The sequence below is a fragment of the Spinacia oleracea genome, chromosome 3, assembly GCF_020520425.1.
Source record: "Spinacia oleracea cultivar Varoflay chromosome 3, BTI_SOV_V1, whole genome shotgun sequence".
Lineage (NCBI taxonomy): Eukaryota > Viridiplantae > Streptophyta > Magnoliopsida > Caryophyllales > Amaranthaceae > Spinacia > Spinacia oleracea.
This window is the reverse complement of record NC_079489.1, coordinates 58,657,685-58,729,773: the sequence shown is the minus strand read 5'-3', so window position 1 is coordinate 58,729,773 and position 72,089 is coordinate 58,657,685. Positions and strand designations below refer to the sequence as shown.

Genomic DNA, 72,089 nt, shown 5'->3' with positions numbered 1-72,089 from the left:
AGATGCTTTGGGGAAATTAGGGTTGAAAGAGCCTGAATCGATTGAAGTACCTATAGTCATACCTACTGGTAGTATAGTTAAGTGTACCAAAATCCATAGAGATGTGCCTATGACCATAGCCAAGACCGTATTCTTATCTAACCTAATCGAACTCGAGTTAGGAGAGCTAGATGTAATTCTAGGAATGGACTGGTTGGCCAAGTTCAAAGCCAAAATAGACTGTGAGAAGCAGAGGTTCACTTGAGGTCTAGCCTAGGCAAAGTAGTGTCATATCGTCGTTTTGGTAAGCCTAAGAACATAGGAATCATCACGGCAATGGAACTCGTGAAGCTAGTCAGTAAAGGGAACCCAGCCTTCTTATGTAATGTGAGGAACCTAGAGCATGTGATCAAGGATCAGCCTGAGGATATTGCAGTAGTCAATGAATTCCTTGATGTATTTCCAGAAGAGATCCCGGGGATGCCTCCCAATCGACCTATTGACTTTACCATAGATTTAGTGCCTGGAACCGCCCCTATTTCAAAAGCACCTTATAGAATGGCTCCAGCAGAAATGAATGAGTTAAAAGGCCAACTAGAGGATCTATTGGAGAAAGGTTATATTAGGCCAAGTGCATCGCCTTGGGGAACACCAGTGCTGTTTGTGAAGAAAAAGGATGGAAGTATGAGGCTCTGTATAGACTACAGGGAGCTCAATAAGGTCACAATCAAGAACAAATATCCATTACCTAGGATAGAAGACCTATTTGACCAACTAAAAGGAGCAGGAATCTTTTCAAAGATCGATTTGCGTTCGGGTTATCATCAATTGAGAATCGCTGACCATGACATACCAAAGACTGCATTCAGAACTAGATACAGACATTATGAGTTCACTGTTATGCCTTTTGGCTTAACCAATGCCCCTGCAATATTTATGGACTTAATGAACCATGTATTCCATGCCTATTTGGACAAGTTTGTAGTGGTTTTCATAGATGACATCCTAGTGTATTCGGAGAGTGAAGAAGATCACGCGGAACACTTGAGATCGGTGTTGAGTACCTTGAGAGATAACCAGTTATATGCCAAATTCTCAAAGTGTGAGTTTTGGTTAGAAAGAGTTGCATTTTTGGGACATTTTGTGTCAAAAGAAGGAGTGGCAGTCGACCCTGCTAAGATCAAAGCTGTCAGTGAATGGCCTACACCCAAGAGTGTGACTGACATTCGTAGTTTTCTGGGATTAGCTGGCTACTAGAGACGATTTGTTCAAGACTTCTCTAGGATAGCCAAGCCCATGACTACCTTGATGAAGAAGGAAACCAAGTATGAATGGAGTGACCACTGTGAGGAAGCATTCCAAGCCTTAAAGACGCGATTGACAACCGCGCCAGTGTTAACCTTACCAGATGAGAGTGGTGCATACGATGTGTATAGTGACGCCTCTAAGAATGGTTTAGGGTGTGTATTGATGCAAAACGGGAAGGTTATTGCGTATGCATCAAGGCAATTGAAGCCATATGAATCCAATTACCCTACCCATGATTTAGAGCTAGCAGCTATAGTATTTGCATTGAAGATACGGAGACATTATCTGTATGGTGTGAAGTGTAGGATATTTACGGACCACAAGAGTTTGAAGTACATCTTCACACAAAAGGATTTGAATATGCGCCAACGAAGGTGGTTGGAGTTAATTAAGGACTATGATTTGGATATCCAGTACCATGAGGGAAAAGCCAATGTAGTTGCGGATGCCTTGAGTAGGAAATCAATTCATAGTGTTAATGCGTTAGTAGTTGCTAACGAGCTGTGTAAGGACATGCAGCGTTTGAACCTTGAAATAGTAAGTGGTGAAAGCCGTGTGGGAATAATGAATGCCTTAACCATCCAACCGTCTATATTTGATGAGATTAGAGAGAATCAAGCTGGTGATGTAAAGTTGGAGCGAATCAAGGAAAAGATTTCGCAAGGTAAGGAGGTAGATTTCCGAATCCATGATGATGGAAGCTTGAGGTACAAAGGCAGGTGGTGCGTGCCTCAAAAGTGTGGAGAACTGAAAGAGAGATTGATGAAAGAAGGGCATAATACTGTTAGGTTATGATACATATGACAATTCATAAATCATGCGGAAAAACCATAAAGCCAGGAAAACATATTATTTACACATAATCATTTAGCATAGTTTAGATGCATACTCTTTGTTGCGTGCCTTCCCTAGCTGCGCCCGAACCGAACAAGAACAAGTCTTTAGGACTCCAAGTGTCGTCCCTCCGTAGATAGTCCACAGCACGTCCGGATCCGCCTTAAGATTGACCAACTAGAATCGCCCTTAAGGTACTACTTATTTTCGGCTAAATGGGCAAGAGATATGGCTGATTTTTTCTGCTTAAAAATCCTAGCTTTGAATACTTGAAAAGTTGTGTATAAATAATGACCCTAGGCCCTTATTTATAGAGGTATGGAAAAGGAATTGGAATCCTATTAGGATACTAATTTATTTTAATTAGAATCCTTCTAGGACTCTATTTAAATAAACTTTATCTAATAGGTTTAGGATTTAATCTTTTATCGAATCCCGATAGCTTTAGGATTCGCACACGAGCATCGCACGAGCACCGTACACCCGCGCAGGACTTGCGGTCCACGCTGAGCGCACAGCGCTCGGCCCATGCTACTGTCCGCGCGCGCCCATGGCTTCGGCTGGGCCTGGTCGAGGCTTTGGCGTGTGTTGGTGATGCGTGTGGCTTGCTGGGCGATGGCCTGGCTTCGTGTTGGGCCTTCGTCTAGCGAGCCTCGTCCCCCAAATTTTTGGCTGCATAGCTATGCATGCAATTTTGCATGCATATGAGCTCCAACTGCTTTGTTTTAGCAGTTCCAGCCTTTATTTTTTAGTGCATTTCCTTTTTTTTTAAAAAAAAAAATTTAATTAAAAAATTTAATTAATTTTTTTTTCTTCTAAATTTTGTATAACGCTTGTTTTCCCCAAAAAAATCTCATTATTTAAGTAAGCTGCAAGCACACATAAGGAACAAACAAATGGACATTTAAAGTAACTTAATGAACATTCATGTTCAAAAAATGAACTTTATCATCTATTTTTCTATATGCTTTTTCTATTTTAGTTCTATTTCTATATTCTATATGCTTCTAAATTTTCTGCTTCTTTCCTTTCGGGTTCCACTTTTTTCGCTACACCGGTCTTTTTTCTCTTTCTATCTGATTCCTTATTTGCATATTCTTTTCTTGTTTTTTCCTTCAATTCTTGCAGCCTCTCTTAATACCACATCTTCAATTTCGGGTTTTTTCTTTTGTTGGCGCATTCATATTAACCCTTTCCTTCCTGCATGAAAATCATAATGTTATTGAACATAAGACTTGAGAAACTGAACATCACACAAAGTGTTCTTATTCATGAAAATATGATAGTTTTATAAGTTGAATTTAGTTGAACATGATTCGTTATAAGTTGAACACGAGACTTGAGAAACTGAACATCACACAAAATTTTTCTTATTTGTGAACATCATCTTTTATAAATTGAACATCGCCTTTTATAAGTTGAACATGATGAGTTATAAACTGAACATGACAATATTTAGAAAGTGCCAATTTTGATATTTTAGTAAAGAATAATGAACATCTGCTTATTACTGTTGCTACTTGCCTTTTAGTTGAACATGATTCTGTTCATAATTCTTTATAAGTTGAACATGAGATTGAGAAATTGAACATCACACAAAAGTAATTGAACATATTTTAGTTTTATATAAGTTGAATTTAGTTGAACATGAATTTGTATAAGTTGAACATAAGATTTGAAAAATTGAACATCACTCAAAAGTGTTCTTATTTGTGAACATCATCTTTTATAAATTTAACACCATCTTTTATAAGTTGAACATGATGAGTTATAAACTGAACATGACAATATTTAGAAGGTGCCAATTTTGATATTTTAGTAAAGAATAATGAACACCTGCTTATAAAATATGAACATGATCTTTTAGTAAAGAATAATGAACATCTGTTTTAAAGAATGCTTTTGGCTCGTTGTTTGATGTTGATGCTTTTTTATTAATGTTGATGCTTGCCTTTTAGTTGAACGTGATTCTGTATAAGTTGAACATAAGACTAGAGAAACTGGACATCACACAAAGTGTTGAAGATGTCATAGTTTTATAGGTTAAATTTAGTTGTACATAATTCTTTATAAGTTGAACATGAGACTTGAGAAACTGAACATCACACAAAAGTATTGAACATATATTATTTTTATAAGTTAAATTTTATTGAACAACATCACACCAAAGTGTTGAACATATCAGTTTTATAAGTTAAATTTAGTTGAACATGATTATTTAGAAGTTTAACACGAGAGTTGAAAAACTGAACATCATACAAAAGTGTTATTATTTGTGAACATCATCTTTTATAAGTTGAACATGATAAATTATAAACTGAACATAACAAAATCAAAATTAATATTTCACCAATAACTACCACAACCACCACGAACAACAATCCCAACAACAATACCAACAACAACAACAACAACACCAACACAATACTAAGTTACCAAATGTAGTTCATTCTACAATTCTGAACATCGAACTTTATAAATTAAACATGAACAGTGATAGATCTAAAATCGCAGCATAAAATTGTTGTTCAAAAAAAAATGAACACCTACATATATTAATTTGAACATCTACATATATTAATTTGAACATCTCCAACCACGAAATTAATTAAACACGAATATGTAAATTAAAGTCACAATCAAATTTGGTGACGAAACTAACAAATTATTAAACACGAATTCGCTGAAAATGAACCTTGAATAAATGCATATTAAAGATCAATTTACAAAGGAAACTCACGAATTTCATACAAATAAACATAGATTGACATAAAGAGAGGAGAGAGATATTCGACAGATCTGATAAAAAATTCACCGGAATCGATGAGAAATTCGACATATTCGACCAGAAAATCGACAGATCAGACCAAATTTTGACATATCCGACCAAAAATTCGACAGATCTTACCAGAAATGCGACGAATCCGACTAGAAATTCGCCGGAATCGCATGAGTAACCGTCACTGTGGAATCCATCGGAGTCAAATTGGAGGTTTAAAGAGAGATAAATATGTAATTTGATGAGAGAAAATAGTAGTTTGATGAGAGAGAATGTAGAGGTTTTGATGAAAGAGAAAATGGTGAGAGAAAAATAAAATGGGTTTGATGAGAGAGAAAATGGGGAAAGGTTAGAGGAGAGAGAAAAATGGATATGTATAATGTAGTGTGTCAGCTCATATGCATCTAGAGATAGATGCATACCTATGCAGCCATTAATTATTAAGCCTCGTCCGATGCTAATTCGTACGATACGCTTTCGATTAAATTCCCGATTCCGGAATTTATTTCCGATACGAACAATATTTAATATTTCCGATTCCGGAATTAATTTCCGTTTCGAACAAATATTTAATATTTCCGTTTCCAGAATTATTTTCCGATTCCGATAATATTTCCGTTTCTGACAATATTTCCGTTTCCGGCAATATTTCCGATTCCGGCAATATTTCCATTTCCGATAATATTTTCCGATACGTACCATGTTTTCGTTTCCGGCAACATCTACGACTTGGATAATATTTATATTTCCGATACGATCCATATTTCCGTTTCCGGCAATATCATCGTTTCCGGAGATTTCATTTCTTGCCTGTGACGATCTCAGCTCCCATTGAAACCAAGATCCGTCGATTCCGAATATCCATAGATGGAGTATTTAATGCCATTAAATACTTGATCCGTTTACGTACTATTTGTGTGACCCTACGGGTTCAGTCAAGAGTAAGTTGTGGATTAATATCATTAATTCCACTTGAACTGAAGCGGCCTCTAGCTAGGCATTCAGCTCACTTGATCTCACTGAATTATTAACTTGTTAATTAATACTGAACCGCATTTATTAGACTTAACATTGAATGCATACTTGGATCAAGGGCATTATTTCCTTCAGTCTCCCACTTGTCCTTAGGGACAAGTGTGCATTTCCTAATTCCTTTGTCGCTCGATGCTTGCTCTTGAACATAAGGTAAGAGTTGTCATCCTTATTATGTCCAGAGGTGTTCCTCGGTTTCAGAGTTCAACTGATCAAATAAACAGATAATCATAGCCTATGATTCATCCGAGCACGGCCATGCATTTCACAGTTTCTAGCTCTCCGAGTGGCCTTGTACAACTTTTAAGCATCTCATCCCGATTTATGGGAGGACAATCCCAATCTTGTGATCTTGAGATTAGACTTCGTTTGATAGGTGATTACCTGAGCGTTGCCTTTATAGCCTCCTTTTACGGTGCGACGGTTGGTCAACGTCAAAGCAACCAGTTCTCAAACAAGTAATCTCAAATCACTCAGGTATTGAGGATTTAGTGTCTAATAATTTTAATGAAGTTTACTTATGACAGATTTTCATCTCTTACAGTAAAGTTTCATAGGTCTTGTCCGATACTAGTCTTCCCAAAGTAAGTATCTATGCAAATGATTATGACATTGCCATGTCCACATAGTTCAAGAAACAGAACTACTAGTCATCTTGCATTCTAATCGTCTAACGTTTTCTATGCGTCCAATTTTATAGAAAACTCCGACTAGGGACCATTTTCAACCTTTGACATTCAAGTTCACTTGATAGACATTTCTTAGTCACAGGACTGGTCCTGACAGTCTATCTTGAATATATTGTCAAATTGAAGGGACTCATCATTTAATAAACCACAAATTAAATGGAAAAATGAATTCTTTTCATTTATTGTGAATGATTAACCAATAATGTTTTACAAAGATTTAAACTCTAAAACTTTAAAAATTAAACAGGGATATCAAAGCCATTCTCCAATATGCTTGATTCCCATAGCTGCAGTGTGCTAGTTGTGCTTCGCCTGCGGCAGAGGTTTAGTCAATGGATCTGATATGTTGTCATCAGTTCCAATCTTGTTTATCTCGACTTCTTTTCTTTCAACGAACTCTCGTAGAAGGTGAAATCTACGAAGTACATGCTTGACTCTCAGGTGGTGTCTAGGCTCCTTTGCCTGTGCAATAGCTCCGTTATTATCACAATACAGGGCTATTGGTCCTTTAATGGAGGGGACTACACCAAGTTCACCTATGAACTTCCTTAGCCATATAGCTTCCTTTGCTGCTTCATGTGCAGCAATGTACTCCGCTTCAGTTGTAGAATCCGCAATGGTGCTTTGCTTAGCACTTTTCCAGCTTACTGCACCCTCGTTGAGGCAGAAGACAAACCCAGACTGTGATCTGAAATCATCTTTGTCGGTTTGGAAACTTGCGTCCGTATAACCTTTAACAATTAATTCATCATCTCCACCATAGACCAGGAAGTCATCTTTGTGCCTTTTCAGGTACTTCAGAATATTCTTGGCAGCAGTCCAATGTGCCTCTCCTAGGTCTGACTGGTATCTGCTCGTAGCACTGAGTGCGTACGCAACATCCGGGCGCGTACATATCATAGCATACATTATTGAACCAATCAATGATGCATATGGAATCCCATTCATTCGTCTACGCTCATCAAGTGTTTTTGGGCACTGAGTCTTACTTAGAGTTATTCCATGAGACATGGGTAGGTAGCCTCGCTTGGAGTCTGCCATCTTGAACCTATCAAGCACCTTATTGATATAAGTGCTTTGACTAAGTCCAATCATCTTTTTAGATCTATCTCTGTAAATCTTGATGCCCAATATGTACTGTGCTTCTCCTAGATCTTTCATCGAAAAACATTTCCCAAGCCAAATCTTGACAGAGTTCAACATAGGAATGTCATTTCCGATAAGTAAAATGTCATCGACATATAATACTAGGAAAGCAATTTTGCTCCCACTGACCTTCTTGTATACACAAGATTCGTCTGCGTTCTTGATGAAACCAAAGTCACTGACTGCTTCATCAAAACGTATATTCCAGCTCCTGGATGCCTGCTTCAATCCGTAGATTGACTTCTTTAGCTTGCATACCTTTTTAGCATTCTTTGGATCCTCAAAACCTTCAGGCTGTGTCATAAATACAGTTTCTGTTAAAACACCGTTTAAGAAAGCAGTTTTGACATCCATCTGCCATATTTCGTAATCGTAATATGCAGCGATTGCTAACATTATCCGAATAGACTTTAGCATTGCAACTGGTGAAAAGGTTTCATCGTAATCCACACCGTGGACTTGCCTGTAACCTTTTGCAACCAATCTAGCTTTGAAAACTTCAAGTTTCCCATCCTTGTCCTTTTTCAGTTTGAAAACCCATTTGCTTCCAATGGCTTGGTAGACATCTGGCAAATCGACCAAATCCCATACTTGGTTTTCAGACATGGAGTCTAATTCAGATTGCATGGCTTCTTGCCATTGCTTGGAGCTAGGGCTCGTCATAGCTTGTTTGTAAGTCGCAGGTTCATCACTTTCAAGTAATAGAACGTCATAGCTCTCGTTCGTCAAAATACCTAAGTACCTTTCCGGTTGAGATCTATATCTTTGCGATCTACGCGGGGTAACATTTCTAGATTGACCATGATTCTCACCAGATTCTTCTAAAGATCTCTGAGTTTCATCCTGAATGTCATCTTGAGCATTCTCTAGAGTTTGTTGTTCGACTCGAATTTCTTCGAGGTCTACTTTTCTCCCACTTGTCATTTTGGAAATGTGATCTTTCTCCAAAAAGACACCATCTCGAGCAACAAACACCTTGTTCTCAGATGTATTGTAGAAGTAATACCCCTTTGTTTCCTTTGGATAGCCCACAAGGATACATTTGTCAAATTTTGGATGAAGTTTGTCTGAAATTAATCGTTTGACGTATACTTCACATCCCCAAATCTTAAGAAAAGACACATTTGGAGGCTTTCCAAACCATAATTCGTATGGAGTCTTTTCGACAGCTTTAGACGGAGCTCTATTTATAGTGAGTGCAGCTGTATTTAGTGCATGTCCCCAAAATTCTAATGGAAGTTTGGCCTGACCCATCATTGACCTGACCATGTCTAGCAAGGTTCTGTTCCTCCGTTCCGACACACCGTTCCATTGTGGTGTTCCAGGAGGAGTCAATTCTGATAGAATTCCACATTCTTTCAGATGGTCATCAAATTCATAGCTCAGATATTCACCGCCTCTATCAGACCGCAGTGCCTTAATCTTCTTGCCTAATTGATTCTCTACTTCACTCTGAAATTCCTTGAATTTGTCAAAGGATTCAGACTTATGCTTCATTAGGTAGACATAACCATATCTACTGAAGTCATCAGTGAAAGTGATAAAGTAGCTGAAACCACCTCTAGCATTTGTACTCATTGGTCCACATACATCTGTATGGATTAAACCCAATAGTTCATTTTCTCTTTCTCCAAATTTAGAGAAAGGTTGCTTTGTCATTTTGCCAAGTAAACATGATTCGCATTAACCATAATCCTCTAAGTCAAATGGTTCTAGAATTCCTTCCTTTTGAAGTCTTTCTAAGCGTTTCAAGTTTATATGGCCTAATCGACAATGCCACAGATAGGTGAGATCTGAATCATCCTTTTTGGCCTTTTTGGTATTTATGTTATATACTTGTTCGTCGTGATCTAATAAATAAAGTCCATTGACTAATCTAGCAGATCCATAAAACATCTCTTTAAAATAAAACGAACAACTATTGTCTTTAATTAAAAAGGAAAATCCCTTAGCATCTAAGCAAGAAACTGAAATGATGTTTTTAGTAAGACTTGGAACATGGAAACACTCTTCCAGTTCCAAAACTAGCCCGGAGGGCAACGACAAATAATAAGTTCCTACAGCTAATGCAGCAATCCGTGCTCCATTTCCCACTCGTAGGTCGACTTCACCCTTGCTTAACTTTCTACTTCTTCTTAGTCCCTGTGGATTGGAACATAAGTGTGAGCCACAACCTGTATCTAATACCCAAGAAGTTGAATTAGCAAGTATACAGTCTATAACGAAAATACCTGAAGATGGAACGACTGTTCCGTTCTTCTGATCTTCCTTTAGCTTCAAGCAATCTCTCTTCCAATGCCCCTTCTTCTTGCAGTAGAAGCATTCAGATTCAGAAGTGGGTTGACTGACCTTCCTCTTTACAGATTTGGCGCCAGTTTGCTTAGTTGGGCTGGCCTTGTTTCCACCTTTCTTAGCATTCCTCTTCTTTCCAGATTTCTTGAACTTGCCCCCACGCACCATAAACACATCCTGCTTATCACTTTTGAGCGTCTTTTCAGCGGTCTTCATCATACCATGAAGCTCAGTGAGCGTTTTTTCCAGACTATTCATACTGTAGTTCAGTTTGAACTGATCATACCCGCTATGAAGAGAATGGAGGATGGTGTCTATAGCCATTTCCTGAGAAAATTGCTGATCCAGCCGACTCATATTCTCAATGAGTCCAATCATTTTGAGAACATGTGGACTTACGGGCTCGCCTTTCTTAAGCTTGGTCTCAAGAATTTGCCTATGAGTCTCGAATCTTTCGACTCGAGCCAGATCTTGGAACATGTTCTTCAACTCACTGATGATTGTGAAAGCATCTGAGTTGATGAACGTTTTCTGCAGATCTGCACTCATGGTGGCGAGCATTAGACATTTCACATCCTTGTTGGCATCAATCCAACGATTGAGGGCTGCCTGAGTGACCCCGTCGCCTGCGGCTTCGGGCATCGCCTCTTCTAGGACATACTCCTTTTCTTCCTGCATAAGAACTATTTGCAAGTTCCTTTGCCAGTCAAGGAAGTTTTTCCCGTTCAACTTCTCCTTTTCGAGAATTGATCGAATGTTGAATGAATTGTTGTTTGCCATATTTAAAACTACAATTGAAAAGAATAAACAAATAAATAACCATTCACATTTTCTCTTAATAAACTTAAATTCTAGCATACATGCATAATTCAATGTCTATTAAGAATTTTATTCAAGTTATGTGTTCCGGCAGGTGTGAATAAAATGATTCCAAGATCCTAAAATCATTGAAGAACTAAGCACAGTTTGTCGACTTAATCCTAAAACATCTTAGGTAAGCAAAAGCCTTTTGCTAATAGTCTAGAAACTATTCTTGGTTGATAGGTACGTCTAAGAACTTATTAGGTAAACCTATCGATTTTGCCACGACATAAAAGGACTCCTTACTTATATCGTTGAGTTTCACCAAAACTAACATGTACTCACAATTATTTGTGTACCTTGCCCCTTTAGGACCAATAAGTAACACCTCGCTGAGCGAAAACTATTACTAGATTGATGTAAAGGATATCCAAGCAAGTGTATATTTTGGCATGGCACCTTTTAACTCAATTTTTAAGTTTGGAACTTAAGGCTCTTACTATGTTGGTTAGATTTTAAGTGAACTAAAATCCTTAATCATGCAACATAATCAAGCTTTTGATCTCATGCATTTTAAGACATATTTAAAAGCAATAAATAACTTAAAACATGCATAAGATAAATGTGATCTAGTATAGCCCGACTTCATCTTGAAGCTTTAACTTCAAAGTCCGTCTTGAAAATCTCCGTGGGAGGCACCATTTTCTTCAAATAGAATAAGCCATAATTAAAACTAATTACAACTATTTGATGGTACGCAGACCATATTTGAATTGAAAAACTACTTTGGTCCTTTAGACCAATTACATTCAAATTAATGGTACGCAGACCATATTTTCTATCCTATTTGGGCCATACTAGTCACTTCATAACCTGCAAAACAGTACATATACAATATATACCATTCATCCATTCATTAACATGAATGGCCCACATAGCTGGTTAGTAAAAACACATTATGCATCACATAAACATTTGCATCAATTAATCAAGGGCACCAATAATCTACAAATTATTCAGTCCTTATTAATTCTAATCAAGTTGTTTTAACCTTAAGGTTTTGTAGACCTAATCAAGAGTTTATGACTAAAAGGGGCTCCCACTTAAACCAATAAATTCATATGCTTTACTAATTTTAAACATAAAAATGTATTTCTAGTCTAACCGGAAACATACAAATTTAATTAAAATTTAAAGCTCATATAAATTTATAATTGAATCTACAAAGTTTAATTTAATTTCAGTCGTATTTAAATTAATTCATGATTTTAATTTTAGTAAAATAATTAGAATAAATAAAATTTATTATAATTACAATATTCAAAATTAAAATCCAAGAAAATAATTTAAATTATTAATTTTAAAATTAATTAAAATTACGTAAACTGAAAATTTCAAATTAAAATTTCAAAACGATCTAATCGCAACGCAACAATCCCACGCAACGCACGCCCATGGGCCACACGCACACAGCCATCGCTGGCCATGTGCGCGCAGCCCATGCGCTGCCTCGCATCGCTGCTGCTCACCATCGCAAGGCATCACGCATGGTGCTCGCTGCGCGCGCCAGCGCTCGACGCACGAGCATGCTGCCGCAGCCCATCGTTGGGCGCAGCGCTCGTCGCACGTCGCAACACGCACCCGCACGCCATCGCTGGGCGCAGCGCTCGTCGCACGCACAATAGCGCTCGCACGCCATCGCTGGGCGCAGCGCTCGTCGCACGCACAATAGCGCTCGCACACCATCGCTGGGCGCAGCGCTCGTCGCACGCAAAATAGCGCTCGCACGCCATCGCTGGGCGCAGCGCTCGTCGTACGCACAACAGCGCTCGCTGCGCGCGAGCGATCGATGCTTGGCGCAGCACTCGTGGCACGCGAGCTTACGCTCGCTGCGCGCGAGGCTCCGCACGCTTGCGCGAGGCAGTGCGCGCTGTGGCGCAGCTCGCTTGCTGCCCACACACGATTGCTCGTGCCTTGCTCTCGCCCTCGCCCATTCGCCCATTGCACACAGCCCACGACACAAGGCAGGGCTGCTGCCTTGTGCTCGTGCACCATGGCCTTGCTCATTGCATTCGTACCGCATGGGCGACGAGCTCCCTTGCTCGTCGTCACATGCCCGCACTATACAACACCCCTTAAGGGTAACACGTAGCGTCCATTGCTTTGTGCGTGCAAGTTATATGAGCGAATCGCATAAAAATTTAAAATTTATATTCAAAATTAATGACAAATTAATAAATAATATTAATTTCATAATTTTAGGGCGAAAAATCGAAAATTTATTATTCAATTGATTTCCGATTAACATGGATTCAAGTCTAGGTCATAAAAATTTAAAATTTAACATAAATTTACAATTTTTATGGTGGTTTTTAATCATAGGTATCTAATTAAATTATAATTAATTATGAAAATCAAATTAATTCTAAATTATTCTAATTTTCAACAAATTAATCATAATTACAAATTAGATTGCATAATTAACAAGGCTAGGCATTCAAACTTGTTAAACATATACAGTAGGTCAATCAAAAATTCAAGATTTATCAACAAGAATCGCAAATATTTAATTTAACATCTTAAATTTACGAAATTTTGCATTCGAAAAACTAAAACCTTCGAAAAGTCATAGTTAGGCTTCGAATTTGAGAAATCTGGGTTCGGCAGAAAAATACTGTTTTTGTCAAAATTTTAGAATGCCTTTTACATGCGGAACTGACACAAAAATCACTCGATTTGGATGAGTAACGAAGAAACTGCCGAAAAACTGCGTACGTATAATTAAATAAACGCAATTTGCAATTAATTAACAATTACGAAAATTAATCACCCCTTTTAATTCTTGCAAATTTGTAATATTTAACCATGTTCATGCAATTTAGATTATGAAAATAATAAGAGGCTCGTGATACCACTGTTAGGTTATGATACATATGATAATTCATAAATCATGCGGAAAAACCATAAAGCCAGGAAAACATATTATTTACACATAATCATTTAGCATAGTTTAGATGCATACTCTTTGTTGCGTGCCTTCCCTAGCTGCGCCCGAACCGAACAAGAACAAGTCTTTAGGACTCCAAGTGTCGTCCCTCCGTAGATAGTCCACAGCACGTCCGGATCCGTCTTAAGATTGACCAACTAGAATCGCCCTTAAGGTACTACTTATTTTCGGCTAAATGGGCAAGAGATATGGCTGATTTTTCTGCTTAAAAATCCTAGCTTTGAAAACTTGAAAAGTTGTGTATAAATAATGACCCTAGGCCCTTATTTATAGAGGTATGGAAAAGGAATTGGAATCCTATTAGGATACTAATTTATTTTAATTAGAATCCTTCTAGGACTCTATTTAAATAAACTTTATCTAATAGGTTTAGGATTTAATCTTTTATCGAATCCCGATAGCTTTAGGATTCGCACACGAGCATCGCACGAGCACCGTACACCCGCGCAGGACTTGCGGCCCACGCTGAGCGCACAGCGCTCGGCCCATGCTACTGTCCGCGCGCGCCCATGGCTTGCGCTGGGCCTGGTCGAGGCTTTGGCGTGTGTTGGTGATGCGTGTGGCTTGCTGGGCGATGGCCTGGCTTCGTGCTGGGCCTTCGTCTAGCGAGCCTCGTCCGATGCTAATTCGTACGATACGCTTTCGATTAAATTCCCGATTCCGAAATTTATTTCCGATACGAACAATATTTAATATTTCCGATTCCGGAATTAATTCCGTTTCGAACAAATATTTAATATTTCCGTTTCCAGAATTATTTTCCGATTCCGATAATATTTCCGTTTCTGACAATATTTCCGTTTCCGGCAATATTTCCGATTCCGGCAATATTTCCATTTCCGATAATATTTTCCGATACGTACCATGTTTCCGTTTCCGGCAACATCTACGACTTGGATAATATTTATATTTCCGATACGATCCATATTTCCGTTTCCGGCAATATCATCGTTTCCAGAGTATTCATTTCTTGGCTGTGACGATCTCAGCTCCCATTGAAACCAAGATCCGTCGATTCCGAATATCCATAGATGGAGTATTTAATGCCATTAAATACTTGATCCGTTTACGTACTATTTGTGTGACCCTACGGGTTCAGTCAAGAGTAAGTTGTGGATTAATATCATTAATTCCACTTGAACTGAAGCGGCCTCTAGCTAGGCATTCTGCTCACTTGATCTCACTGAATTATTAACTTGTTAATTAATACTGAACCGCATTTATTAGACTTAACATTGAATGCATACTTGGACCAAGGGCATTATTTCCTTCAAATACGCCATATTCTGTGCACCCAGGGGGTGACAAGTTGTGTAAGGACTTGAAAAAGGTCTATTGGTGGCCAAGGATGAAGAACGAAGTGGCTGAATTTGTGGCTAGATGTCTGACTTGCCAGAAGGTTAAAATTGAGCATAGGAGACCTCAAGGGAAGGTCCAACCTTTAGAGATTCCAAGCTGGAAATGGGACTGTATTTCTATGGACTTTGTCACTTGCTTACCTAAGTCAAAGACTGGGAATGATACAATTTGGGTTGTGGTAGATAGGTTGACCAAGTCAGCAGTGTTTATACCAATGAAGGAAACCTGGAAAATGGAACAACTTGCTAAAGCCTACATTAAGAATGTTGTGAGGTTACATGGAGTTCCTAAGGATATCGTATCAGATAGAGATTCAAGGTTTCTTTCGAATTTCTGGAAAAGTGTGCAGAAGAGCTTTGGTATGACATTGAAAATGAGTACAGCCTTCCACCCAGCCACGGATGACCAAACTGAAAGGCCTATCCAAACCCTGGAGGACATGCTTCGGGCATGCGTTATTGATTTCCAAGGAAGTTGGGAAGATAGCCTAGATTTGATTGAGTTTTCCTATAACAATAGCTATCATGCTAGCATTGGAATGGCACCATTTGAGGCTTTGTATGGACGAAAGTGTAGAAGTCCACTTTGTTGGAACGATATTAGTGAAACCGTAGTGTTGGGACCTCAAATGATAGAGGACACCATGAACCAAATCCGAACCATCCAATCAAATATTCAAGCGGCGCAGGATCGCCAAAAGAGTTATGCAGACTTGAAACGTAGGGATGAAGAGTTCAACATAGGTGATAAAGTGTTGCTCAAAGTGTCACCAATGAAAGGTGTCATGAGATTTGGGAAGAAAGGGAAGTTAAGCCCTAAGTACATAGGCCCATATGAGATCTTAGAAAGAATCGGAAAGGTAGCTTATAGACTAGCCTTGCCTATGGACTTGCATAGAGTGCATAATGTGTTCCACATATCTTAGTTAAGGAAATATATCCCGGATAAATCGCATGTGTTGCAACCGGAGACCATAGAATTAGACCAAAGTCTAACCTTTGAGGAAAGACCTGTCAAAATCCTTGATAGCAAAGTGCATAGTACGCGTACTAAAGATGTGAAAATTGTCAAAGTGTTGTGGTCTAATCAAGAATCTGAGGAAGCCACTTGGGAAGCGGAGGACGAAATGAGAAAGAAATATCCCGAGCTTTTTCCCGAGGTTAGTTGAGTTACGGGGTCGTAACTCGTGTCTTTTAAGGGGGGTAGAGTGCGGTAAAATTTCGCGCTTTTTACCTTGTTTTCCCCTATTTTATGCTTAATTTAGTGCTTTCTATTGAATTTGCACTTATTATTGTCCTGTTTAATCATGTAAAGAGTACAGCAACTTAAAACTTTTGTAAATAAACGTATTGAAAAGTCTCAGAAAGTCTCAAGTTGAGTTGAATTTTTGGATTTCCGAACCCAAGTTTCGGGACGAAACTTCTTTTAAGGAGGGTAGACTGTAATACCTCGTATTTTTATAATATTTATAAATATATTTTATTATATTTATAAAGCATTTTACGATTTATTATCATTTAAATAATATTTAAATGCATTTTATTTAATGTATTTTAATTAATTAGAATATTTATTATTTTAATTAATTACGAAACGAATTTAATTCTTGACTCGGGAAATTAAATGAGTTGCAAATGATTTTTAAAGCTTCGGGTTTTAAATAAAAAGTCCAATTCGTGTTATTAAACGAGCCCAAATCAAAAGTATTTATTTCAAGTCCTAAGCTAGCCCAATTCATTTAATTCCTAAGCCCAACTTAAATATCCTAAGCCTAGCCCATCAACGGATTAGGGAGCCTATAAATAGGACTCCCCATCATTAAATAAACCCCTAAAATTTCATAAAGCCCCTTTTTGATTTCTTGCACCTCACTCCTCTCCTCTCTTTGCTCGGCACACCGCACGCACGCACACAGCCCCGTGCCCGTGCTGCTGTGCTCTCGTGCTGCTCGGCCTCACGCCCAGCGCTGCACTCTCTCTCTCGTGCCCTCGCGCGCAGCGCCCACACCTCCCTCACTCTCTCGCTCGTGCCTCGCGCGCAGCGCCCTCACTTCCCTCGCTCTCTCGCTCGTGCCCGCGCGCACAGCGCCCAGCCACACTCTCGCCTTCTCTCGCTCTCTCCTCGCGCACAGCGCGCGCCCCTGCTTCCCTCGTCCTCGCGCACAGCGCGCGCCCCGTGCCTCGTCCCTTCGCTGCTGCGCGCACACACACGATTGCGTGTGTGTGTGTGTGTGTTGTTGTTGTTCGTGTTCTTTTTCCAATCTCTTTTCGCCCAATCACCCTAATTCGTGATTGTTCCGTGCTATAGGCCGGATTGGTATAATTCTCTTCTTCCTTACCTATTCTATTTAAATTCCGTATTTTAAATTATTATATTAATATTGTTTTGAGTAATTAAAATGCTGGGAACCGGTTATGAATACCGTGGTTTGAGGATTTGTGTGTTGTGATTCATTAGGTTTGTTTTAATTATTAAAGGATGAATTTTCAGATTTGTTTATTTAATAAAGCATGGATTTTTATAATATTAAACTAGTGTTATTGGGATTTTCAAGTTAGGGTTTTAACCTAGACCTAATAAGTCAATTGATTAGCATAATTAGGTGATGATTTTAATTATGATAATCAATCATATTTTCAGATTTGAATAAGGCTTTAAAGTGTCGATTTTTATTGATTTTAAAGGCGGAAAAAGTATGTTTTTGTACTAGGCATTGATTTTACAAATTGAGACGACTTTATTATTGAAAAACGATTGAATTCTAAAGTCTAAAGGAAGTTTTAATTTTTATAAAGTTGCTGGAAATTTAATGAACATGGAAATAATTTAAGTTTCATTATTTTGATGATAGGAGGTGATTTCTAGTTGAGTGCTCGTTATTGCAAAGTGGCCCCTACGCTTAGGTATTCAAGGTACGTACAAGTCTAGGGCGACCACACCTTTTTGTCAATGACATTACATGATTGTTGATGATGTGAATTACATTATGTGAAATCATGTTTATTTTGGTGAACGAGCATGTGTTTTGTGATGTTGGATTTATTGAATTAATTGTTGAACAAGCATGTTGAAATTATTATGAGTATGGATTTCATTGTCAATCATGTTGTTCAATATTTATGCATGTATGGTTCAATTCACATGCAAGGGATGGATTAATTATTTGTATGCTATTGTACGGGATGTCTAGCATACTTTGAGCCATTTATTTGTACCTCGTTGTACTATTTATTTTACCACATGTGAAGGGTTAGCTCACGTAAGCCACCGCACATGTAGGGTTCAGTTGGGAATATTATGTATGAAATGTACTAGGATTTGTCGTGCAAGGGCACAACCCTCATGTTAATATGCATGATGTGGAGTCTCACTTTGGTGAGGAGGAACATGGTAGTAATATCACAAGTGTCTTGCTTGGTTGATCACAAGTCTTAAAGCATTAAAATAAGATTGTTTTGGTTGTCGTTTATTAATTGTATGTATGCATGTTGTCGAGTCTTGAGTTCGCCTTTATTAAAATATTAATAAACGTAAGGTGCAACCGGAACAAGCTTCAAAACTCTTGGAACGTATATACCTTGAGTATGAACAATGGGGGGAGTCTTGCCGGAAATCTCGTACTCCTACTAATGATACAAGACGTTGTTTCATTTATATTATGCGCAGGAATTCCGTCGGTATGGCCCGACACTCGGTATGGCCCGATTTTATTATTATATTTGGTGTTTGGTTGGCTCCCATCACCTTTTTCCCTTTGTGGATTATTCTTTTGGCCCGTTCGAAGCTAATTCTAATTAGATTGTGAGTCAAAAGTCGAGTCAAGAGTCGAGTCTTGTATTTCATGATTGTTTGATTTGTTATTATATGGCTTTTGCATGTTGATTAGTATTTAGTGAGTGATGCATGCTTAGTTTCATTACTCTATGCTTGTAAGTACTCAGCTTTTGCTGACTACGTGCTTTGTGTGTTTTCGGTCATGGCCTTTGCCTTAATGACCCTATGATGATCCATCATTTGCACTTGCATTGTTGGGGAGTAGAATAATATAGCAGGTTGGTAGATCAGGTACGATCGAAATCATGTGGCTTGGGATGATTGAGAGAGTTGCATGCTTTCGTTCTTTGAAACTATTTTATTTAACTTTATTTTAATTATGTTTGAAATATTTGAATTACTTATTGTACTTTGGGTTTTGGGCCATTATGGTTCCAAATTGTAGGAGGCCTCGATATTTTATTTATGATGGTTTTTAAAAGTTAGTTGACATTTAATTCCGCTGCGTAATTCTGGTAATAGCCTTAACCGTTATCACGGTGGCGGTAATGCTTTAGTAATTCCTTTATTTTAAGTTGGAAAATGGTTTTATAAAAGCAAGGAATTATTAGGGTGTTACACTCAAGGTATATACGTTCCAAGAGTTTTGAAGCTCTTTGGGTTACACTTTACGTTAATTAGTATATTATGTTCAAGGCGACTCAAGACACAACATACAAACAATTGAACAATTAAACACTTCAACAACGACTCTTTAATATTTTACTTCTTTATGAATTGTGATCAAACAAGACTCAAGTGAAATTACTCCCATTGTTCCTTCTCAAAAACACTGTTTGAGATAACCCGACATTGCCTATTAACAAGCGGGGTGTGCCCTTAGCACGAATTGTCCTTAATTCAATTCACGTAGACTCTCTAACATATTCTACCCCTTTGGTAGAATATATATTGCTCACTGGCAATATTCGACTGGCTCAATAATTATGCTAGACATCCTGTACTATAGCATAATAATAATAATAACAACTTGCATGCGCACTACTCATACATGCAAACCAACTTGAACAACATGCTTGACATAATTCAACGATTATAAAAGTCCATAACATGATAGTTCAACGATTATAAAAGTCCATAACACGACGCACACGCAACACACAGCAGCAACGAGGGTGCTGCGCTGCGGGGCGAGGCGACGAGAGAGAGATAGCGAGGTCTTGCGCGCACGGGGCTGGGCACGAAGGGGCACGCGACACAGCACCACAGCAAGGGCGCTGTGCTGCGGGATTGCGGGACGAGGCACGACGCGTGAGGCTGGGCGAGCACACACGACACGGCCGCGTGCCTTGCGCTGCAAGCAAAGGGGTCGGACGAGAGGAGAGGGAAGGGTGCCGCAAGGAGAGAGAAAGTGAGGAGAGAGAGGGAGTGCTGAAAATTTGTGAGGGTTTAATGAGAGGGTTTATTTATAGGTTTTCTCTCCCTCGTGGGCTAGGTTAGGGTAATTTTGAGTTGGGCTCCTTACCGGGCTCATTTAAGTTTACTCCTTGCAGGCTTTGTTGGGTTTAATTAAAACAAAACGACCGGGCTTTAAGTTTATTAAATTCGTTTTTGAAATATGACCCAACAATTCCCGACTAAATAAATTCCTTGAATTTATTTAATAAAAATACGGTTTTCGAAATAATTAATATTTAAATTAATTCAAAATAAAAGTGCATTTAATTTACATTAAATGAAATTAATTTGTAAAAATACAACGAAATGCTTTATAAATATAATAAAATATATTTATAATAATAGAAAAATACGAGGTATTACATTGAGGGTTGAGGGTCACGTGAAAGTGAAGGAGAAGGGAAGGGTTGTGGGTTTTTGCCTTTCACGTGAAATAGGAAGAGGAGGGAGTAAAGAATTTTGGGTTTTTGTTATTTGGGCTTCACCCAATTGGGCTAGAATTAGAATTGAGGTTGCTTAAATCCAAAATGGTTAGGATTGTTTTTCCAATTTCGAACGTGTTTTTGTAATTCAAATTATTTTCAACGTAAAATTCTAAAATTATTTTAATTTCATAAACTGTTGAAATATTTAAAACGTATAAATAAAAAAATATTCGTTAATTACATATTTATTTCTAAAATTCGTAAATTCTATTTAAATATAATTAACTATACGTTATAATAATATAATAATAATATGTATAAAATTACGGGGGATTACATGATCGTTGTCGGTCGGAGATATTACTTTTGGTTGATTGTATGGTGGTAGTGCCGGTGGAGAGGGGAAAATGGTGCAAGTGAATTCACATAGAATGGGAAAGAGAGATAGTTGTGAACGTAGGGGAAGAAGGGGGGGGGGGGGGGTGGAGCATGCGTGAGAACAGACGGGAGAGAAGAGCAAGAGGAGGAAGGAGTTAGAGTTGAGGAGGGGTTGTTTTCGTGGGAGAAATGGAGGAGGGAGAAAGATGAGCTTTCTAAACAAGTTGAAAATTAAAATTAAATGAAATTGGACCAATTAATTGGTTAGTGACATGTGTCACATTTACTTATAAATCTGATCACCAACAGTTCAACTACTGTTTTGGGAAGATACACCCCAATGATTGGATTATTCTAGAATAAATTAAAGGTGATATTGTCTTTAGAATAACGTGTAATCCCCCATAAATTTATAAATTTTATTAATATATTTTAACGTATATTATTTATATTTAAATAGAATTTATAAATTTTAAGTAATAAATATATAATTAACGTATATTTATTTTATTTTAAGTACGTTCTAAATATTTAACGATTTTGAACTTTATTATATTTGTATATTTAATGTATATTTAATTTTACTTAAATATATTCTAAATATTTTAGCGATTGTGCAATCAAGAATAATTTTAGAATTTTATGTTGAAAAGAATTTGAATTAGGAAAATATGTTGAATTCGGAAAAACAATCCTATTCGGTTTATCCTAATCCTAATCCTAGCCCAATTTTGGAAAAGCCCAAATAGATAAAGCCCAAAATTGACTCACAAGTTTCACTCCTTTCAAACCCACATACAATTCACCTGATTTTACTCCCTCCTCTCTTTCACGTATGTGACCTCCCTCCTCCTTTTCTTATTTTTCTTCTTCCGCAAGTTAGCACAGCCACCGCCGCCACCTCTCCTTGCTGTTCCCACCACCGACTGCACGGCCAGCCACCCGCCGCCGGTAACTCTCCTCTCCCTTATGTTTCTTCTTTCTTCTCCTTCGTTTTCTTTCTCTCTTCCTCACCCTTTTCTGTTGTCGCGCAGCCACGCCAACCACCAAGCACCGCCAGCCACCTTCGTGGTTCCCTCCACCCGACGCCGCTCACCTGCAGCGTCGCTGCGGCGCTGCCAGCCATCAATTATCCCCTCCTCTTCGTCGCTGGCTACCACCATAGGAGTACACAACACCACCACCATTGTGCGACCACCCTAGAGACACCAGCCGCGTCGCCCAGCGCCGACGACCACCCACCTGCCGCGCCGCCCTGCCGCCGGCAGCACCCCCTGTATTCTCTCTTTTGGTTATTTCTAAACCCTTAAAACTAATTAATGTTTAATTATGTTTTAATAATTTGATTTATGTTCTTGAATTAAATTTATAATCTTTATGGTTTGAATATGATTTTTAGATTTGGTGTTGATATTATAAATTAATTATTTTCAGTTTTGGTTGATTAAAATATAATTTAGGGTTTGATCATGTTTTATTAATTCGAATTATGTTTTCTTGAATTAAAGTTATGGGTTTTGTGATTTAAATTATGAATTTGAGATCATATTAATTTTATAATAAAGTTATTAATTTTCAGATTATCTAATTACATTGAAATATTGGTTTTTGATTGTTTAAAGTATGAAATTCAAGGCTTTTATGATTATTAATCATGATAGGTTGAGTATGGATCATTGGATTGGTTGTTTTGAGATAATAGGAACGTAGATTGACCTTGGTGAAGCTTTTAAATGAATTTATATTGCTGAAAATTTAAAGTACGATGTTTGCAAAAGTTTTCAACGAATTTCAATCACTAATTCAATAATTATGATGCTAGGAAATCAAATGTTTAAGTTTTGATATTGGGGAAAGTTCTAAATATGTTTAGGATGCATTTAGAATGCTCTCTTATGGTTGTCAATGATTAGGAATTGATTGGGATTATTTGTTGGTTGTTTTAGGCGGAGAATTCTTTGTAGGCGACTTTTGAAAGTGTTAAAGTGGCCTATTGTTTGTTTACACAAGGTACGTACATACCTGCGTGCTTGGAATGTGTGCTAATTGTTGAAACCATGTTGAATTTGTTGTTGAACTTGGTTATGTTGATATTATTGTTGAACTTGGTGATGTTGATATTATGGACGAACTTGGTTATAGGGAATGTGCATGTTTAATACTGTTGGACAAACTTATTGAACTTATTTTGCACTAAGAGAACTGTAACATGTTAGTATGGATGATTGATACAAACATGTTGGTTGGGAACACTAGATTATTCTATATGATTGGTTTGGATCGATTGGTTGTTGTTCCCTTTTTAGCTTTTCACTACTTTATGAGGGCCGAGGACCTTGTTTAGTAAGTTGAAACTTTATACCCATATACAGGGCTGATCATGGTTAAAGGAAAGGTTGGGTAAATTGGAATGAGTCTTGATTGATGCCTTTATGATCACGTACTTAATCCCAAGATAAAAACAGTTGTGAAGGAATGTGGATTATATGCCTTATGTGATTGTTGAGTCATAACAGAGTCTCAATTTGTAAATCATGTAAAGTGAAACTGAGTAGCAATAGCTTTAGACTGTGCACGTCTAAAGTGACGGACAAACAGGAGTTGGGGTTCATGGTGGTAGCCCATGGCCTTTATCTCGGACCGGATTGATCACCGTGTCCTATTTTTATTCAAATGTTCCTCGATATCGCAGGTCTCTGAGGTTACGGAGTCGCGCCCGTACCTCGTCTTCCTTAGTGAAGGCTGTCGGACGGTCAACTCGGTCCATTGTCTATTTCAACTAAAATAATATTATTGTTGTAGGTCTAGCCCAGTCTTGTCAAGTATGGTCGTCAAATTATCATGTTCTGTCTGCCCTTGTTTATGTTTAATAGTATCATGTTAGGATTATTATTGTTTTAGTATGTAGTACTCAGCTTTGCTGATTACGTGCTTTGTTTGTGTGTGTTGATCATGGCTATGCCTTATTGATCCTGTGATGACCCAACTTTGGTGAGCAATCTCTAAGGATCAATAAGCGCTGCCCATCTACAGGTTTGAAGATGATGCATCATTGGGATCGGGATTAGAGAGCTTGTAGTTATTTGCTTTATTAAGTGATTTGGTTTGTTAACTTACATTTGAAATTGTCGTACTATTCGTATTTCCTTATTTCAGTTAATTGGTTTTGGACCTAATATGTAATAAGATTATTTATGAACCTAAAAGTTAGTTTTATGTTTTCCGCTGCAAAATTCTGAATAAGCCGTTACGTTTTCACACGGGCGATAATGCCTCGATAATTCTCTACGTTTTATATTAAAATGTTGTTTTAGAAAAGAGGGAATTGTCGGGGTGTTACATAACGGTTAAATATTGAATTATTTTTTACAAATTTTCTTAAATCTTTCAATAAAAAAAGTTCTCTTTTTTTCTTTCTACTTTTTTCTTTTTGAACTTTAACATCATAATATGAATCTTGGTCGTCATTATTCTGGATTTTGATCCAAATTTCAATTTCTCGAATTCTCTTATCTAAAACAATACTGCAAACAAATCAAAAAATAAAGTATTTAACCGAAAAATTGATTCTTTTATTATATATATCAACCATTTCGGGAGGAGAAAAACCTTCATCTCAATAATGGATGAGTTAATTATTGGGCCGACTTGGATTTGAACCAGCATAGACATATTGCCAACGAATTTACAGGTTGTTAACATTAACCGCTCGGACATCGACCTAGGAAGAATATTAAATTGTAGGCCTATATATAATATAGGATCAACATCCTTTTGTAGTACACTACCACAAGGGGAAGTCAAATCCCCATTGTCTCCTTCCAAAGTGAGATTAAACATAAAAATAAAAAAAGATTTCACATTCCCTCCTTACTATCTATTATAATAGTGTTGTATCTTTTTTATTTCCACCTTTTTTTTGGATTTTCTTCCCGATTTAATCACGAAAATGTTATGAAGTATGCTTTTTGCACTATTCACAAATCACAATTATTGTTTTTCTGTTTCCCCGAGGCAATGCAATGTTGATTAAACTATAAGTCATAATAACCACGGTCAAAGTAATTAAACAATTTCCCGATAAATAGCTAAAACAATAATTAATTCCCAATTTGCATTAGATTGAAAACTATTTGTTGTGGACTTGTGGTATCGCCCACGTAAGATCGGATACGAGCTTTTCTTTGTAAATTTTAATTTAAAATAAAACCGCCAACACTGTAGTGGTTTAATAAGAACGGCTAACACTAGTAGCGGTTTAACATAAGAACCGCTACTGATTTTAGCGGTTCTCTATGTTTAATATTGTGTGACTACCTAGGAAAGTGGGTGTAGTGTTTTAATTTATTTATTAAAGGAAAACCGCTACCAATAATAGCGTGTAACATGTAGAAGAGGTATCATCATTAGCAGTTATAGTTTAAACCACAACGAACGATAGCGGTTTTGTGCACAAAAATAAATAAATAAATTATATTCCGTACCCGAACCTACGAGAAGGATCAAACGGTGCAATAATTGAATCATGCAAAATGTATAGGCAAAGGATTTTGCCGATTGTATGACAAGGTAGCTAATGCACATGTACAACAAGCACTAAAACAAACATTGAGAGGATAACTAGTAGGTGTTTTGTGGATCAAATCTTCTCCTTTGACGCGTGTAGTAAGGAGTTTCATCTATTGTTCTCCTCACATAATCAATGAAGGGTTGGGGTGTCCGAGGGGACCGTTCATTTTGAGGAGCATGGTTGCTACGGTCAGGACAGTCAGGAGTCTGAGGTGCAGCAACATTTTGGACATCGAGAGCAGTAGATGAACGACTACTTTTAGGTCTGTCGAGGAAACATATAAAGATGAGTACAGACAGTATCAAGAGTATAAGCCCTGTTATTCCTGCCCATAGTGTTATATCACTAGTTGGTGCCTTTTCCTCGCCTACTTCATAGTTTACATGTACTTCTACTCTCTGGCCTGTTGAATTAGAGTCAGATATAAATAAATAAATAAAGTAAAGTAAGGAGTAGATTATTACCTCCAGGTTTTGCAACACATGGAGACACACAAAGACCATAGATAGGCTTACCAGTGGCTGGAAGAGTAAATGTAAGTTTGTCCTTGAAAGGCTTTGTTTTTAAAACTTCAACCTAAAAGTAACCACAAAATTGCAAAACAGTAAGTAACAATTTAACACAGTTTCATACTGCCTGTTCTACATTACGTTCACCATTTATTTAGATGTCAGAAACAAAGTTCATTTAGTTTTATTTATTGCTCATCAGTCATCATGAAATTCAGTTTTACTAAAATATGTTTCCCAATCCACTCTCCAATACCTAATAAACCATTGCTTAAATTTGTGGAGATTTCATCTAAGGATAAACATTTACCTCATATTGTACACGCCCCCCGATGCCAGAACCTTCTTTAAGCAAGCTCCTCACCGTCAAAAGATCTCGGTTCAACCAGTGGGTGCTTACATCTGTATTGACAATACAGCTTGGTTCATTAGTATGCATGAAGTCATGCCTGAAAGAGATGCATAGGTTTCTGGGTATGTGCAGCATCTTGCACGTCAACATAAAAGTGCAAAAGGAAACACTATATAATACATATCTCATGTAATATACACATTTCATCAAATTTGGGGGGCGAATGAGCCACAGGCTCAATACAAATTACAAATGGGGGATTGGGGATTCGATCCTATGACCTATCGTACGCAGGCCCTCATTGTTAACCACTAGGCCTAGACCTCAATGGTAGCATTTCTCAATTTTGATTCATCGCCTTCAATATTTTGGTGCGAAATAGTCAGAGGCTTAAGGTTAAGAACTAGATTTTACATATTAGAACATAAACTATTTCTATCCTTTTATACTTCTTAAATACTCCCTTCATCTGAAAATAATATTCATTTACACTCTTTTAGGATGACTGAAAAGTTGCCATTTTTACCTAAAATAGAAATAGAATCATCAAATTTCCAAATATACGCACATACATATGTAAACAGCTATTTACCTGTATTGCCCACTACTGTTATGATGCTTCTGTTAAAGTTCCGTGTCAAATTCAACTGCAAAGAATCCTGCTTACAGAATGTGTAGTATTATTATAACAAGATAAATAAATAAAATAAGTTAGTACAAAAAATAAATTCAAAGGGCACTGGTGAAATTTTTCATCTGGGCGTAACAGTAAACCAAATAAACGGTTTCATAAGAAACCCTGATTTTCTGCAATAGGCCACTTGGCTTCTAGATCAAGGGTCAAATGGAAAGAATCTATCTGCAATGGTAGAATAAAGGATAGAAGTGCCTGTTTGGAATTGTATGGGGCAGCGGTGCATACATTTGAATCCCTTTAAGGCTATAACCCTTTTAAAAGACATCGGGGAAATTAAATGATACAATAAATTTAATGCAACATTGCTATCAATCTAAAACAAGAAAGCATTAATCATTTTCCCTGTCTTCTGCTCTTAATATCCCGAATAGAATAAAAAGTCAAGCATACAAAAACTAATTACCTTATCCATATCCAAAATTGAAAAACCACCAAGAAATAAGGCAGATGCAGAGCTTGACACATCATTGGCATCTCTTAGTTTAGCATGGATTGAGATGGATATATCTTGTCTCTTATTCTTCAATTTGGGTACCGTGTGCATTAAATGTTCAGGAGAGTAAGGAAAGAAAAGACAATACGAATCACCCGTATCAAGATCCTTCCATGGCTTAGCATGCCTGGCATAAATTTTTTATATAAAAAAAAAAGTTAAAAGGAAATGAGATGTAGTTCGAAGGTTCGAAAGTGAACGGAATCCATTAGAGAGGGGGTGGGGGTTAAGTGGGAGGGTCATCAGCATACCCAACAAAAGTAGGCTCCACTTGACATTCATACGGAAGGTCCATATTTTGACTAGGACCTCTCAAACCATGGTCACTGCAATATTACACAGAAGAACGTCAAAATCATAAGTTAGTCACTGGAGATTCTAAAGTTGTCAATATCCCATATAGATTTCATATCCACTTCTTGCCAAAGGACAAGTTTGATTAGAAAATTTGAAAAAAGTACCTCTATTTTAATACGACAATACAGATATCTACAATGAACATCTTATGCGACTTCCCTAGGCAATTTAGGAGAATTGCCAAATTGGAGTAGTTGCCTAAACTTTGATGAACTCCAGATCATAATTCCAGATTGGTACTGTCCTTGCTGTAACTAAGTTGCATTCAACTGAATTATCCTTTAAAACATCAAGAATTTCCATTTGCTTAAAATCTTACACTCCAGAATAGGTGTGGGCAGAAAATGACAATCTTGGGAGATAGATACCTATCTTAATTACTCCGTATGTATTTTCCCCATTCGTTGTGTTTACTTTTTACCGTTGTTATTCAGACAAACCACGCTCTTTAATAGTGGCCTCAATAAAACATTTTGAATAAAAAATATAAAAAAATCAAAATTATGTGCTATAGAATGATCTATTCCAAGTAACAATGATATTGTTGCAAACTGACAAATACCCATTATTCACATAGGAACTAAACATTAGAACAAGTCATAAGGAACAAATAATCAATTAAATGGTACCATTACTATTATCATATGTACACAGCCTTACTTCTATAATAACAGACACACTTTTTTTCTTCCAATAGACCCTCGCTTTAAAGACAACTCAATCACCTACTAGGCTACTACATTAAAGCAAGTAGAGGATAACGCATTGAAATATTAGATTCAATCCATTTTCATCCGAAATTGAATTTAACAATAAATCTCACTCTTAGTTGAAAATGGATGTCAAACTACCAAATCTAGCCTCAAGTTAACCAACATTTAATCTATGACAAGTCAACAATATGAATTTCTATCAGCAGATATGAGATAGTTACAGTTACTGTATCTTCGCCAAGACCAAAGGCTAACTGAACAACCTCATCGAATGAACATAGGGGAGAAAGGGAAATAAAGAAAAACTGGACAAAAGCACGATAATATAGAGAAATTACTGGAGATGCCGAAAGTTAAAGAAAAAAGAAACAACATTGCATTAGAAAACTGGAGAAAAAATCACAAACCTGAATTTCACTGAAAATTTATATCCTCCTGGGGGGACAGGAATATTTGTTATGGTGTCCGTTGGAGTACCAACAGATATGAGATCCCCATTCAACACTCTTACAGTAGTTTGAAGTTTCAAGCTTGAACTTTGAAATGTCACTGTTTACAGTATACATCCTCAAGTGTTGGTGAAATAATTCTGAATGTATAATATTTACATACAAAGTCTTCATGCCTCAAAATCCTAGAACATCTTGCAGCACCGAGAATAGAAAAAGTACCTGAGACCGTACCCTTCCCAATTGCCACAGCTTCACCTGAAAGTGAGTCAACCGAAATAACACTTTCATCGCCACTCAGCCATCGTCCTGATGCTTGACCATTTAAACCTATCAAAGAAAACAACAAGGTTGGTTGACAAAGGACGTCAAATCAGGAAATAAAAACAGCGCCAAATTTTTTTTTTTTTTTGTTTCACTCTATCATGGTAAATTGCCACAATTCTGAAAAAATGCTAAGTGATCTAGGATGCCATACATAAAGCCAAGTAGTCATAACAACTAACTCAACACGTGGCATCTACTGAAGTGGGCGGGGGGGGGGGGGGGGGGGGGGGCGAAATTTAATTGTTCAACTGAAATAAGAAGGAATTGGCCAATTTTACCTTCTACACTGAAGCTCAAATTGCTTCCAGGGTGAAGAACTGGATCTTGTGGATTTATATGAGCTCCCACAAAAACCTAAACAAACAAAAGATTAATTCACGTGCACATTCCAAATTTGATCGAAAAAGATAAGTCAACATGCAAAGAGAACAAAGAAAATTCCGTATCTTTGAACTTTCTATGAGTAACACATACGTAGTGAGATTAATTCATATAAAAAAGAGAAATATCCAAGGTAAGCTCGTATTATAGGACATTTTAAAAATTGACCCCACTCCGCAACAATGACGTCTTTTCTGGGTCACCAATCTTACCATAGATAATGACAGATGGATCCAGAAATTGTCCGTCATTTAACACCAAATAATGTTCATGTAAACCATGTCAAACTCCAGTGTATTATCATGAATAAAACTTTTGCTACTCAAATGAAAAATTTCCATGTTGAATGATCTGGTGCAGTAGTTAGTTGAGAATAAGAAGTGATACATATTATTGTACTTCCTCCGGCTCACGTTACCTGAGTTGTAAATTGCTATCCCAAACTAATAGCTGATAGATGCCATGCCCTCCCCCAACCCCTCCAAATTAAAAATTATAACAATAACAATAACAATAACAATAACAATAATAATAACAATAATAAAAATAATAATAATAATAATAACACATATAAATGTACTCCCTCAGTATTTCTTTAAGAGTTAAAATTACTGTTCCGGCCGTACCTTTTTAGGAGTTACAATTCCATTTCTGGTAACTTTTACATCCCACTTCCCAATTGTTTATTATTTCCTACTCTATGTGGCCCACTAAAATCACATAAATAATTCCATTGTTTTTACTTTTACACCCCACTCCCTTTTCTTTGATTAAAAAATTTACGCCACTTGCTTTTTTTTCTTTTTTTTTTATTGTCAACTACCCCACTTGCATCATTAATTTACAAAATTCAACTAAGCTTCCTTAATATTTGTGCGGTCAACTCTAACTCCTAAAAAAATATGGAGGGAGTAATGAGCATGGAAATCTCCACTCTTTTTTAATGCAAAGTTGAAAGACCTGATGAGGGAAACAATTACCAAGACATAGTCTGACTTCTGTGGATTACCATCAAATCTCACCCGAACAAGAGCTCTACCATGTTGCATTGCCTTTGACACAAAAAAGAGATCACATACTCAAATCAAGATACTTGAGCAACAAAAAACTACTAGAAACAGAAAACCAGCAGATAAAAAAATGGCAAACTGTTGCAAAAAGATAGTTTACTATGAAAAGCTGAAAGTACCATGGCCAGTAAACTGAACCTTAATGCTTCCAGGTCATATAGTTAATAGAATACCTTAATCACAGTACTACCGTTTTTCTGATTAACATTATCGATAGCAAGAATGTCTTTGAAGTTAGTCTCTATGTCAAAAAACACATCACGGGCTTCGAAGAAGGGATTTCCTGCGCAAAACTAGTTTAAACACGGAATCTTTTGAAAGCTTTTATCTCACTGATTAGCAAGCACGAACCAAATAAAGTAAAATATAGAAATACCCAAATTATCATAGAAATATAAAGGGAGTTCAAGTTCAGCGCCAACAGCTAAATGAAATGTTAACTTCCTCGGGAATCTGATTTGAGAAACCTGAAATAGAATGACAGCATGAACAAGGTAACTATGATTAGTCATTATAAACTACAAAAAAATCATCAAATAACGAAAATAAGCAGCACGATAATTAGGAAAATTGGTAGTTCAATTGGCAAGATTATTTGTCACTAAGTGCCTATAATAGTACCTCAGCCACCCTCACACAAGAAGCAACCTCAATTCTCCCAGTACTATGGTCTTTTGCCTGGATACAAGCAAGATTATTGCTCTCTGTTGTTGTAATACTCTTGCCAGATATAGAAATGATACCCTTATGCAGTTGATCAACATTTTTTCCAGAATATCCCAATAAAGAGTAAGTAACGTATCCTGTTTGACTCTGGAAGTCCGTAGTAATGTGTGATTTTGAATATGGAGGTAAAAGATCTGATGTAGTATAATGTGGAGGAAGAACCCATGTAATTGGAATCCCTTGAGCAAGAGGAGGATCAGGCACAACTCTTATGAGTAGAGAAGCGCTGTAAGACCTCGATTGTAATAAAAAACTGGGAGATGAGAAGTCACAAGTGAATGTAAGTGCAATTTTGCTTCTTCCACCAGACCTGATTTCAAGAAAAAGAAATGCACAAAGTGAAATTGACAAAGTATTAGACATAGCATGATGTTTTAACACAAGTAATTGTTTTATAAAGAAAACGGAAAAAAGTTGCATCACACGAGCACAGAGTCCCCTAAAATACTAATCACTGAAGATTTTGTCTCTGTGCTAGTTACGGCGTCAAGCTAAATTTTAATAAAAGGAAATACTCATTGGTGGCCATAAATTGTTGCACTTTACGTTTGGTACCAACAACAATCCAAAATCTCAAAGCTGTTCATGCATTGTTGCACTTTATTGAACATGAGTACTTGACCTTAATGAGGCCTTAAATGTAAATGTTAATGAGGCGTTAAATGTAAATGTAAATGTAAATGTTAATGAGGCGTTAAATGTAAATGTACATGTCCTTAATGAGGCGTTAAATGAACTTGAACACTTTAGAGGTTAGGTTTTCAGAATAACACCCACCTCCAAGTCTCCAACCACTACTGCACTTAAGACAAACACCCCATCCCAACTCCAGCTACACCAGTAACACCACTCCTCCACTGCCACCAGCACACACCTACCATATATCTATCAAAAGTTAAGGGGAATCTCTAAATGGTGACTATGGGTCTCTATTATTAGAGATGGTACTCCTAAGTCCAAACAAAAAAAAAACCTAAAGGACTCATAAACAAAGATATTGGGTTACGTTTTTGAGGGCTAAGACTGAACTTTAGCTATTACTTAAGCAGAGGACAAAATCAAAGTCCTTTTAGAAAGAAGGCATACTCATGCGGATCTGCACACTGACTCGTAGCACGCTTTTCTACATTAAGCCAATCAATGTGATAGGGAGAGAGGAAACTAAGTGTTCAAGTTCTAAAACACTTTCCCTTCAGGCAAAGGGTCACAACCCCTCACCTCGGCAAACTTTGTTCAAGTATGCACATTTGGAGCACCATTAAGTGGTGCATCAGTTTAATGTGGTTCAAAATCTAATAAACAATAAAAAGTAATCATGCATACCAATCATGCTGGACCCTAGAAGCAAACACAACTAATTTATCTATATAGTACTTTCATACTATAGTCTATAGACCGTACTAATTTGATACAAGAGAAAAGCTCAAGTAGCCAATGCCCTCAACAGACTTGTACTTTATGAAGTACTTCTCTTAAACATCTACAATGCCAGCCATGAAGTCTCTGAATAGCAATTCGTCATTAGCTGTTTCAGTTGACAATAGATACACATTCACAATAAGCATGACACTCGATATTCAAGCCCACAAGACCCTTCCTGGACTTTGTTTAGATGAACATCATGATCAGAGTTCCTATTTCCTTTTTCTCATTTCCTTGTTATTGTTTTCGTACATAAATGTGTTTATAATTTTTACCCCGCCCAAACGAGTAGGATAAAAAAAATACCTTCCAGATAAAATCTTAATCAAATTGATTTCCTGCTCATACTCATAGTTGCTGAGATCCAAATTTTGCAGCTTGTAGTTATCATTTGTATGCCCAGAAGGGTGGAAACCCAATACCTGTTTACGAGTTCAACATCCATTTAGTACAGGCAATATCATGAACAGTACAGCACTATAAGTAGGTGGGTTTTTTTTACACGAATCACGAATTATCTGACCTTCTCATTGTCAATAGTCCACTTGTAATTCTTGCAAACCTCGTAAAATGAAAACAAGTCTCCCTAAAGAAATCAAGGGTATCAGTAAAGCGTAGAAAGAAAGGGTAAGAAACATAGACATGTATGTGACTTCGCTTGCCTCGACTAAGACAGGAAAAATCGGCATCTCACGTCCCACGGCCAGTTTCTCACTCTGTACATTCAGGATTGCTGCAGATGGAATCCCTACTCTGACTATACCATGAGCTTGACAAAGGACTGCTCTTTCTTTTCCATAAAAGGTGGCAACTACGGTCTGTTATTAAAATAATTGTAGCAAGAAGAATGTAAATACATATCAGCTAGACAGAAACTCGTGCACTTGGAAACAGGAAGGATACAAGAGAAAAATCTGAGAGTCATGGCTATTCTCTTACAGCATTTCCCGGTGCAATTGTAGATAATTGTCCAACAGAAGCATGAACTGCTACAGCGCTATCATTCGTACTTGTATACTCAATGAAGACACCAATCCTTGGTCCTCCTTTCACAGTAAGCTAAAGAAAATGTTAGAAGCATGATATGAAGTTCAGAAAGAAATTCCCATAAAGTTCCAAGGCAACCCACTGAGTATTTTCAATCAATTAAAAATCCCCTCCAGGTCATTTATCTGAGACAGAAGACCACAACTCGTTTAACAATGATACAGGAAACACAATTACAGTTGTGAATGGAACAGATAAGCTTTTTCCCTGTGGGCTACGCACAACTAGGGGCGGCGATGGAGCGGTGCCACTGTGGCGACTGCACCTGGCCCCCAGACAAAATGGGGCCCCAAAAATAAATATTTAGTTTTTTAAGTTGGCAGTTGTAGAAACGAAATGGGCTTGGTTCAGTGTTAAAGAGCGGTTGGCTAAATACAATTGGTTTGAGTTCGCTCCTGATGAAGACATTCATATGTTTATTTCTCTTTTTCTTAGCTTCTAAAAACTGAGAAAGAAGGATCCAACTTTTGTTTAAATGAAAGCTGTCAGAATCTTAGGGTGGATTCAATTCGTTCCCTTTTTTTTGCTCCATCTATGATGTCTTCCGCTCCTTCACTTGTCAAATGCACTTGTATTCTCTTTCAATTATCTACTTACTTTCATTTATCTTTAACTTCTAACTTTTTAGTTTCTCGTTGTCTCTAGGTAAACAAATGTTAACTTTTTTAAAGTTTTAAAATGACTTTGTAGAAAATTTGACGTTAAAAGTGTCGTAGTAAAATATACAACACCAAATGAGCTACACTTTTTGAGTGAATCTGTTATATTATATGTTTGCCAGGTAATTCGAATGTTACAATATGTCCAAGAAAACTTCTATTAATATCTTCAATTTATTTATTTTGAACCATGAAAGAGGACCCAATTTCATGAAATCACACAGGCCCCTGGGATACGTTGCCACCCCCCAGATAAGCTTCTTGAATATTTTAAATTTATAATTAGGATTTAAAGGGTGTTCTCTGGCACTCTCCAGGGTAAAGCGGAGTCCATATTTCTCTCTTTCACCTTTTTTCTTTTTTATTTTTATTTTCATAGTACAAAAAGAGTTGGTAGGCTAGAAGGGACTAATACAGGCATCATGATGAGTTCTCCTTCATCATAAACATTTATATTATTTAAGTTACACAGTTGATGTGTACAACAGTTTTCCTGTACATAAGGTGTTTCATTTCATATACATTAATTATAGAATGAAAATATGAGAATGACACGACACCTTTCACCAGTAATTCTTCCATGGGTTTACAATAAAAGACCTATCCATTTTAGACCAACCGGTGTAATGACAATCACTGTATATAACTAAAAAGATTAAGATTCAAAAGAACCAGATCATTGAGATTTATATTGGAAGTTGCTAAGAAATAACTTAGCTTAGAAAACATTATTGGCAGGATAAGGGAAGAAGATGACGATTTTGAATAATACTGGAATTACAGAAAATAAAGGATATTTAAGCTTTTGAAGGCTTGATTCTCTCCCAATTAGCAATCTAAAAGCTTCAAAATAGTCTCATCAATTACCAACATAACTTCTCTCTGACATGCTCTATAATATATAGAGCTTCTGCCCTAATTAAGAAACTATCTTCTTCCACAAGCTACTAACAACTTGATTATAATTTTAATCCCTGAAGTGCCCCTACTCTTCACATTGATTCTTAGCAGAAGTTCCGTACGTGAGCGTGAAAGCCTTACAAGATCTAGTGTCCCAAATGTACTGAAAATTACGAATTACAGAATAAACTCCAAGGGACATAGGTCGAACTGTCGAAGCCAATCTCTCATGCTTAAATCTGAAACCTTGATCAGAAAATAACTATTATCGTTTACTTATGTTAAAAATGAATGATATAAGGACAAAGTTTGTTTTTTTGTTTATTTTTGAAATAGAGGATGGTGTTTGTACTTGCAACAATCATGTCATGCAACATCTACAACTCCAACTATCACTTCACATTTTAAAAAAATGTCTCTAATAAGATTTGAACCAATAACCTTTTCTTCACAATGTGAATGACTTATCATCAAAGGTATAACATTTTTGTGTTCATAATGTCAACTCAAACTTTCATATCTTGAATATTAAAATGAAAGAACTTTGTTTCAAATAAAAGAATAGCTACAATGACGCGAAACAATGACTGTTTTTTTCAGTTAACAATTACTTATGTTTATGCACCAATCAATTAAAAATAAATTTCAAATAAAAGAATAGCTACAATGATGCGAAAAACTTTTTTTATCCAGTTAATAATGACTTATGCTAATGCACCAATCAATAAAATAAATTTGTATGTCTCATCAAACCATTATATCCCCAAGGACCCCAACACTAAAATTCTAATATTTGAACAATTCTGTCAAATTAAAATATTATCTCATATTACCTGCTATATCCCGAGGTGGGCCAATAACTAGTTCTTGTACAAATGCCAAAAAGATTATTGAACAGATATCTCAGAATATTAGAAACATGAAACATCCGATACATACCATATAAGATGCACCGGGAACCAAGAAAATATCACTGGGTTGTACAACAGGTGGAGCATAAACTTCAATCGTAATGTTTCCACTGTATATTTCTCTACCTGACTGCTGTCTAGAGGTAACCTGAGTTGCAATTTTGGTAAAATAAAATATAATAAATAAAATGCAGGTTGTCCGAAGTGCAGAAAACATACTCTCTAGTAATAATAGACAACTAAGACAAATCATAAATCAAATTAAAAGGTATGAATACTTACATATAGAGTGGTTACTCCAGCCGATCTGCCATAGATTGTAAAGTTGGAAGCATTAACAATTCCATCACCAAAAGTTAAATTATAACCATCTACAAGGTCGACTATTTGGTCCTTGATGTACACTTGAATATTCATGAAAGCATACTGCCAAAAGCAAAGATGAACTCAGAAAGGATAAGTCGGAGGTAAAGGGAAAATTTACATATCCCCATGATTGCGTTAAATATGCACCACAATGTGGCTTTTTTGTATTACAAAGTGAGAAAACAGGTCCCGGAGTTCCTATAACTTATGTATTATTGAACAAGTCCCGGAGTTTGTTTCGGATGTTTTGATGGAGGACAGACCTCCATGAACCTGTTCTTGGTTGACCGTTTAATTTATTAGTTCCAAGCTTGCATCAAAAAAAAAAAAAGTGAGAAAACAGGTACATCATTGATTCAAGAGACTATAACATTGATTTCATCTTTTTATCTTTTCTCCAGAACCGCTTACAATTGCAAGGTCGAAAACTCATTTAATGAACCATTTGCAATAGGATCATGACCTCAACAGTAATATGACTCCTGGAAGACAGCCTAAAAGCTGCTGAATATCCCAAAACAAATTGATTGAAAGCACATTGTCATTAATGACAGTTTGATAGGCTTTAGGCAGAAACTAAATCCATATCTCTTCCAGATCTCAAATGAATGTTCAAAAGAGAGCACTTGATATATGATGCTGGACTCTGCAAATAAGGGAATAATGAAAGAAATCAAACCTGAGAGGACTCAAATATATTCCCATCATCCGTTCCGGCAAGAAGGTCAATAGAAATCAGGCCTCCCTCCTGCATGTCCCAAAGCATGTTAATTCCTTACAACTATAGTCATAAAAGTGAATATAAACACATACCATCACGCTTATCCCTCCCCCCGGAATAATCTTGAGCCAATCCACCTCTGCAACTTTGACCTGAAATTAAAGAATGTCGATGTTAAAGCAACCAGTATGATAGTTTAAACTTTCAAGAACATAGAGTACTATAATTTACAACCATAGTCTGCTACATCATACCAGAAAGATGCTTTGAAAGGATACAGAAATGCACTTAGAAAACATTTAGATTCTAGACATTGATGAAAGTTTTAATTCTGTAGACTGTATCGTAATCACCGGTTAAGATCTTTGATATTTGTATGCGGAAAACAGATTGTGAGTCTCTCCGTTCTTGAATGTTAGTCCTCTTTCTGTAAAGAGTTATTTTTTTTTGTTAATCCTTTTCGTAATCTTTCCTTATTTGTCCAACATTTATCCCCAGTATACCCTTACATCACAATTGCAATTCCGTTTTGTCCCAAATAAATATTCAAATGGCCCATTTATTATTCAAATATCGAAATGTAATGTACACAGTTACACACAAACCTGCCATAGAATAGACAGCTATATAGAGGAAAGGTTGAATGATTTGATTACTGGGAATTCTCTTACAAGAGGGCTTAAACACAAAATAGCAACTTGAGGATGCCAATGTCCAAAATAGTGACTTTAGGTCACAAGTCTCCAATTTCTTTACACAAAACACAATGTTGATTCTACTGCGCTCCCCACTTTTTATTTACTAACTCAACTGTACTACCACCAACCCACAACAATAAAAAAGCGATATGAGTCCTAGAGCCTAAGTGCAAAGGGCAAGCGCAAGGCGCGTCCTTCATCGAAGTGAAGTGCGCTTTTTAAGAATTAAAGGTTTTTTTACTAGTATGCATATATATCTTACTAAAAAAACCACAAAAATATATAAACATCAGATTTGCTTCCAAAAATATATTACTCTTTATTTTAACAAAAATAAAGCATATAACATAGTGTTTATCCAGAAGCTAGGGCCGGCTGTTGTGACCGTTGTCTTCTTCTTTTCTTCCTTTTTCTTTTCTTTTGGACTCTTGGCCTACTTTCTATTGTTAAGAATTAATAGGGTGTGGTCCAAAACACAATAACATATAAAAAAAGCTTTCAACATAAAGTAATAAAAAAAATAAAAGAATCAATGAAACAAAGCGCGCTTTTTGAGCTTCGCGCCCTTCATGCGCTTAAGCGCACTTCGGCGTGCTTAAACACATACGCTTCGCTCTGACCTATTTAAGCGGTTTTCCCTAGAGCTTCGCGCTTCAGCACTTTATTTAAACAATGATGTTGTTTGTCCACTTGGTTTGGCCTCATTTTCCCCTGCATTCCCTTGTCTCTTCTTGCGTAGGTGATGGTTATTGGAGGTCTGTGCCAAGTCATCACACGAAATAAACCCCTTAACTATTTCTCTCTCCTACCCATATGGGTTAGTTTCCTTTGAGATTCATGTGACAAGTGTCAATAAAGTGGATCGTCTTAGATTCCAAAAGGGACTAACATACAAAAATAGAGGGAGTAATTTTCTTTGTAATCTATATCTATATATTATACTAAACCACGGTTTTTTTTTCCTTTCAAAATCTCACATGTTTTTTTTTTAATTAACTTTTTTAGACATCAAGTACTACCAACAACGATGACTTTTAAATATTCAATGTGGAGTAAATTACGAGATGACCCCCTTTTATTTATTGCATCTTAATTCAACTCCTTTTTTTAGTTGTTGATACTAAATCAAAACTAATAACTAATGCCCACTTTAAAAGTAACCTTTGCCCATAATAATGCAGCATTTGAATAAGTTAATTGTTCAAAAAAACTTAAGGAAACCGATTGCACGGGTGCTAACTAGTTAATTAATAATAACAAAGAAAAGAAATAAACAAGTGTACACATTTCTGCATATTCTGGAGCTTATTTACCACCATACAGTTACTACTTGGAACAAATCTAGATGAACAACAAACCACAAGATGATCATAACATGTTCATAAAAATAAGCATTATACCAGCTTACAATGAAAATATGTAAGTTAAGTGACAAGGAAAAGAAAACAAATGTCAGCAATAATGTAGACCAAAGTTATTGACTAAAGAGAGCTGTGGAGTGTAGACTTTTGCCAAAATAGTGACCATTACATATTTACATATTTACACATTCAAGTCAGAAAATAAGCATATGCTATGACAGAACCACTGGGAGTAACAGTAGCCATTATAATTTTCAAGTGAGAATAAGCATACGTTATGAGTTTATGACAAAGCCACTGCAAATAAAAACTTGTAAGCATAACAGATAAATTCAGAGGAACCAACAATGTTTTTTTTTTAATGACAGATCCCTTATTCAAGCACGGAAAAGAGTGCTGGTTAGAAAAGTTACCGTTGAAACAGCTTTTAGTGAAGGAGAAAGCCCTACATCAGTTACTTTTACTACTGCAGTTCCCACACCTCTCGGAACCAACACCAATTGTGAACACTGTAAACCTGCTGCAGGCTGCAGAACTTCTACAACTCGCGAATCAATCACATTAACCTCCAGAAAACAACTTCCTCCAACAACTGAAAGATTCATCTGAAGAAAACGAACATTTAGATTTGAAGCTTCAATAACAATTCAGAAATGTGAAATTTAAATAGTCTATTTCCATCAGCAAGCTTCAAGAAAGTTTTTGCTACAAATTAATGCATTGTCAACACAAACTTACGTGATCTGCACAATTGATATATTTGTGATATTGACAGAAGAAAACAAACAAAAAGCTGAAGCTTTATGAAGAGTAACATTTATTAACAAATAAATTGAAAAGCTAGCGGCCTTAAAGTACTTTTAGCAACACCCAACCATTTGGTTCTCAAACAATATTGCATATTTTTCTTTATTGGTCTTCGAAAAATGTGTTCATGAAGGCATTTTCTCTCCTGGTCTCCATCTCTCTCTTTTTCTCTCTCTCCTTTCACTTTTATTACTTTTTAATATCTTAATTGATTCTCTCTCCTCAAATCCAAGCATTTGAATGTTACTAAACATGCTCTTAGGCATTGTTCTTTTGGGATTATTTTCTAATTGAAGATTCATTTTCAGTTCAGTTTAGTTCATGAGCATTTAGTTCAGTTTGGTTCAAATCTTTAGTTCAATTCGGTTCACGAGCATTCAGAAATGTTATTACTATTATTATCATTTTTATTATTTTTATTATTATTATTATTATTATTATTATTATTATTATTATCATTCTTATTAGTATTATTATTATTATTATTATTATTATTATTATTAAGAAAACCCGAGTATCAAGAAAATGTAAGTATTGAATGATTGGTAATAAATGTTGTACTGTTTTATGGGGAAATACAAATTTTTATATGGGAAGTTTATTTATTTAACAAAAAACAATAAACAACTAAATAAAACAAACTCTCTCTCTCTCCTTCAATATCGATATTGGCCTTTCCCCTCAACGCTGGAGCTGCCCCTCACCGCCGCCACTACTCCCCTCCCATCCAAAATCATCAACATACCAACAATTCCAGAAAAATCATTATCATTACCCTATTGCCTCAAAGAGGCTTCTGCAATAAGCGGGGTAAGGCGAGGTCGGACCTACGCAACCTTACCTCCTGCAATTGCAAAATTGTTTCCAAGTGATAACGGGACGAAGGGACAACCATCTTTACTTCATGGAAAGGAAGCGAAAAGAAGTTAAGCGCCATTTTGATTTAACCATTACATCCCAAACCCAAAAGAACAAATGAATCTTTGGTCCATCAGAAAAATGGACAACAAACCCAGAAAAATAAAAATAAAAAATAATCAACAAACACGGATAAAAATCATAAAAAAGCATCAAACAAATCGTAAAACCCAGAAAACTCAAAAAACAATAGATTGAGCTGAGAGTATTTGTGTGGTTTCCTCTGTTCGCTTAGTTGAGGATCTCGTAAAAAAAGGTTTGAATACTCAATTGGTTTAGCTCTTATAGAAGCATAAACTTTCCATTGCAGAATTGAATAATTATTGAATTAAACAAGTACCTGTGCACCGGGATTAAAGAAAAGCAAACTGAATTCTGGAAAAACTTGTAGCGTCGAGACAACCTGCATTTTGTGAGAAATATATTAAACAAATCATTAGATCTTTTCCTCCCAGCAGTAAAGCCCACATAGTAGCTAATAATAAAATTCCTAAACCAAAGCCTGTGCCGCCAATTCAAAATTTCTTTATGTTTATGCCACAAAAGATTAATTACTACGCATAGTACACACCATTCAACATTACAGGTCACCACGGACAAATTTTGTCGAGATTGATCGATTCACATTTCTTAAGTCTCCTGATTGGAACTTTGGATTAGTACACAAAGTGTCAAAGACAAAGGAAAAGTGTCATAAATCATTTTCGTACAAATAATACCAAGGTTTAATGGTACATCCTTAAGGCTGCCTCGGCTAAAATTGTATACTCATGGTTAGTGCATCAGTAACTATTGGGGCTTTAAGGGTGCGGCTGAGAAGAGGGGACTGAGGAATGAAGGTGGTCTTGGTGTTAGTAGGTGGAAAAGACTTTGGTGATTCCATTTTGAACCTGAATACCTTTGGCATAGAGGGATCGGAAAGAGATATGGCATTCTGAGAGCTCCCCAGAAGCTCGGTAAGCACTCATGTCTCCTTGAGTATCTTCTTTTCTACCTCCTTTGTCGAGTATAAGATAACTAGAAGGGGTTGAACAGGCTTTGGTGAAGTGTCTTAAAAGGAAAGCAAACTTTTGTACTGCCTTTTATTATCTTTATTACCACTCTACCTTTTTCTCCTCCATGCAAAGAACAGTAATTCTTTGATGAGAAACCCCTGTCACTTAGTGATCGTAATGCTTCAGCATTAGGCTATGAATTGAAGCCACTTGTCAATGTCCACAATTAGTACAACTGATAAGATAAACTTACAACAACAACAACATAAAGCTGTCTTCTTTTAGTAAATGTGTTATGAGACTTATGATTATCGTAAGAAGGTAACAGGTATTATATTGGTGTATGAATCGGGTTTCAAAACATGTATGATTTTAGCTTGTTAACTACTGTCTTTTCAAGACATGAAAGCCGCTGATTTTTAGGTAGGGTGCACCTACATGAACTATGTCCAAATCAGGATAAAGAATAACTACAAAGGTTGATCTATGAAGTCAAACAGGAGGGAGAGCCATCCTCAGTTAACCCATGTTGGGTGATCAAGAATATCCATGCAAGGGGGATTCATTCCTTTTGCCGATCACTAAAGAAAGAATAGCCATTTCCTTCCTTTCTTTACCAGGATTTCCTAATTTTAAATTATTTCTGAATGGAAGACTCTAGTTGACTAGTTCTTTCTTGTTGCATAGTTAACTTTTTGATAAATTCCATTCCTTTTATTTACAGGATCAAACCATGATATTTGCAGAACATACCTGGAGACGAATAGCATCTCGAAGAATATTCTCGGAAGCATCAAGTTCTGATAACGGGGAGACATATTTGAAACGGTTCTGAACCACAGCATGAACAGTGCACTAGAAACCAAATAAAACATACTAGATAAGGATCACAGCTATGATTTAAACAATGTAATACCAGTTAAATGCTAATCAAGGTGAATAAAACAAGGAAACTTTACAGCAACCAAGTGTCAGAGCCCAGAGGATTACACTCTCTGATGATTACAGGTGCAAATTTATAACAAAAAACTTCGTCCGTAGGTTCTTTCACTATCTGTTGTTCTGGGATTTTCAAGCAAAGAAAATAAAAGAAAGAAACTGCGAAGACTGAAATTAGAAATAGCGTACAATATGACGATGTATGTATAATCTATTACTCCTTATATAACTAAATATTTCAAGTAACAACTTGAACTTGAAATACGCATTCCCTAAAGCAAGGGATAAAAAATGTATTTTCATGAATAAGTAGATTTCCATTGAAACAGAATTCAAGTAAACAAAAATAAATGACCAGTCGGAAGCAAAATAAAAAGTATAAAACCTATCACAACAGCATCATGCTATGTTGATTATTATGATTAACTTACTGAAACAAGCAAGTTGCGCTAGAGTCTAGTCACTTAGTCAGACCATGGATCAAAAGAAGTGTGACGATCAGCTGGTTGCTTTAGTTTATTTTTGTTCCAAGTACACAAATTTAGAAACAAAGTAATCAAAGAGCAAAGAAATAAAGGAAAAGGAAAGGCCACCATTCTACGTATAGTTCCCAAAGATAGAGAGATCGTCAAAAAGTTACAAAAAGAAAGCCACCACATTAAGCTTAGATATTCCAGTAGTACCTGTCCTGATGCATTCTCCAGGCGTAAATATCTTTCCCAACTGGATACAGTTAATTGAGAATTATAAGCTTCATTCCAAGATCCCAGCTCCTGACAATCGTTTAATTCCCATCTTAAGGGAACAGATGAAGAGTTGGAAAAGGCATTTCCAGAATTACTAATTCCAACTGCTGAAAGTCTAATGGTCTGCCCATTTGCTACAGTTCTAGGCAAGGAGCGAATGCAGCCAGGATCACGTTCAGCTTGAATAGCATATTGTATAATGTCCAACTTGTTCACTGAAATAATCACATAAAGTCTGTTATAATATCCAATAACAAGAATGTTAAGCTAGTTGGAAAATCTTTGGACACATTATTATTTCCTCTTTCAATAACTCTCAAAGGAGAAATTTGGGTTTTGAAAACGTTAATAATATAGGAATGCTTTCATCATGCTTGATTTAGGAAAGGGGGCGAAGAATTGATACTTTGATAGTCACTCATGCCACAAACAATACGACAACAGACATTTGATTTTTAATAACTTCATTGTAAGCAGTGGCTGCTGATTCTTGCCTTCCTATCACTTCTATTATTCAATAGTTGTATGCAATTTCATTGAACACTTATATTCTATGTGTCTTAATAGTTATTGAATCTTCTCGCAGCGGAATTTCTTTAGTATCTCATAGTGTTTTCTACCAAGTCTATCGTTCGCATTAGAAACACGTTATTAATTTGTTGTAGCAGTTTTGCTAATTTGTTTCATAACAAAGAGGACTAGTTATCCTCTGCCATTGTACTATATACATTCACCATCATGAGTTGACAAGAGTTTGAATACAAATTGGATGGAAGGAGAGGAAACAAACCAGGTTCGTCAGCTAGAACCACAATTGAATGGGGAAAGCTACAATCAAGCCGCAATTTTGCCTCTGCAACCGCAGGTTGTGGATGTTCATCTCCAACCAGATTCCCACGTTTGAAAACAAGTGTCTGAATATTTAAACAAGAAAGCAAGTGAAATCCCCAACTACCAAGTTAATGTAAACTTCTGCAGCCAATATTTTTTTGAAGATTAAACCAGAAGAGCTAGTGACTTACAAAGTTGCCAAGCACTTGGCATAATATTGTGTATCCATTTCCTTCTGAATTTCGGACTTCGTGAACAAGGGCTCCATCTTTAGGAAGGGCACACAACTCATCAAGAACTTCAACAGTTTGAATATATTCAACTTCTTTCTTCCATCTTTCGGGTCCTCCAGCAAGTGCAACATCTAAATGGGATCCAGGTGCAAGATATAAATAATTCAAACTTTCCCATCCATCATGGGTTAGCTCTTCCTCCAAACCAAACCAGTAACCACCAAACTTGTTGCCATCTCCAGCTTGATGTAAAGTTAGTGGTAAAAACGATGCAATAGGAGCAGATGCTTTTAACATTATCTGCCTGCTAAAACCATCATTTGTTCGAAGAAAAAAGGTTGCATGTAAAACAGCTCGGCCAGGACTGGCAGCTTTAATGTAGGTCTGACCACAAGCAGGACCAAAATTAGATCGTTCATTCTTCATGGATTCCTCGATAGTAGAATTAACAAAAATGAAATATTCACTCCCAGTAGACCACTTTATGGATGGACTAAAAGCATCGCAACGGTAAAAAAAAGCACCTGCCATTACCAAGAAAACATGAAATCATCCCCAAATAAATTCTGAGGGAGAAAGAGAGTTCATCTGAAAAGAAATTCAGGTCATGAATCATGATTAAAAGCTAAACAAAACAAAATTCTAGGAAAACTACCATTTGGTGCTTTCATAGACACAGCAGCCTGAAGATGTGACCCAACAACAGTCTCTACAGGAAAGTCTGGCAACATAAGCATTGAAGAAGGTAGAGCAACTTCAATGTTCACCTACATGGCATAAAAAATAAGTAAGCACTGAATCACATAGTAAAAGAATGAATCGAAAGTCAACAAATCAAGTACTTTAAGCGGCTTATCAGGAAAAAAAATATATATACATCAGCAAGCATTAAACAATTGAAATACATAATGAATCCAATGCAATATACTATTGCATTTAAGTTCTTTTTTGTTTTCAATATTTGTTTTTCTCATAACTTAGGATGGACTGCTTACCAGCATTTTTCCGTCACAAATCCAGTGAAACAACTTTGATCTGATTTGAATAAACATTCCGTTTTGCCTATACTATGTATTAATGGACGTACTGTACTACGCAACTCCAGATGAGGCTATGGTACCACAGCATAATCCTGATTGATTTTTCCCTTTCCTTTTATTTTATTGTGTTCTAGAGAAGTTTATGTAAATGGACTGAAAAGGGATACACCGTTTATCCAAAGGAGGGCTACGGATAAATAGCAAGCCCTTAGGCTCATTTAAACACCCTGTGCAGAGGAATAAAGACAGAAACAATAATTTAAGCTACAGAAAAATAAGTCTAGGTCATATTTACAAATCAATGACGCTCAAAATAAAGGTGGTTAAATGATTGGTTGTCGTTTGTAAGTCATTCCCTAATTCAGTCCCTCCCTTACTTCCTTATTTAAATAGACTAGTCTATAAATTGAATTCTATAAGTTACTGCACAAAAGTTTCAACATAGTACCACCTAAAGCAACAATATCGGCCAAGTATTGTTAAATACCCATTGCTCAATGGTTGCACCATTTTATACCTACCAATAATTTTCCATCTTGAGATAATTGTTCAAATTAACTACTATATGGAAACCTATATTGCATAAAACTTTACAATTAACTTCAAAATGAGAAATAGATATATATTTTAGATTGTTCTCATCAAGCGCGCCACACACAATTATTGAAGAACAAACAAAACTTGCATTTAGATCTTTCTCCAAATGTACAAGTAAGCATAAATAGTTTCTTTCGAGGAATCCTTCCTGTAAATAGATTTACTCTTTATTATTTTGGATTGATACATTTTTCTAAGCAGAAAAAAGAAAGTAGAATAAGTTAATAACAAGCAAGCATTTGTTACCTCGTAAAAATTGAGATCATCAAAAATGGAAACAACTTTAACCGTGGCTTTACCAGGCCTTTTGGCCTGAACAACACCTGTAGCTGACACAGATAAAATATTATTTTCAGATGAAAGCCACCTATAATCCGCAGGTGAATTTGCACAACCTACAACAAGACCACCAAGCGAAATCACAGTTAGAGTGATTAACTAGCATGATAAAGGCAGTAACCAATTGAGCCAGGTAAGGTTAGGAGAAAAACCTCCCACGGCATTTAGCTCTGCTTCCTGAAAAATATCTGGTGACCAAGGGAGCAGAAAAGATGACAAACAAATATTACTTCCTTCTTCTTTAACCCTAACTGGGTCACAGACCATGACTTCTTGCACAACCTTCAGAACCTGTACCAGAGTTCTCTCGTTAACACACTCAAACAACAATTTGCTGCTTTATATTTAAATACTCTTATTTCTAAGGTCTCCCTCTGGACTTGATGGAATATAGGCTTATTACAATAGCCAACATCAAATGAATGGGAGTCCATTCTACTAATTATTCAAATGCTCAAACTTTGCATGATTTCAGAGCTATATGCACAAACAAAACAGAAGCTATGCCTCTCTAATCAAGTGATAGCATGGCCAGCATGACATGCAAGAATAACTATATAAGTATATAACCTGCTGTTTTTTGTCAATGCAATGCATCTTTGAAAAAGTTGCAGTATATAAAGAACTTAATAAGCTCTATGCAGACTTTTCGGAGATAGCTCTTTGTGATGCTTTATAAAATTAACTTCAAAGCTACTGCAGCACCATTCATGGCCAGGCCATCTTGATTACTCTAGGAATTGCTGGAGTCTAGAATTTGATTGTTTCAGGTGCTTCTGTGCAATAAAACTTCTTTGATCAAGCTATTGCTACAATACTAAAATTTAGAACAAACGTATCTCAATGATGAATGAATCGAATGAACAATTGTTGCGTCGTGGAATACCATTGTCCTAAAAGACAATTCCACGCAACATCCCGATGCAGTGGAACAGAAGCGGTCTCCCTCCAGGATTAACATAGCTCCGAATTTGTGTGCATCACAAACCCGAATGGAGTCAGAATACTTGCCCAGAAACTAGAGAGTATATTTTAGAAAGAAAGCACTAAATTTGATTTTCTGGAATTTCTGTGAATTGTGTTTTTCGCTGAAACGGAAAGACTTAATTAAGTAATCAAGTCGGGAAAGGGAACAAAAAAAACGGGCAGAATTATTAAGGCAGGAACGTACGCACCGTTAAGGCTAATCAATCCAACGGTTACGTAATCAAGATATTCTCGTAACAATAACTTAACCAAAACGACAGGGTACCAAAAAGAATAGGTGCCCACCCCACGCCCGTGCATCGCATACCCCAAGATCTTAAGTCCCGAGCCCGACCCAAACCCGGGCAGCGCGAGTGTGTGTATCCACCAAGAGCTCTCTTCCACTTTCTCAAACAAGTAATACACTAACACTCCAATGTATAAACAAGGGGGAAAGATGTTATTATCAATGTGGGACAATTCCCACTATTCACTTTTTCACTCTTTTCTTTGGCTTTTCTCGACTAGAACTTCCAACACAAGCTTCTATGGGACGTTGCACAAGATCAGGACAATTTATGTATATAATAGATGCTTAACTTATTGAATGAAAGATGCGTGGAGCTCACAAATTTCAAGCAATATTTCTTGGGTTGTAAGAAAATATGTGCTGCAAAGATATAGTTGCCACTAACGGTGGTTAAAATCAGATGCAAAGATCTGAAATTTTCAAAGGTTTGATCAGGGTTTCATTGACAAGGTTGGTGTGCAACAATATGGCCAAACCTAAAAGTTAATTTGGTTCCTAGGTAGCTGTTCTAAATAAGTTGGCAACTAAAGATAAGCTTCTTAAATGGAGTATTCAAACTGATCAGCTATTTGATCTCTGTGGTTCAGCCGCTCAAGTTCTTCATAACTTGCTTGTTTGCTGCTCTTACTCTTCAGAGACCTGGTTGCAGATTTTGTGAGTTCTTAACTGCAGCAGGCTTGTGCAGTGTTTTCTGATGAGTTCATTTAGCTGCAAGAAGTTGTAGAAGAAAGAGCACCAAAAATATGATATATGGCAAGTGCTTTGTGGAAACTTTATATTTTAGGGGAACAAGATAATTTGGTAGGGCATTGTATTCCTAGCCCTAGATTGTATTCAGTAATTTTGTTTATAGTGTCTTGCAGATGTACCAAGGATATGAGAGCCTTGTTAGTGGTCTAAGTTTCTTTAGTCCTTTTACACGTGAAGAGGCATCCCTCCAATCATTCCAAGAGGAGGGCTATATAATGATACAGATTAAAGGACTTGTTTGTCTTTATAGGTTCTCAGTTTACGTAATATCTTTCAAAAAGAATTGATTGTTATTGATTTAGTGAGTAATGAATAAAAAATTCCGAACATAAATAAAGATATTCATATATAAGCTATACTAATATATTGAAAAGTGTTCTTAATAAAGTTTACGTGCCATATGGAACCCTTCTCTACCTAGAAACATGCAATGTCCTCCACTCAACAAGGAACATGCATTACTATTGAGAACAAAAAAAGTTCGTATAGCAGGGTTCGAACACGGAATCAACATTAGAAGTCTTGCCATCTTAACTAACTATTAGCTATGTTTTTTCTTTCTCCACACAAATATATCTAAGTTGGAACATGTGAGTGTTTATTTTGTTAATTTTTTCAATTTTTCTTGTGTTGTTTGCTAATTTCTACTCCCTCCGTCCCATTTTTGTTTGCCCCATTTGTCGTTTTGGTCTGTCCCTAAAAGATTGCCCCGTACTAAAAGCGATCATAGGAACCAGAACTTTAGTCACAACATTTGGTCCCGCCCCTTGTCTATTCTCAATTCCACTCAACCGACACTTAACAAAGCACTTTTGGTGCATGGAGCAAACCTCTGCTACCCGAACTCGGCACGACCCTGACACGGGTATGAAATCCGGGTCGGATCCAGGATTTTGCACTCGGTTGTTTCCAGTGTTTAAAAAAGCGTGTTTAAAAAAGCGTGTTTAAGCGCTGAAGCGCTAAAGTAAAGCGCTTCATTGAAACTCTTTTCACTCTTTTTATTTTTGGTTGGAAGCTCCTTTTTTAATGTTGTTTACTAAGTTTTGGACCACACCCTATTAATCCTTAACAATAGAAAGTGGGCGAAGAGTCCAAAAGAAAAGGAAAAAAAATGCACGACAGTTTTTATTATTAAAATAGTTTTTTATTTAAATCATTTTTTAGTTAAAAAAAATCAAAAGTATAATTATATTATTTTAAATTGATAATTTTCATACTTTTGATTATTTTTAACTAAAAATGATTTAAATAAAAAATATTTTAATAATAAAAAATTATCGTGTCCCTGTACCAGAGTCAAAATTAATTTCGGACAGTCCCAGTGTCCTGATTTTTATAATTTCCATACCGGACACTCAGATCCGTACCCATGCGCGACGCTTCTAAACGAATCCAGGTGACATAGGGGCAAACAATAAGGGACAAAGGGAGTACTAGGCATTGATTGCAAGTACTCGTGTCGGATCCTCAACACTCAAACATGGGAACGGAGAACAGACACTGGATGATTGGACACTTCATATTGAACCAAAATCATGAATTTCTTTCACAAAATAATTGAGCCGGACACTTGGACACATATCTATCTCTGATATAGGTACCCGAGTCCGAGTAACATAGCTTTTAAGATAATTATCAAAAAAATAATAATTAAGAACTTGACAAAATGGTAGTCATGCACAGTATTTAAAAACTAAAAGTAGTAAGTAGTTATTAGTTGAAGTGCCAAGGCGGAAGAACTAAATAGTAAAAATCTCCGAAGTAAAGTTAGTGAAACTTTACCTCCTTTGCCTCAAGATGGTCAGTAGAGTAAGTCAAGGAAGCTGACAACTTCCCAACTCCTCCAACAGTTGCCTCCAAAAGTCTTGAATACTGACAACCATACTTCACAGCAATAATCTCTGGTATGGGAAAATGTTTCCAGTGTTTTGGCTGATCATAGTACAATTTCACATCCTCATTCTGCACTCAAGTGAGAATTAATACAGTTAATATATACTATAAAATTCAAGGGATGAAAAATAAGAAAATGAAGGATATAAGTTCCGGAATACCTTGAATAATGAGAATCGAAATTTACCAAATATTTAAAGAAACAGAATACCAGGAATTCGTATGTTTTGCTTTGCAAACAATATTACACACGAAAAATGATGTGCAAAGGTCAACCCAACAGCTTATAATATTTTCATTTAAGGACTCTAACATGAACTCAGACACACCAACACATAAGTTTGTACATGGACACTAAGTATGGATTATGGAACAGAAAATTGTAACTATTAAAATTGAAGTTCCAAGAGAAGGAGACTTTAGTCTTTTATAGGATTGTGTTTTTTTAGTTAAACTAGTAAAAAAAATTATTACAAATTAGCCAATTCCTTTGTATCTCCCCAATTCTATGGAATCTAATAGCCCCAGCTGCCTTTGCCCATAATCCCTTGAACTATCATGGGAAGACACAACTCCATTGAAAAGTCTACCATTCTGTTCCAGGCAAATGGTACACAAGATAGCCATCGAAGCATTTTTCTACAATAACCTTTTCTCCTTCATTTCCGATGGAACCAAAGATTCATTTGTTCTTTTGGTTGTGGCATGTAATGGACTAAATCAAAATGGCTCTTAATACCTCTTCGCATCCTTTCCATGAAGTAGAAAATGGTCACCCGTTGTCGTCCCGTCATCGCTTTTGAGTCAATTGGAAACAACCTCTCTGCAATTGCAGACCCACCCTTACCCCGCTTCTTGCGGGAGCCTCTTTGAGGCAATGGGGTAATGATAATGATAATGATGAACCTTTTCTCCTTCACCCTTCCAGACCCCACAAAACGAATTTGTAACGAATCTCTAAAATTCCAAAGACTGACCCATTCCTCTTCATCCAGTGCAAAATGTCTCCTCGTAGATGACATGCCAACTCACATAGAAGGAGAACATGTGAGCATGACTCACTATTAGCTCGGCGAAGCAAGAAAATGTCAGTTGAGATAGCACATCCCAGCCGTCGTTTGTGGAGCATATCATTTGTATTGATTCGTCCCAAAGCTGGTGTCCAAATAAAAGCTCTTGCCTTACCTTTTCCAAATGAAATTTGCTAATGGAAAGGCTAGAAATTTAAGGGTTTATTCAAACAAGACATAAAAGATTTGCATGAAAAAATCCCCAAACAGAGTCGCCCGTCCCTCGGGTAGAAGGAAGAGCTCTTTCTTGCATGTATGATAGTCTTAAGTTCCCCTTTTCTTGGTACCGTTAACAAAAAATATTGAAATATGGGGTTTCAAAATGAATGAAAGTGAAAAAAGGGATTTTTGTCCTACCCAGCAGCCTATACTTTCAAGATAAGGTTTAACCAGAAGCCAAAGAGATATATGGATATTAAAGTACCTTTGTTAAATAGATTGCTCGAGCATCAGGCCCTCGAGAGAAAACCTTCAAGTCAATGAGATACTGTCGACCAGAGATGACATACCAACGGGCATTGGGGACTGTAGGTTTTACTCCTTCGATAGAGTCACCAGATATAGATAGAGGCAGCAAGTATAAAGACATATAATCTGGAAGAACAACATTCAGAGATGACATCTGAACATGTCCAGCAACCCTCGTATCCTCCACTATGATATTGGTTTCACCTAATTTTAATGCATGCACCAGACCCGTCATAACATCCACCTGAGCTGTTGAAGTATTTAGTGAAGACCAGCGGTGAAATGGAGAGGGCAAAGGCACAACTACAAGAACAAACGTAAATGCTATGAGCAATTTGAAATAAATGCTTGCCTGCAAATCCAGTTAAATACAACATTCTAAACCAAATAAGTGCATATAATATTTTTTTTAGGTCACTTGCAAATTGAAAACATTTCTTAAGAAACTTTAGTTTCAAAAAAAGAATATAAAGGAGTCAAAAAAATTATTTGTTCAACGTCAAGATTAAAGGTAAAATATAGCCTAAATGTGTCAAAACAATTGTCATTAAGTATGCTAAATTAAATAACGAAGTAGAGAGTCTATCAAAATCAAATAAGACAATCACAATTCACAACCAGTTACACTCGAGTTACCTCATCCAATTAATTATAGAAAACAAATATTACAAACTAAATGTTAAGTACAAAGTCCTCATAGTAATAAAAAGAGAAAAAATACAAAGAAACTAAATAAGCGGAAAAAAAACAAAAAAAATAAAAGGATGAAAAAAATTGGAACATCACAAGAGAATTTTTAAACCAACTTTATTTTGTCTCCTTTTCCCAATTAGGTAATTTTGGGAAGAAAATCAAAAAAAAAGAGTGAAAAAAAACGTTGGGCATGTGTGGTGCACCGTGCACACACTCTCGTTTCAGCAATCCAGAAAATAAAGTGACCTGTATGATTCCGGAACTTTTTCATTTACCAAATTGTCGCCAGATATTTATATGTATAACTCAGTCAATCTCCTTATTCTTTTATTATAATTTGACAGTTCCACGGTTCCACCTGAACCAGAGGGGGAAATATGAATACTTACTTTCTTTAAAGACATGTAGCAGCTTAATTATAACCATTTACATGTCAAAATATACAGGAAGAAGCTTGGGGGGAAATACCTTGAGGAATGTTCCCCCTGATAACTTTAAGACTGTACTGCACTGTGGCACCAACAAGAACAAGCACTGGGGAAGGAGGATCCAACGACATGGCTTCTGCTACAGTCAAGACGATCTTATCTGTCACGTTATCAAATTGTGGCTCGAGAAAATGAACAGAGACCATCTCATGGCCAATGCCAATTCCCTTCACCACAAAAAGGTCTGAAAACACTCCCTGCACACAAGTTATCAATTAGACAAGCTGTGCATACACAATGAGTTAGATGTTGAAGTTCTCATGAAACAGCATACATACACTATTTTCAAGCTTTGTCTGAATATTTAAATCACCACAAAATCCACTGCAGTCACTTAAAGGAGAATCACCCAAAGGGACATGAACAAGATGATGAGATGAATGGTCACTTTCAGGCATCAGTTGCCACATGAACCTCAAGCCCACTAATGAGGAGAAGACGTTATCTGCGAAACAGATCAAGAGTGAGCATTAACCGCCAAGCGATGCTAAGCCAATTAGCCAAATACTAATCATAGCAATAAGAAATTTGAAGGACTACGAAAGCCTCTAAATTCTGTAAAGCCTTGGGACTTTTAGAGTTTTAGTTATTTCAAAGAAGTCAGTAACATACTTCGCATCTTATAAATTATATAACTGCAATATTGATACACAATTGCACTGAAGACTACAAGTACATGTGCATACAGGATTATCACATGTCACGAGTACATAAGTGACCATCCAAAATTTAACCTGAAATGGGAAATTAAGCACACCCAGAAAAAACCGACCCTTCTTACCCGTAGCTGGAACTTCATAGACACTGGAAAATAAGAATACTGGAAATGAAGGAGAACAGAATTTGGGGGAAATAGTATATTGTAATTTGATGCGATTGAATCATGAAATAGTGGGTACAATCCCAGACATTCGAGTGGCTGAGCACTCCCAAAACTACGAGCTAAAACAAAGTAAAATAAAATTCACTTAACAATATTCTCCATGATTCCTCTCTCACTAATATGCTCTTTATGTAGAATTCCCAAGTCTGACTAACTAACTTCCTTCTACTTAAAATTACTTCCAACTAAATATGCATTGCTTAAACTCCCCTCCCCTTAGGCTAGTTCATTACACAATTCCCTAACATGATTTGAGATAGGACAAGAGCTGAGTGCAAGGTTGGTAAGAAGAAGATCACCACTAAATCCACTAATAGAACAAAGACTTCAAAGTTCAGGATACTTTTCAAGATAGTGTTTTAAAATTACCTTCACTATCAAAAGCACGAACCCGAAGAGTCGCAAGACCATCTAAGTCAAGTTTAACAGAGCTATGGAATATCTGGATCTTGGAGAACATATCAATATACACTTTACAACGGACTACGGTTCCTGTGCGAATATCAGCAGCATAAACAGCTGTTTCCTTTCTTCCAGTGTAAGGAGCAATTGATCGTAGCCGAGCACTTGTTGAACAATGGGTACTTTCATTGTATTCAGGTACAACAGATAATAAATCATGATGATCCCATGACCTGCCAAGCCAAAATCATAAAATAGCATGATTAACTCTCATTTATTTTTTGCTAAGAAAAACATTTTTAATTTAAAACTGCAAAAGCAATAGTAAAATTAAATCAAGAAGGCAAGGTGTCCTCAGAAAGAGAGAGTAAAATCACATGACTACTATGAGAAGTTATGCTACCTTTTATCATTTATTTGCAAATTTGAGATTATTAGGGCTGAGGTATCATTACAAGATGAAGGAAAGGATACATAGTTTTCTTTTTCCCACTATAAAAAGATGTTGATGGAAAGAAGCTTAGTTTGAACATCTCAGTAAAAGAAAGATAATTCTGATGACTTTAGGCCTCAGCTTAGCTCAGCCACAAACTTTCCATGTCTTTCCTACAGAGAGATCAACCTCCGACAATAACCTACTATTGCGCTTTTACCAACATTGCACATGCTAGTCATGTCGTCTCTGGCAAGCTTTCAAAAAGAGAATTATCTTGGGCTTTTAAAGCTATCCATGGACTTCAACGATCATAACTCCCTATTTTTCCATCCTAAACTGATGGCCACGACAGCAGACTCCACAATAACTAATATAGTTTTTCATCAACCACCGCTTGTCTCTACAATCTGCATAGGAAGATTCTTTTGACTACTTCCATGGTGACCTTTCTCTAATATGACCATTTTTCCCCTCACAATCTCATAGGAAAGAACTTAGGCACATTTCAGTTGACAATTTAACTTCAACCGCTAGTTAGACATCTGTCTACTATACTCTATATTTTGTGAAAAGCAGTGCTACAATAGCTTTTATATTGTGTAAACCCCCAACCACCATAGCATACAAAATCTTTTTGTAGCATACTATTTGTCATCCTCACCTATAGTTCCTAGATTTATTTCTTAGTCTCTTCAAATGGTTATATTCTTCAGTGGTAAACCTTATCTTACTGAATAATGCACCTCCCAAAAATTTAAACAAATTTTAGAGTCTCGGGATCAGGTCATTAGAATGAGAGATTTGTGGGCCAATTAACAAGCCGATTTATGCTTTGGATGTTCAACTGAGCCATTAGAACGAGACCCAATATAAAGGAATAATATACTTTTCCCTTTTAAATAGAAGCAGCTTCAAAGGGCATAGTTGATCAAATTTTATCAATTGCAAACAATTTGGGAGCAATGTAATACAAAAAATATCAAACAAGCCAGAATTCAAAATCTAGCTAACAATCAAAGTAAAACAAAAAAACACCCCACATCAAAAGTTGAAGTAAATTGGTGTGGGGGTGGGGGGGAAGTAGAAGTACACAGAACAAACCATTTGAAGCAGCCATCACTTCCAAGGAGACGGTACTCAACAGGATGAGTCATTTTGGGTGGCAAAAGAATGTTAACATCAGCAATGTGAGGCCCGGAAATACACTGAACCCTGAAATCTTTTCCATTGAAGAAGAAGATTAAAGCAACAACAAGTAAAATCTTGTTGAAATGAAGAGACATTTTCGCTGAATTTAGCAAAAAGCCATTGTCAAAAAGTTGCAGTGAGTTTGAGCTTGTTGGTATAGAGGAGAGAGAGTAGAGGGTTTAAGAAAGGGAGAAAAGGGTTTAAGAAGTAAAATGTTTGTTGGAGGAGAATCTTTCGGGGAAAGGAGATTTGTGCATCAATTTTCAGGGTCTCGCACAAATTAGCACAACTTTTGGTTACTGTAAAAAGAGTAGGACCTCGGGACCTTTCTGCAACTAGTACCGCAAAATCCACAGGGGTTCATACACATAAAATGGTTTCATGCTGACTGGACTTAAAATACAACTAGTGTGTGGCCTGGGCGATGCCCCGATCGCTACATTGAATAGTTAAAATTTTAGATTTTTCTTGAGCTCAACATTTGACGAAATGCATGTATACCTTAAAGTGAAAAACATCAATTAAGTTTGTCAACTACACAGACACATTACGTCATTTGTCATGCCAAGTAATTTTTCAATTAGATCATCTTACAATTGTATAATTTGTTTTCTAGTGGAACTAAGTGCTTCAAATTAATAACACCAAATTAGATATAAGCAGCCATGCAAGGTATTCCTATAGTTAATGCTTATGAGATTCATGACATCATTTTTCTTCATAATTGTTCTAATTATTTTTTTATTTTTATTTTTCAAAATATTCCATAGAAAATAAAAAATCAAATAAAAATTTAGTTGGTTTAGACTTCATGTTAACATTTATTTATAAATTAATGTGAAGAAATAAACCACAATTGGTGGTTGGTTAAGATGGTAATGAGAATTATCATTCAGACATGAGGTCTAGAGTTCGAACCTCGTTGTATTGATTTTTTGTTATCCATGACATGACATACCAATTGGTGAGTGAATGATGTGGCTCAAAGGGAAGAGTACTACCTGACACATAGACGTTTTTCAAAACGCCTTTTAATATATTAGTATAGATGGGTGAAGGACATGTCAGATTACTCTTTTTTGATTTAGGTGGGAAATGTTATACTTTAGGGGGGAAATGTTTTCAGTTTTTCCGCCACTTTCCTCTTCACAGCGGGTATTTCACCGCCCAAAACTGTCCTGAAAAATTGCCCGCCCAAATTTCACTCGACTAAAAAAAAAAAAAAACCAAATTGAAGGTGAACGTTTACCATCTGGTTACGAGCTTTGTCCAGAGAAGGCTATCACTTACCAGGCTTCTTGTAAGAAGGTGAATACTCTTCAACTCCATTTCTACTTCTAATGTAATACAAAGCACTTATTGAATAATCTGTAACCTAGTTATTTAAAAATTTGTTGTCGTTTTATTTATTTTCTTAGTAAATTTATAATCCGTATTAACTTATTGTAATTTTATCATTGTCGTATAATCTATAAACCATCAATTTATCAAGCAATGTTGGTAGTTTAAGATGACGGAGAAACCTATGTACCTTATTGGTATAAGCATTTATTTTCGTGGGTAAATTATGTATGTTAACCATTCTTATTAAATTAAATGTAAATGTGAAATAAAAAATGGAATGATATTTTAGTATATGAATTAATTAGTTGAGTATATTAATAAATTTGTTGAAATGGGCATACCTATTTATAATTATAAAAAGCATTGTATGATTTATTTTAATTTGTATGAATAATTGAGTTGGTTAATTGCATTTGTTATTCCAGAGTACAATGGTTAGTATAGACTTTAATGTTGAGCCCGTGGTCGGAGAAGGGACTATTGTAAATTCAACTACGCCTACGATCCCTTGTCCAGGAATGTGTTTTGAGTCCGGTTTTGAGTTTAGTGAATTTTGCCATTGTTATGCTTACAAGACGGGTTTTGAGATGTATGTAATTGCTAATATCATAAAAAAGGAGTACAAGGATAAGGGTGTTAGTAAAATTGGTATCGGGGACCTTGAGGCTAAGTCGCATATGATGGAGATGATCAGATTAAAGTGTAAGAAAGGAGGATTGAAATCAAGTGTCGGGTCTAATGTTACTGGTTTCAAAGTTTTTGTTTATGGTAAAGAGAAAAACGGTGAGTTTGTAGTTATTAGTTGTGACTTGGTGCATAATCATCCTCTAAATCCCGAAAGTAGTAGGATGATGGTTAACTATAGAAGCATCGATAGTGCTACCTTTGATAGGGTAATGATAAATGATAGTGCCAGTGTTAGCGTTAGTAGAAACTTCGGCACGCAATTGATTGAAAAGGGTGGTTTTGATAATATGACGTTCAACAAAAAAGATTTGAGGAACGCCATAGCTGTTGAGCGTCGTAAAACCATGTTTGTGAAAGGGGATACTGTTGCTCTTGAAGAGTATTTCAAAGCACAACGAGATCTGAATGCCGATTTTTATAGTTCTATACAAAGGGATGAAGAAGGCGTTTTAAAGAACGCATTATGGTCCGAAGCGCGTAGTAGAGGAAGTTGCAAATATTTCGGGGATGTGATCAGTTTCGACACCACCTTTTCTAGCAACAGGTATGTTATTTTCTTATTTATTTCTTTATATTATTTAACTGTGGTTGTTTGATTTTTAGGTTATTTACGTAAGTGTTGTTGAAAATGAAGTAATTGTGCATGTGGTAATGGATATTATTGTGATGTTATATTATTTGGGTTATTTTGTATTCACTCTAAAAAACAGTGTAAATGCATGTAATGGTTATTGTATTTATTTGGTTTTAGGTTTTTTGTATGTTACTTTTACTGTTTGAATGCTTGTGATAAATGCGATTTAATTGATAATGGGATTTTCCATTTCATAATGATAATTAATATTGATAATATTTGTCCATGCATGTGATAATGATAATTGTTTATGATACTACTTGGTTTTCCAAGCTACTTTACACAATAATAATTACTGAATTAACTAGGTATCGTATGCCATTTGCCCCATTTGTTGGCGTCAACCACCATGGGAGGTCAATTGTTTTCGCTGGTGCTTTAATCTCACACGATGACACTCCAAGTTTTGTTTGGGTCTTTGAGAAATGGCTTAAGTGCATGGGAAAGCCTCCTATGGGAATTATAAACGATCAGGACAAGGCAATAGGTAGAGCGATAAACATAGTTTTCCCTCAGGTTCCTCACAGGCTTTGTTTGTGGCACATGCTACAAAATGCCTCTCGGAATCTCGGCAAGCTCGATGAATGGAAAAGCATCGACACGCTAATTAGAACCGCCGTTCATGATATGCTCGATCCCGAGGAGTTTGATGAGGCTTGGTGTCTTGTGATGGACACATATAATCAACGTAAGGGTTGGATGTTGGATGCGTTTGAAAAACGTCGGCAGTGGGCACCTGCCTACAATAGAGGATAAGCCCTTTGCATCTCAGCGTCCTCCAGATAGCGAGTAAAGCATGCGATTATAATTGGGGACGTTATGTACTGGACTGGCTTGTGAAATATGGAAACAAATTCAATGCCTCAAAGGAAGGATACGGGGGGTGTACTGTGCTTTTGCTCGTGAGTCCCTACTTTGCAAAACAATGCTTCCTAGTTTGCAATTATGTCTGGTTTCTGTTTATGCTAAAACAATTACTCTACTCTTACCAGATTATATACATCGATAGACTGGCGTCATCTAGAGAAAACCTTCACATATTTCCAAATTCGATCAAGTCGTCTTCGTGTTTGGGACCAAGAAAGTGTGGATAGGGTCTTGAAATCAGACCAAGGTCCAGATGGTGGCTATGGTTTCGGCGAGGTAGTGGGGGGTTATGTCTATGGTGAGAAGTAATTAGATTTACATTTCAATTTTGTATTATTTTGTTTTTTCTAAATTCAATTATGTATAAGTGTGCATGAGTGTAATAAAAATGCGTTTTTTACATTTTTTTATTGTGGGGGTCCATTGTAGGCCCAACTATGGAAACATTTGTTGTGCAAATAAAATTCTACACAATTATTGTGTATGGCCATTTATTATTCTATTCAATGTAATTATATTTTATTATTTTTCTAATTGTATAAATTTATTTCTCATGTATGCTGTGTACTAAGTATGACCAATGAACAACCATCTAACGGTCATATTGAAATTGTACCTTTTTTTGAAATAACTTCAGGCTAGAAGGACTATAAGTAAGTCAACTTCTGAAATTAATCCAACCACAACATATGCACTATCACTTCAACTGAAAATAGGTAATTCAAACAAATACAGGTACGGTCATAGAAAACGAGTCGCAAACCTCATCCTCGTCAACTAGACACATCCGTGTGCATAATGGGAAACACTTGTTATGCTACCATGGTCACAAAGCCAAACTTCAACTTTGTAAACACACAAAAAACGCTGGGCAACGGTTTTACTCATGCCCGTCATGGAAGGTAAGTAATAGATGAAAGTGATGTTTAAAATAAAGCAATTTTTCAATCTAATACATACTCCTTCCATACATCTGTATTCAGGATGATAATTGTGGTTTTTTCACTTGGGAGAATGACAACAACAACGACATCATAGAGGTACTCCAACAGGCAAATTCAAGGCTGCAAGATGAGAATGCATGTGCGTGTCAAGCTTGAAAAGGAGATGTTAATTTTGGACAACTTTGTACTCGAAGATAAAATAAAAATGCTTGAGGGTGACAATAAGGTTCTACTTGTACAGATTGAAAAAACACGTAATGCAGAAAATTTGATGTACAAGATGACATTCATGATTTCTTTTGCTATGCTAATTTATGCAATTAGGTTTTAAGATGTGCAATCAATACAAAAATGTTGTGAACGACTTTAAATATTGTCTTATGCATTAATAAGGAAATGTTATGCTTCCATCGTAAGTTAGAGTTAACCGATTGTATTTAATTTTTTTTAAATAAAGCGATTGTACTTATTTTAAAGAATACACATTTTTCATACAATTGTACTTCATTAACTTGTTTCATATTCTACACATTTTGGTTAGAAAGATGAGAGGTAAAAATTTAAAAAGGGGGAAACTAATTAGAGATCAAAATTAACTCAACTACATGTAAAACATAACACCATGTCACTGAAATGACCATTCAATGTCACTATTTACCAAAAATAATCATACTCATCACATTTTCTCTTTACCCCCTTTCGATAAAATTAACTCTAACGTCTCCGTTAGTGGGAATTAATAAATATTAATATCGGTTTATTATTCCATACACGACTTAAATAAAACAACTAGCTCGGACGTATTAATTAAAAGAAACAACGTCAATCCTTATAAATAGAAAAATAATTAAAAATAATTAAAAATGGGAGTCAAAAAGTCAGCAATGCTATCACATCGAGCTTTGTCTACCGCCCTACTCTCCAATTTCAGACTACTACAAGTCTTGTACAACCTAAAACTGAGCACACTCTTCCCTTTGTCATTTAATCGACCTTAACAAAGGCTTCCCTTGCACTCCTCAAACCCACAACTTCAAAAAATCCCACAAACAACCCAATCACAAAAACAGAACCCCTTTCTCCCGAAATAAAACCCACGCACAACAGGATTTAGCGACACAAATCATGGAATTTCCTCGGCAAGATCAAGATCAACAGCTAGCCGATCCGACTAGTGAATTGAACGTGGTATGAATCCAATCCATTGTTTGTTTAGTTCGTCGTATATTTACTAATTTTGTGGTAATTAAATGATATATGTTGTTCCTAAGTTTTGGTTGATGACACACACATATTGCAAACTTCCTGATTATGGTTGCTAAATGACTTTGAACAGGTAAATGCCCAAGTTTCTATTAGGATAGGAACTTGAATCAGATGGTGAAGTTCCTGATGTACACTTGGAACAGTCACTGGAGTTCCAGAGCTGGAAGTTGTATTTGTTCCAGTTTGAAGTTACAAGAGGAGCAACACAGTTACATAACAAGAGTTCCGAATATTCACAAGAACTATTACAGACTCATGGCCACGAGTTCCTATTTAAACATAAGAGGAACTCATTAATGTTCCTGAGCTGGAACAAGTGAAGCTTCAGAGTTGAATGCCTCACCAAAGGAAAGACATATATGTCTAGGTAGTTTATCTTGCTTAGATTATATGTAATATGTTAATATGTTAAGTAGTATATAAGGAACTAGAGGAACTTGGATTACTCGTGTGTTTTTGTCAAAATATCAAGCAACACAGTTTTAAGGAAAATACTTTAAATAAAATATCTTTTCCTGTTTAATAAAAATAAGATTTTCATCACATTCTGTTACTTAAATAAAAACAGTTTTTATCTTCCTAAAACTTCTCCTAAATATTTTGACAAAATAAATAAACATTTTTCAGTGATTGACATAGTCTTAAACACGTCCAGCAGTTGAGGAAGTTGTGTGGGAAGTGGTCTCCCCTTGTTCCTCAAGTCTAGGGACGTGAAAATCAAAGTGTCAGTTGTTGGCAGTTGAGTTTTTGAAGGGAACAAACCCTAAGGACAAAACTCTATATAAGGCCAAGAAGTTTTCTGAAAAAAACACACAAACTTTCTAAGAGTTCTTGCTTTCCTAAAAACGCATTGTCAAAGATTTTTCTAAAAACAGTTTGTGTCCTAGTTAATCCTAAGTTCCTAAGTGACATATATACACCAAAGCATCATTAATATCTAGAGTTATCCAAACACGAATTGTATTTGGTATTAGTAAGGATAGAGTTATCTTGTTGAGACTTAGAGTTTAAGTCTGAGAGAGAGAGAAGTGAAAGAGCTGTAATCAGAGTAGATTACTGTGAGGAACACAAGTTTGAGAGGAACTTGTGTTGGAGAGATTATTGTAATCGAGGCATTACTATAATAAAAGAATTCTCTTCTTGATTAGTGTCAAGAAGTTTTCACAATTGTTGTTATTGTCTTCTCTATTCTCAGTTCCTTGATTGTTTCTTAAGTTCCGCAAGAAACTTTATCAAAGTTCTAATTACAATTCACCCCCCCCTCTTGTGCGTGTTCCTACTGGAATAACAGTTGGTATCAGAGCCAGTACTCACTAAAACACAGGAAACCCTGTTTGAGTCAAGTTCCTGAAAGTATGAACTCACAAGAGAAACTGGAAGAAGGTTACTCGACACAAAGGCCACCTATGTTCAATGGCAAGTTCTACTCATACTGGAAGAATAGAATGGAGATATTCATCAAAGCTGAAAATTACCAAGTTTGGCGTGTAATTGAAGTTGGAGACTTCGAGGTAACAAAGACCAATGCTGAAAACGAGGTAGTTCCTAAACCAATGTCTGAATTTTCTAAAGAAGACTTTGATAAATATGAGATGAATGCCATGGCTGTCAAAATCTTGCATTGTGGGCTTGGACCTCATGAACACAACAGAGTCATGGGGTGCAAGAACGCAAAACAGATTTGGGAACTACTTCAAGTAACCCACGAAGGAACTAATGAAGTTAAGCGTTCCAAAATTGACCTTTTGATGTCTAAATATGAAAGATTTGAAATGCTTCCAAAAGAAACTATTCAAGAAATGTTCACTAGATTTACTAACATAACCAATGAATTAGTTTCTCTTGGTAGAATCATTCCCACAGATGAACAGGTAAGAAAAATACTAAGAAGCATGCCACAAGATGATCGTTGGAGAACAAAGGTCACTGCACTGTTTGAGACCAAGGACTTTACCAAGTTCAACATTGAACAACTTGCTGGTTCCTTGATGACACACGAATTGCATCTTGGAGCTGCTGTTCCTGAGAGCTCAAGAAGTCGAGGACTTGCTCTAAAGGCTGAGGAACTCGATGAATCTGAACCAGATGAAGAAGAGGCTGCCATGCTGGTCAGAAGAATGAGAAAGCTCTATAGGAACTTCAAACCAGGAAACCAGAAAGGAAGGAACTTTGCCAAGAAAATCACTAGTTCCAAAACTGAGCAAGGTTGCTTCAAATGTGGAGAAACTGATCATCAAATTCGTGAATGCCCTCTGTGGGAGAACGACAAGACCAGAGGAAAAGGGAAGGAACAGGTCAAAGATCGCTTTAACAAGTCTACCTTCAACAGACCAAACTTCAAGAAGGCCATGATAGCTGCATGGGGCGAAGCAACAGACTCAGAAGACGATGAGGAACAACCAAATGAAGAAACTGCAAATCTCTGCCTTATGGCTAGAACAGAAGGAACTGATCAAGTTCCATCAGAAGAAGTAAGTTCCTCCACTCTTCAGTGTCTCTCAAAGTCAAAACTAATTGAACTGTTGCTAGAAACTCTAGATGATTACAAAAAGCTAAGTATATTAAAAGCACAAAGTGATAGAGCCTTGGAACTCAGTAAAGACCACATAAATTATCTGAACAATATTAGATCTGATGTCCAAGGCAGGTTCTTTGAATTACTAGATAGAAATACCTCTATTAATGAGTCATTCGAAAAAATTAGAAATGAAAACATCCTTCTACAAGTTCAACTCAGTCAATATAAGATGTTTAATCTAAGTTTAGATCCTACAAAATCCTTGGAGATCAACATGGGAGTTTTTAACATCGACTTAGAAAATTTAAACAAAGATCTGATCACCACAAAGGAACAAAAAGAGAAACTGGAAAGGGAACTATCCATGGCCAGGGCACAGAGACAACCACCTAAAGTTCCTCCCAAATGGATTGAGAATGCTCAATCTAAGAAAACAGAAGGATTGGGCTTTAACCATAAAACTAGTCATAAGAAAAAGTATGTGGATCTTCCTAGTGTAAAAGTCTGTTTCTCATGTGGAAGTGGAAGTCATATAAGTACTGAGTGTTCCAAGATGAAGGAACAGGATCAAAGAAACATAAATTATGTAAAGCAAAAATGGGTCAAGAAGTCTGAAGTTATAGTTGAAAAGGAACTCGAGGAAACCCGAGTTCCTGTAACTAACCTTTGATCTCTTTACAGATTCTAGTGAAGGGGAACAGCTCGTGGTATCTCGACAGCGGGTGTTCCAAACACATGACAGGAGACAAATCTAAATTCCTCTCACTAGAAGCCTACAATGGAGGAACTGTGACCTTTGGAGACAACATGAAAGGAGAAATTGTTGGAATTGGAAAAGTTGGAAGGTCAAGTTCCTACGCCATTGAAAATGTATTTTTAGTCGAGGGTTTGATGCACAGTCTACTAAGCATCTCTCAATTCTGTGACAAAGGAAACTCTGTAAGTTTTACTTCTGAAAACTGTCAAATCATAAACAATAACACTGGGAAGGTTATTTTGGAAGGAACTCGTAAAGGGAACACATATTCTGTGGATCTCAATACAGTTCCCAGGAACAATCTAACCTGCCTCAGTGCCCTTGAAGAAAATTCCCTACTATGGCACATGAGGTTTGGACATGCTAGTTTCTCTCTGCTTGACAAACTAAGATCAAAGGAACTGGTTCGAGGACTCCCCTCAATCAAGTTCCTAACTGATAAAGTGTGTGATGCATGTGCAAAAGGCAAGCATGTCCGAAGTTCCTTTAAATCTAAGAAATTGGTAAGCACCACAAAACCATTGGAACTCATCCATATGGACTTATGTGGACCAATGAGAATTCAAAGCAGAAGTGGGAAAAAATATGTATTAGTTATTGTTGATGATTACTCTCGCTTTACTTGGGTCATATTTCTAACAAGCAAGGATGAAACGTTTGATGAGTTTGTTACATTTTCAAAGAAAATTCAGAAAACCACAGGTCATCAACTGATCCATATAAGATCAGATCATGGAACAGAATTTGAAAATTACAAATTCGATGAATACTGCAAGGAACAAGGTATGGACCACAATTTCTCAGCTCCCAGAACTCCACAACAAAATGGAGTTGTTGAGAGGAAAAATAGAACCTTAGAGGACATGGCAAGAACCATGTTAATAGCCAGTTCCCTGCCTAGGAACTTCTGGGCTGAAGCAGTCAATACTGCTTGTTATATTATAAATAGAGTTATGATTCGAGCAATCCTAAACAAAACCCCCTATGAGCTACTAAAAGGTATAAAACCCAACATCTCTTACTTTAGAGCCTTTGGTAGCAAATGTTTTGTCCACAACAATGGAAAAAGGAACTTGGGGAAGTTTGATGAAAGAAGCGATGAGGCAGTGTTCCTAGGATATGCCTTGAATAGCAAGGCTTATAGAGTTTATAACAAAAGATCTATGTGTGTTGAGGAAAGCGTACATATAATATTTGATGAATCTAACAAAACTGATATAGTACAGGAACAAGAATTTTTCGAGATTGGTTTATCTCGTGCTGCAGAAAATGATGAGGAGTTCCAACCAAGAAAACACACAGCCAGAGGAACTGCTCAACAAAATCGAGAAGTTCCCGTACTAGAGGAACAAGCAGAAAACCAAGAAGATCCAGAAACAACACCAGAGGAACCCCACAATGACCAACAGGAAACTCAGGTCATAGAAGGAACTGACGAAAATGCCACAACACCAGTAGCTCAATTTCAACCTAAACCTTGGAAGCATCAAAAGTCCCACCCAATGGAACTCATTGTGAGTGACATCAGAAAAGGAACTCAGACAAGGGCACAACTAAGGAACTTTTGCGCATTCCACGCGTTCCTCTCCATATTTGAGCCAAGAAATCACACTGAGGCTCTGGAGGATGCTGACTGGATCATAGCCATGCAAGAAGAATTAAATGAATTCAAAAGAAACAAGGTATGGCACTTGGAACCCAAACCAAAGCACCAGAAGGTGATAGGGCTGAAATGGGTGTTCCGGAACAAGAAAGATGAACATGCAACAATCATAAGGAACAAAGCAAGGTTAGTGGTCAAAGGTTATAACCAACAGGAAGGTATTAACTTTGAAGAAACATTTGCACCTGTTGCTAGATTAGAAGCCATTAGAATCTTAATTGCTTTTGCTGCTTTCATGGGCTTTAAACTTTATCAAATGGATGTTAAATGTGCTTTCTTAAACGGTTTCTTAGAGGAAGATGTTTATGTGGAACAGCCCCCTGGATTTGAAAATCCCGAATTTCCAAATCATATTTACAAATTAGATAAGGCTCTCTGTGGACTAAAACAAGCCCCTAGATCTTGGTACGAGAGATTATCAAAGTTCCTCCTTCAAAATGATTTTAAAAGAGGTAGAATAGACAAAACCTTATTCTTAAAATCTAGAGGAACTGACTTGTTAGTAGTTCAAATTTATGTTGATGATATATTATTTGGAGCAACTAATGAAAATTTGTGCAAGGATTTTGCAAGCTTGATGAGCAGTGAATTTGAAATGAGTATGATGGGGGAACTCAATTTCTTCCTTGGTTTACAAATCAAGCAAACCGAGGAAGGAATCATGATACACCAACAAAAGTATGTGAAGGAACTCCTAAAGAAATATGAGCTAGAATCAGCCAAAGTAAATCACACTCCCATGGGAACTGCTACCAGATTAGACACTGATCCAAATGGGAAAAGTGTGAATCAAACGAAATACAGAGGTATGATTGGATCACTATTGTATTTAACAGCCAGTAGACCTGACATTTCTTTTAGTGTAGGACTATGTGCAAGATTTCAATCAAATCCAAAGGAGTCCCATCTAACTGCGGTGAAAAGAATACTAAGATATCTCAAAGGAACTGATGACCTATGCCTATACTATCCAAGAAGTGGATCTTTCGAGCTAAGAGGATATGCGGATGCTGATTATGCAGGTGACTTAGTGAATAGAAAAAGCACATCAGGTATGGTACAGTTCCTAGGTCCATGCATGGTTTCTTGGGGTTCCAAGAAACAGAACACTGTTGCTCTATCCACAGCTGAAGCTGAGTATGTAGCTGCTGCAGCTTGTTGCTCACAAATTCTATGGATAAAACAACAGCTAAGAGATTTTGGTATTATCTATGATTGTGTTCCTATCTATTGTGATAACACTAGTGCTATTTGTATTTTAAAAGATCCGGTTCATCATTCCCGGGTCAAACACATCCACATTAGACACCATTTCCTTAAAGATAATGTTGAGAAAGGTTTGATCAACTTAGATTTTTGCCAAACTGATCACCAAATTGCTGATATTTTAACTAAGCCTTTGAACAGAGAGAAACATGAGAAAATGAGAATGGAACTCGGAATGATCAAGCTAAGGTAATTGCTAAATTGAAGTTCCTCTAAGGCAAAAGCAAAAATCATGGTACATATAGACTATTACAAACACAAAATCTTGTGTGCAAACATAGTTGAAGCTTACCATCGTGGCAAATTCACTCACACTCCAAATGAGCAAGGTAAGCAGTTCCTTTCAAACTAGTTAAGTCAGAGATACGAAATTAAGCAAGTCAAAGTCAAACACAATTTTTTTTTACATTTTCCTTTTATTTTTATTTATTTATTTTTTAAAATTCAAAACCGAATACCCATATTCAAAGAATGTTTGGAACGGTTCCATTGGCAATAAATAGGAGAAACTCTTCCCTTTCCACATTCAATCCATGCAACCCCCTTTCTCTCTCTCCCACACGCCTTCTCCACTGACATCACCTCTCCTTTCACCTATAAAAACCTTCACCATGGTTCTCACAAGCAACAACACTGATCTCACTTCCCTCAAACGAAAGAGAAACCCTTCATCTCCAGTTCCCATGGATACCTCACCCATTCAATCGCCAATTCCTCTTCGATCCCACAATCCAATGCTCGCAATCACTCAGGGGGAACAAACCGACACTGACATCGAAATGAAATCCCCAATCTCAAACCCTAGATCCTCCACAAGAAAATCCAAAAAACGACGAGTGGAAGCTTCTGGTGAAAACATCGAGGAAACAGAGGAGAATGCTCAAACTCAGGGGGAAGCAAAAGGGTCCAAGAAACTCACTGCAAAGGAAAACAACCTGGTCGAGGGGTTCGCAATCAACTCAACATGGTGTGAAGCCACGAAATTTAAAGAGTTGATGGAAATCCTTGAACAACAAAAATGGGTAAGTCTGTTGAGTACCTATGCCAAATCCCCCTTAATTCCTGAAGCTATGAAAGAATTCTGCAAGAACTTTGCATGTGTTGATAATGTATGTTCAAGTAAAGTGAATGGAACTCGCATCGAATTTGATGCCTCTTATCTGGAACAGCTGTTTGGTACACCCAATAGGGGTTTTGATATGTGGCTCAAAGGTCAAATCACAGTGACCATAGATAATGTAGATGAGAAAGATATAGTTGGTTCCATTGGAGGAGATTCTAAAGTATCCACCTCCACCTCACACAACTGCTTTTCACCTCTTCAAAAATTACTGTTTAATATTGTGTGGAGAGGTGTAGTTCCTCGAACTCAGAAAAGGAACATAGCAAGTCTGTTTGATGCATGTCTCATGTATTGTCTTGAAAGGAAAATTCCCATAAACTTTCCTGCAATCATGATCAAACACTTATCCACCTGTATCCCCAAATTCAAAATTCCATACTCCTCCCTTCTTACAGAAATCTTCAAAAGCTTCTCAGTTGACCTTAGCCCATACTTTGTGATTCCCTTAAAATCCACCCAAATCCTTCAACTTGAAATGCTCCATCTATTAAATCTTAAAGTGGTTCAGGGTAAAGTCATTAGGGCTGGAAAGGAAGAGAAACAAGATGAGGAAGATCAGGAAGGAACTGTAGTTAAAGAAGAAGTGGAGGAGGAGGAGGAACTCGAACAAATAGAGGTCCCTTTATCTCGAGGGAACAGGAAGAGTGTAGGATCCCAAGGAAAAAGAAAGAGCTTGAGGGTGGCAATGAAGGAGAACAAGAAAAGAGGGCCTGTCTTCATGGAAATAAATGAGGAAGGGGATGTCAAGGAGATGCCCATAGAGGAGGATGCTGTTCCACTGAATCAAGAGGAACTGCCTGAAACTGTTGGGCCAAGAAAAAGGACACCCAGATCCTCCAAAAAGTCCAAAGCTCGTCGTGTTCCATCTGAACAGGAACATGTTCAAGATCATGGGGGTGCCTGGAACACAAAGGATGATCAGATATTGGAGCTGAAGGCAACAGTTGCTCGTCTGGTGGAACTGCAGGAGGGAACAGATCACAGGATTAGCTCAATGCAGGCCCACATAGGTGCATTGGTTACCAGTGTCAAGACTCTCCAAACCACTCTTCACCACTACTCAGAACAAGCTAATGCAACTCGTGCCACAATCCTCACCAAGATCAACAATCTGGAATCTTTTGAGGAGACTGTGATAGAAGAAACTGCTGGTTCTGGTTCCCCATCCCAAGCCTAATCACCCTATCCCATGTTTCTTTTATCTTTTGCCATGGAACAATCTTTTTAATTTGCTTTTGGTTTGTAAAATTTTCAAACTTGGGTATTTGTTCCATCTTATTTTGACTTGCTTGGTTACACCTATCTGTGCTTTCTAGTTTTGATCATTACTGCTTGCTTTCAATTTATTGTATGAGTTGGTTTAATACTTTGAGGCTAGCTTAACTTGCCAAACGTTGATCGTGGGGCACTGTGTTTGGAATGGCTATATTTCGTGCTATGCTTTTTGTTGATGTCAACAGGGGGAAGTCAAGGGTGCAAACTTCCAAGGCACACTCAATCCCAGTTCCTGCATCAATCTCTCTGAATCTCTCTGTAAGTTTATTTTTCTTTCTTTCTTTCTTCTCTTTAATCTTTCTCTTTTGTTTTTCAATTTTTATGTTCTGTTTCACAATAGTCTGTATAAGTTCCTGTTTGTACTTACTCTCTTTGTAAAAAGTTTGCAAGTGTTGTCATCACCAAAAAGGGGGAATATTGTTGTTCCTAAGTTTTGGTTGATGACACACACATATTGCAAACTTCCTGATTATGGTTGCTAAATGACTTTGAACAGGTAAATGCCCAAGTTTCTATTAGGATAGGAACTTGAATCAGATGGTGAAGTTCCTGATGTACACTTGGAACAGTCACTGGAGTTCCAGAGCTGGAAGTTGTATTTGTTCCAGTTTGAAGTTACAAGAGGAGCAACACAGTTACATAACAAGAGTTCCGAATATTCACAAGAACTATTACAGACTCATGGCCACGAGTTCCTATTTAAACATAAGAGGAACTCATTAATGTTCCTGAGCTGGAACAAGTGAAGCTTCAGAGTTGAATG

At 36.7% G+C, this 72,089-nt stretch overlaps 2 protein-coding genes across 2 annotated transcripts; one reads left to right on the top strand and one right to left on the bottom strand.

Moving 5' to 3' along the window:
• Positions 1-25,720: 25,720 nt before the first annotated feature.
• On the bottom strand, positions 25,721-57,256 carry LOC110796558 (nuclear pore complex protein GP210). Its single transcript, XM_022001618.2, has 36 exons — positions 56,896-57,256; positions 55,326-55,591; positions 54,352-54,518; positions 54,054-54,270; positions 52,849-53,195; positions 51,244-51,423; positions 47,588-47,726; positions 47,343-47,491; positions 46,115-46,226; positions 45,418-45,983; positions 45,186-45,309; positions 44,333-44,610; positions 43,464-43,565; positions 42,056-42,118; positions 40,404-40,595; positions 38,024-38,083; positions 37,890-37,958; positions 37,127-37,270; positions 36,873-36,992; positions 34,267-34,386; positions 33,990-34,145; positions 33,851-33,913; positions 33,634-33,749; positions 31,801-32,215; positions 31,556-31,646; positions 31,353-31,462; positions 31,090-31,161; positions 30,007-30,082; positions 29,624-29,731; positions 29,360-29,501; positions 28,134-28,208; positions 27,793-28,009; positions 27,285-27,351; positions 26,651-26,742; positions 26,347-26,407; positions 25,721-26,234 (listed from the first exon to the last, which is right to left on the bottom strand). The coding sequence occupies exons 1-36, from the start codon at positions 57,075-57,077 to the stop codon at positions 25,882-25,884; spliced, it is 5,811 nt and encodes a 1,936-aa protein (XP_021857310.2). The 5' UTR covers positions 57,078-57,256; the 3' UTR covers positions 25,721-25,881.
• A 1,501-nt stretch (positions 57,257-58,757) lies between these two features.
• Positions 58,758-60,403, top strand: LOC110796557 (protein FAR1-RELATED SEQUENCE 5-like). The gene is made up of 2 exons (XM_056839153.1): positions 58,758-59,557; positions 59,956-60,403. Exons 1-2 carry the CDS (start codon positions 58,758-58,760, stop codon positions 60,401-60,403), a joined length of 1,248 nt encoding a protein of 415 aa, XP_056695131.1.
• The last annotated feature ends 11,686 nt before the right edge of the window (positions 60,404-72,089 follow it).

Bases quoted from the DNA above. Each gene is read 5' to 3' on its own strand.
- LOC110796557 (XM_056839153.1), top strand. From the start codon at position 58,758: ATGGTTAGTATAGACTTTAATGTTGAGCCCGTGGTCGGAGAAGGGACT. The intron at 59,558-59,955 runs GTATGTTATTTT...TGAATTAACTAG, and splicing joins ACCACCTTTTCTAGCAACAG to GTATCGTATGCCATTTGCCC.
- LOC110796558 (XM_022001618.2), bottom strand. From the start codon at position 57,077: ATGTCTCTTCATTTCAACAAGATTTTACTTGTTGTTGCTTTAATCTTC. The intron at 32,216-33,633 runs GTATTTTTTTTA...TCTTGAAATCAG, and splicing joins ATTAAGATTTTATCTGGAAG to GTCTGGTGGAAGAAGCAAAA. The intron at 31,463-31,555 runs GTATTTCTATAT...AGTTTTGCGCAG, and splicing joins ATATTTCTATGATAATTTGG to GAAATCCCTTCTTCGAAGCC.